The sequence below is a fragment of the Anomalospiza imberbis genome, chromosome 12 (assembly GCF_031753505.1).
Source record: "Anomalospiza imberbis isolate Cuckoo-Finch-1a 21T00152 chromosome 12, ASM3175350v1, whole genome shotgun sequence".
In the NCBI taxonomy this organism is placed as follows: domain Eukaryota; kingdom Metazoa; phylum Chordata; class Aves; order Passeriformes; family Viduidae; genus Anomalospiza; species Anomalospiza imberbis.
In genome coordinates, this window is record NC_089692.1 from 3,596,409 (window position 1) to 3,668,497 (window position 72,089).

At 40.1% G+C, this 72,089-nt stretch overlaps 3 long non-coding RNA genes and 1 pseudogene across 3 annotated transcripts in view; 2 read left to right on the top strand and 2 right to left on the bottom strand.

The window, feature by feature from the left end:
- Positions 1-46,911: 46,911 nt before the first annotated feature.
- On the bottom strand, positions 46,912-50,697 carry LOC137481056 (uncharacterized). The gene is made up of 2 exons (XR_011003276.1): positions 50,566-50,697; positions 46,912-49,692 (listed from the first exon to the last, which is right to left on the bottom strand). It is a non-coding gene; the product is annotated as an uncharacterized lncRNA (long non-coding RNA).
- LOC137481055 (uncharacterized) lies at positions 50,032-54,020 on the top strand. Its single transcript, XR_011003275.1, has 3 exons — positions 50,032-50,124; positions 52,111-52,241; positions 53,278-54,020. It is a non-coding gene; the product is annotated as an uncharacterized lncRNA (long non-coding RNA).
- Positions 54,021-61,657: 7,637 nt separating this feature from the next.
- The window catches only part of LOC137481058 (uncharacterized), a 13,442-nt gene continuing 3,010 nt past the window's right edge, over positions 61,658-72,089 (top strand). Inside the window, exon 1 of the long non-coding RNA XR_011003277.1 lies at positions 61,658-62,816. This is a non-coding gene — a long non-coding RNA (uncharacterized lncRNA). The remainder of the gene's footprint in view (positions 62,817-72,089) is intronic.
- On the bottom strand, positions 67,298-70,015 carry LOC137481057 (peptidyl-prolyl cis-trans isomerase-like 4 pseudogene; annotated as a pseudogene).

Here is a 72,089-nt window from a genome sequence, read left to right on the forward strand (position 1 = left end):
AATTGGCTTACAAAAAAAAAAAAAACAAAAAAAAAACAAGAAACAGAACCCCCTCACAAAAAACCCAAAACACCTTTCCATTATAAACTTCAGAAAAAGAAAAAAAATTACCTCCACTTGTCTATAGCAACTTGGTTGAGATGACAGAATAATTGGAAATAATTAGTTTAAACTGATGTAGCAAACAATATATAATCCCTAATTGTGAGATAAAAGTTGCTACTTGTGACACTTAATGTATTCCAGGCACCTAAAGTGCAGCTATAATGGTTCTTTTTAATGTTGCTGTGTTTTCACTATGCTGGATATGTCACTTTATAGCTTCCCTGCAGCTGTTACAATAAGAGCCCCAGTGGTAATGTAGCCAGCAGCCCCTGCAGACTAGTTAAGCTCAATATGCAATTGTTGGTCTTAATGTGGCCCAAGAGAAGGTGCCTATTGAGACCTGCCCCAGCTGCAGTGCCAGTCAAAGGAAAACACTGCACTTTACAGATTTTGCATACCTGCACCTTCCAAACTTGGTACAGTGGCTTTCCTAGGTAGAAAATAACAAAATACTGCAAGTAAAAGCGTTGTTTAGAAATCAGGTCACTAAAAATGGAATATAAACCAGCTGGGAGATTGGTGCAGTCTCTGAACTCCTGCCCTGTGGGATGGATTCCACTGCCAGCAGTGTATTTGTTAATTGCTGCTGTTGTGATCCAAGAAGCATCTCGGAGCTTGACACTAATATTGAACATCTAAATTAAATTCCCTCTTGATGCTGCAAAGGTACCTCAGGACAGCTTTCTGCATTACCTCATGGAACTTTTCCGCTCCAAAGGTCTGCAGCAAATTTTCTCCTCCTGCCATTAATCTCTCTGTACTGTCCATCCAACTAGCAATAACATTTTACTAAGTATCAAAGTGCTTTCCAAATTAATTTCTGTCATTATTAGAACATGGTGGTTTATAAATTTGTCAGTTAATGTAGAGTAAATCAATTTTTATTCATTTAAAAAATAGCAAGTCGAATGTTAAGATATATTTTGGATATCAATAAGTTAACTTACATCCAGAGTTTTATTTCAGCTGAACGAGATAATATTTTCCTTTAATATTTTATTGTGTTAGCTATGTGAAAACTCACTAGATCTCTCTGGACATTGCTTAATAAAGCACACAAGTCTGAGAGTAATGAACTACAAACATGACCCAGCTGAGGTTGCTTGGAGTCACAGCACCTACTTCTCCCCTGTTGTGTTAATGTGTGTTTATTATGGTGTTTAAGGCCATAAGGTGAAGGTAAAACATCTAGAGAAGGGTCCAGATTGAATTTCTGCTAGATAGATAAGCTTTGCAACAGAGAGAAATCTGCCTTTTCTATTCCACCTCTGTCTGCAGGGCATTGAGCAGGGTCAGCTTCAGCTGACAGTAGTCAAGTTCGATGTCATTCCATGCCTGGAGAGGAAATACCTGGAGTTGGTGTCACCAATACTTTGTAGGAACACCCTAAACTTGAGTTACTCTGTTATACGCCTCAAGTACAAATGAGGTGTGCTGGTAGAGTTTATAAGAAATGTCTCTCGGACATTTTTGGGAGCTCCAGATGTCATGCCACGTGGGCATGTGGCAATGGCTCACATTTGCTCACACAAAAGGCAGCACAAATCCAAGCTTTCATCCTGGCGTTGCTGGATTTGCCTCAAGCCATTCACCAGTATGGTTTTATATTTTAGGAAGAAAATCTTTATTTAGGAGGAAATTCCTGGCTGTGAGGGTGGTGAGAAGCTGTGGCTGCCCCTCAGCTCAGAGGAGTGAGCAGAGCACTGGCATCAGCTGTGCTCCCCCAGCAAGGGTTTTACAGCTTTTCCTTAAAGCCTCCCTTTTCCCAGAGGTCCAATCCAAGATTAGGAGCAGCACTGCACCAGAGCTGCTTCTGGAGACAGGCAGTGAAAATTCTCCTGGGGGAGAAGGTACTGCAGAATCCCCACACCTCGTTTAAAGTCCTGACAGCAATGGCTGTGCACTCTAATGAGGATTCAGTTGTAATTAGTATCATCTGATCAGAACACTTTTATGTAATTCAGACTACTGGCTTCAGGTGTAGTCATTTTCAAGCTTTTATGAGACAGGCTATCACCTTGTCTGGCAGAAGGTAGTTTTAGTTTTCTACTTTTCAGGTATAAAAAAATTAATTTCTTAACAGTTATTTTAACCTTTTCATTTCAAACTACTGCTTTTGAAGTAATGAATGCTAGGAATCTTGTGAGGACTCAGTGTCTATTGCTCAATAATAAATGCAATTAGTTTAAGATTTTTTTTTCCTTAGAGAAATGAAGTTTGCTGCTATAAAAGGCTTTCACAAAAAAAACCCCAATATCTGGTGGGCTCCTGTACCCATCAAACTGAAGGAGTTCCTCCAACATGGCTTATGTGGGAGAAAGTACATTTTTTTAATCCTGTTCTTTCTTTATTTATATACCTTTTTCTCCTCTTTGTGTCAGGTTTTGCATTCAGATCAGAGTAGTAGGCAAGTATTTAATTACATCTTACTTGTGTTATGATTTTCAGCTTTCACCATACCAAGTAAATTTCTTATTTATGTAAATTATTTAAATATGTGACTAGACTTTGTCATCATGAATCAGTTTTCTCATGTGAGAACTGAAATTCCTTGTTTTCTGAACATCATGAGTTTTAAAATTTGCTTCCATCTCTGGCTTAGTTCCACTTCTGTATTTTCATGTGTTTTAGCCATGCTGTTCCCATTCTGTTCCAGCTGTTAACTGGTGGAGGACAAGGAGGAATGGCTGCCAGTGCCAGAGGGCAGGGCTGGATGGGATATGGGGAATTAGGAATTGTTCCCTGGCAGGGTGGACAGGCCCTGGCACAGGGTGCCCAGAGCAGCTGGGGCTGCCCCTGGATCCCTGGCAGTGCCCAAGGCCAGGTTGGACACTGGGGCTGGGAGCAGCCTGGGACAGTGGAAGGTGTCCCTGCCATGGCAGGGGTGGCACTGGATGGGCTTGAAGGTCCCTCCCAGCCCAAACCATTCTGGGATTCCATTATTAACTTTGAATGATACTTAATCCTGTACCTTTTGGGTCCTAAACCCACCTTTTCCATGCAATAATCCTTCCTTTCCTTCCCTTTATATTTGCCGAGTTTCGCACTGCCTTACAAACAAAACAGGAAATTCAGTTAATTCAAGGAGACTTCCACGCTGCCCCACAGTCACTGCCCGGTACCCAGGCTTCCCAGAGCTTGAAGCCTTGCCCAGAACACTTCAGGAATTCTCCCTTTCCAGATCCTAGTGGGATTTGTAGAACCGTGGAGTTGTTCAGGTTGGAAAAGACCTTTCAGATCATTGAGTACAACCATGAGCTCAGCACTGCCAATCCCACCACTCACCAAGGTCCCCAAAGCCATGTCTACGTGTCTTCAAAGCCCTCCAGGAATGGTGACTGCACCGCCTCCCTGTGCCAGGCCTGGACAGTGGTGGTTGTAATCACCCAACACACTGGGAAACCTGGTGATTAGTTCAGCTGGAATCCTGTCTCTTGAGCATTCATTTAAGAGAGCACTGAAACTAGACTTAGGACAGTCTTCAGATAGGTAGGAGTAGTACTGAGAAAAATAATTATCTTATCCATCAGAATTATGTGGAAACTTATGTTGCTTTCCATTATTTTCACTGTCATTCCAAATGCCAAATTTTCTGTGAAATTTGGAGATGACTTTCTTGAACAAGTCACAGAGAACTCTAACATCACAAGTCAAATAAATAGGAAAATCAATTCTTATAACTGAGGCAAATGCTATGAACAAGTAATTGTAATCGCATTTTTTCTTGCAGCCTCACATCAACATATTGTACACTGACATAAAAATAGATGACAGTGTCTCTGAAATTAAAAATGGATCTGTATATCTGTATTTCCCAAGGCACTCTCATATGATACAGTATTTGATCAGTTCTCACCCTCTTTTATAACTATTGATGGAACAACAAAATATTCAGAAATAACTGATCAGTGTTGGAATCTGTTCCTGCAATTCTTATTGCATCCATATCTTATTTTCTAATTGATGATTGTGTTTTCTTATTTATTGTTTGAAAGCATAGATATTTATATCTCAAACTCATCAAGAAGTTCTGTAGACACAATTATTCTGTAAAACCCTGCAGTGAACTTAGGTCAACATGTTATTTTTCCTGAAATGCAGCTGAATGGTTTGGTATAGAATTTGTAGAGCAAGGCTCTGTTGGAAAACATTCTGTGTCATCTGTAAAAGTATGCCCTGGTGGAGGTTTGTGTTTCTCAAAAAGTTAGTTTTGCTCTTTTTAAGTAAATAAAAATTCTTTTTCTCATTATACCACAGATGTTTTTTTGCGGGCTTAGTAAACTTTACCAAAGAATATCAGCAATTGCTTGATGGACCTAAATCAGCTAGTTTAAGCTTCTGCTAACTGGTCTGGGGAGCAAAATAGGCAAGATATTGGCCGTTATTCCAATCACTGAGATGTGTTCAGAACTGCAGATATCTTTTGACAAATCTGCTCTACCGTGAGTTTTTGCAGTATAGAAAATATTTGCAACTTTGAATTCTTCAGGCTGGGCTGCATCCATACTGCCTCTAAATTTCTGTTACTACCCCCAAACAGTTTCCAGGCTGATGAATTTACATGCATTAAATCCTAGTTAAAATTCTGGCTCTATCTATCTTAGGAAAAGTTAAGCTGAGATTTAAATTTGCAGTTTATTATGTCAGTTTATGAGGCCAGACCAAATGGCAAGGCCATAATGAAATTGGTCCAAAAGAAAAAAAAATAGAAGAAAAGAAATAGGTGATGAAAGAACCACAAAGCACAGCAGAAAAATTAGCCAAGGCATGAAACAAAGTCTTTGTGATAAGAAAATATCCCTACAAGTGTTACATTATCAGTCAGAGAGTGGGATAAAATTTACTTTCAGGACATTCAGGACCTCCTGCATTGAAAATGTCAGTCAGAGTAACTAATTCTGTGCTTTACAGGAAGTTTCCTGAGGAACTGACAAGGGTGTCTCTGAACAGTACAGCAGAAAGAATAGGAGCAGATGAAAAACTGGAATACAGATGGCTCTTTCTAGCAAGAGCAGAAAAATCACAGTAATCCATATGAAGACAGCATAATACACGTGCTGCACAGAACTGGAAAGCTCTGGGGAAATTGGATTCAACTCCTTTTTTGCTTCAGTAGAGAAACAATAGTGATTCATTCTATTAATTCTAATGACAGGTTTAGGAAGTGAGATTCAATATCTGCAGGAACTGCCAGGAGGGTTGTTGGGGTTGCCTGCTCTGGTCTGGGACGGTGGACGCCAGGCACTGATCACACCTCCCAGTGGGTGCACGAGCATTTCTTCTGAGCCGGAGGCTTCAGGGGCTCTTGGAGTACAGAGAACAAACAATATTTAACCACAGTAATACAATGAAATACAACTTTACATGGGAATTGCAAGTATTTCAGACAGACATGCCAGACTCATGAAGTGACCAAGAAGCAAAGCATGCTAAATTACCACGGCTTATTACCAAATATTTAGAGGCAGATACATTCATTCAAACAAATTTTAAACTGGGCAAGACTCAGCTTTAAATGACACAATGACTTCAGAAATAGAGCAGTCACTTGCTTACACAAGCAGTTTGGAAGACAAGGCTGAGCTTTTTAATTACCTTTGGAGACATTTTCTATTATGCTTATTAACATTTTAATCTATACCTTGGTAAATCATCATATTAATTGGTTTAATGAATTATGAGTAGATGTTATTTATTTAGAGTCCACAAAAATGTTACAGTTCTACCTATGATTATTTTTTATCTGTGTTATTTTAAAAGAGGACATTAAAGATTACTTACTTGAAACTTTGAGGTCCTTTTGCCACACTGTCATGCTCAGCCTCATAGAAGGTTTTCTAACAAAAAAATGCAAAAGCATCATCAGTGATCTCAAGTCACCATTCACAGTTGAGGCTTGTCTTGGGTAGAAACCATCTCTTTGTTCTTTTAAATAATTCTCAGCTCTGGTTTATGATCCTCTGGTTTTAGTTCTGTGGCAGGCAGAACTTTTCTGTTATAGGGAGGGAAAGAGAAACCTTTCCAAGACTTTTCATTGATCTACATCAACAAGGTGATTCTACCACTTGAACTGTGCTCAGATTTTCTTAACTCAGCAGTAGAGCTCTGGCTAATTTTGCCTACCATGTCTCAGAACTTCTGGAAATGCAGCAATGAGCAGAGCATCATAAATGTTAAAAGATATTGTTCATAAACATTTATGCATTTCCAAGTGGAGTTTAATTCAAACCAGATTGTTAATGTCATTAATGTTTTCCTTGGATTTATACTAAAGGAAATCCATTCATTTGAATATTGACCAAAACAGGCTTTTGCTGTATTTACAGCAGAGTCATGGAAAAAAATTGCTTTGGGCATCATAAAAATGATTTGGATTCAATTTTTTAAACTAATAAGTAATTTATTATGTCCCAAGATAAAAGAATGCAGTGTGACTCAGCTGCTTATACAGCTCCATTTGAATTGTGAATATTCTCAGTGAAGAAATTTGAGTCAGCTGGGAAGGAAGTTATGTCTACAAAAGATTCCTCACATGATAAACAAAATCCTTTGGTGAAGACCTGGAATATGTCTACAGACAGAACTCTAAAAGGCATCCTCTGCTGAATACACTTTTCCCATCAGTATTTAGTCCATATCAGCCTGTAAGCAGCTTGAGCTTATCTATTCCAATGAAGTCATTAGTCTATAGGGGTAGGAGTTATGATTGACCAGCCAAATTTGGATATTCTGCACTGAAATCAATTTGACCCAGGCTTGTAAGTGCCTCATATTTTGTATTATTTTCTGCTGTCTTAGTTACACGGTGAGAGAGAAGAGCAAAAGGACAAATAAACATGCCAAGAAAAGGAGACAAGTAAGCTATCATCCATCCTTTGACTGTTTACACTGAATAAAATGGGAATTAGTATTCCAGGCTTGTGGCTCTACCTCTTGGCTCTTGGACTTTTAAATGCAGTTGCTAATAATCCCCATGCATTCCTGCTGCTGACAGATACGCCACAATTCTTTAATCAGCACTGGCTACAAGGCTAAGAAAGGTTGCTAATAAAATAAAATTCTGTAGGGGCTTCCTCTTTACAGGCAATATCAAGCCCTATGAACTTTTAATGCCTCTTCTCTCCATTTAGATAGTCATGGCTCAAAGCCCATATTAAAAATAGCAAGGAATGCTTATTCTGAAGTATTTGAAAATATTGCAAATTGCATTTAGGATTGGCTTACTCCAAACTAATCTTATCCCTTACTGACCTTTGCAGAAACACTTCTCTTTCATTTGGCAGCTTCATTTCCCTCCTTCCCTTCTGTCTTACTCCCCTGTCCTTTTACCTGTGGTTTATTTAGTCATCAGGCAATGGGGAGATGGGGCTGCTGATTTTAACCATGTAGCTGATAGGTTTGTTGCGCTCACCCAGAAGCAAATTCCTATTTCTCATTCCATTTCCATTGCAGCTTCATTTTCATCTCAATATTGTATTCCACAGCAGCCGCACAATACATTTCTTCTGAGGAAAGCAATGAATGTATTTACTCTTTTCTTTGCCTCTGAATGGGGTACTGTGGATTTTTCCATCCTTTATATTCCTGTTCATTTTATTAAAAAAAAATTAAATCCATCAGGAAGCTAAAAATTGCAACAGAAATGAACATTTGGAATAAAGGTCTTGTTTTTAGCATTATTTATTTAAAAAAAGGGTAGAATACAATACAAAAAGTGCAAAAATTAATAAGCCCAGTGGAAAGCTAAAATCTCCTTACAATGAAAAATGGATATGTCTCGTACTTTTTAAGATCACCCAGCTTCTATCAGGTCTAATTCTACCTGATAGTTGATATAATTTTCCAGACTTCATAGTGGAAATTGGATCTTTTTACCATCATGAAGGAAAAATTGAAGCTGGAGTGGTCTTGACAGAATGAGCACATTTAACTATGGAGCCCCTATTTCATTTCAAACCACATAAAGTAAAATACCCAGACACTGATCTGCACCATGGACTTGTTTCAGTTCAGAGTCTCTGCTCACAGCACTGGGAGATATTGGATTTTTTTTTCCAGGCTCCATCCTCATCCAGCAGTCAATGGGCTTCCCATAAATAACAAATCCCACAAATCTGTGGCAAGAGCAGTCTGGCACTGACGTGCCCATCACGGCCAGTGCTGTTGAGGTGGCCTGGGAGCTTATAGATCATCAGTAGAGGCATGTTCGTTGTGTTCTGAACGTGAGACGTTTCAGTTGTGCCAGAGCCATTGGCAGCACACACAGTTTTTCCCAGTGCTTTTCAACAGGAATCTCATAATTCTGTAGTGTTGGAACCCTGGTTACTGAGAATTTTAGACTTTCTGTGCTGACAGGCACTGACCCCCAGGAGAACACTGCATTTGACCTGAGGCTGTGGACAAGGCTTCCAAAATTAATGATAGAACTGGGATTGGGGATGTGGAGTTTGAATAGAAGTGTGTAATATCACCTGGTGGAAAACTTAGAGTTTAAGGCTTTAGAATATAGCAATAGATATAAAGCAAGATGGAGGTTTTAGGGTGCAGACTGGTCCTTCTTCTTTACCTTCTTCTTCACCTTTTTCTCCATGGGTTTGGGTGGTTTTGTGTAACTGGGTAGAAAAGTCCACAATGCAGGCATGGATGACTGGTTATTGGATTAAAAGTAACAATAATTTAGGTGTCATTTCTTAATTGGACAGTTTATCCTTAAAAGGCCTTGTAGAGAGAGAGATGGGGCTCCATTTTTAGTTTGTTAGAGTGAAGTGCTGCAGAACTCACAGCTGGTGAGACTGTAACAGAGATAAGAACTAAGAAACATCGGAGTCCCAACAAGAAATACCGTCTCGCGCATTTAATCCTGACCCTGGCAAAAAAGAAGCAAAGAATCCATTACTGTAGCACATCATTCCTTTGTGCTCCAGACACAGGAGTCCAGTCCCTAGGGATGAGCTCTCCATGCTGGCAGAGTCCTGGCTGTATTGACCACCAGTGGGTTTTGGGAGCTCCTCCTTTGCCTGGACTGTGGTCAGCAATGTGGTTTAGGGGGCTGAGGCTCACTGATGATCTCTTATCTATACCCACAGCTTGCCTGGATCACTCTCCATCCTCAAGGATAACATTCAAGGTGCCTGGGAATGGAGTTCCCAAGCGGCTCTGTGGCACAGGGACCCTCAGGAGTCAGGGGGATCCATAAAGAGATGATTGATCTGTTCCTGCTCGTGAGCTGAGGATGGAGAGGGACCCAGAGTCAGCCCAGGAGCACAGAACCAAGGAAGTGTAGCAGCCTGAACTGCTCCAAGTAAAGTCCAGGGTGAAGAAGCAGAAAGGGCCTTTGCACGGTATCCACAGATGTTTAATTCAGCCGTGTGGTGAGATGTTCAGAGTTCCCCCAGCACGCATGTCTCAGCTCTCACTGCCCCATCTGGAGGGGTCAGGGGGTGACCCTGGTCTCTGGGCAGTAACAGAGATGAGGGCCAATCAGGGAATAGAGAGGGAGTGCCTCAGGGACATAGGAACGGACATAGGAACAGGGGAAGGAGCAAATGGGGTTTTAACAGCTTTGAGGGAAGCTTCTTGTGTCTCCCTAAACCAGGGAAATGCCCCCCAGGGTCTCCATAAGGAAGGGCACTCCTGCTTCCTTTTCAGGAGCCCAGAGGTCTTGGGTGAGGTTGTAGACGTTGCTGGGAGATTTCACTCAGGGGCAGGGAGGATTCTGTACCCAGCTGAAATGTCTGACAAAGCCTCTTCTCTTTCTGATGAGCTCTCTTTTCCCCCACGTGACACAAAGTACAGTGCAGGGGAGTGCTGCTCCACTGCAGCCTTCTTCAGACTTCTCAGATCCTCAGCTTCCCCCTTGGCATTTCAGCCAGGGTTTTCTCAAGATGTGCCAGAGATGCTCTGGGGCTCAGGGAGCCCAGAGCACCCTGGGCTGACCATCCTGCAGGGCTGGACATCCTGCCCTGGTAGCCAGAGGGAACTGTGCCTTTGCCATGCTGACAAGGAGCAAACAGTTCCAGGGGTGTCAGCACCATAAGCTGAAAGACTAGACATTAAAGAAAAAAAAAACCCAAAACACAACCAACCAACCAAAAACCTAAACAAAATAGCAGTAAACAATACAAATCAAGTCTTAATTTGTTATGAATTTGGGATCTACTTCTTGCTCTTACTGCATGCATCTTAATTTTTCACTGCTTCAGCCACTGTGCTTTCCTATGGGCCAGAGGTAATGGATGTTCACATCTAAGCAATACCTCTCAAAATTCTAAAGCCAAAACAAACTAACAAGCCACAAACCAAATACTTATGCGAAGTAAGTCATCAAGATGCTTTAAAGTTTAAATCTACGCTCTAGTCAAAGATATTTGAGAGAAAAACAAGACCAAATTTTTTGATTACAGTAATTGTTCAGACTTGATAAGTTAAGAACTAATTCTCTTCCTTTCATTTAAGATTAAGAAAAAAAAATTGGATTCAATGATTTTTTGTGAGGAGGACCAGCAAAGTGACTATTCTGCTTATGTCCTGTTTTCAGGGCTAAAGAAGGAATAAAATCATGTTTAAGTTTCTTGTGAAATTTATTAGCAGAGATATGAGGGTTTTTTGGCAGAATAGGACAATTAAAAAAAGTTATTTCCATATCTATGTATTATAGATGTTTAAAGATGTTTCTAGAAGGACTATTTGCAAAAACAAGGTTATATCCTTTTTTTTTTTTACTTTCTGGCTGTTTTTAAAATGCTTCTTTTTTTTTTTTTTTTTCTAATAGCTTTTACACTCTGTTAATAAAAGAAAGTCACAATCAGTTAGCTGTACAGAGAAAGCCTTATGTTTTGTAATAATATGCCCAATTTGCTGTACTATTTTTGTAATCCTGCCAGTGTTTAAGATGTCACTATTCATCACAAAGTCAAACCCAATTTTTTCATTGCTTGATTTCTTCAATAGTACTACAATTAGCATGTCCTCAGTCCTGTTCTTCCTTTTTATCAACAACTGGCAAGCCTGCAGCATTTGTGGTACTCCAATGCTGCAAACATTTACAGCAAAGGATTTTAGGCACGTCCAGGTGAAAATTCTGGATGCAGAAATAGAACAATTCCTCCTTTCTGCAACACTGTCCTTTTCTTCTTGCTTGACTTCAACACAGGTCTTTCCACCGAGGAATCTTGTTTGGAATTCCTGCTTTCCCATCTGCTGGTGCAGAACTGATGGGCAGTGCAAGAGTTCTGCTCGGGCCTCTTGTGAAGTGGCCTGTGAGGTTTGCAGCATAAATATAAAACTAGATTCTATCCGTCCTGGAATGCAATATTTGTTGGATAACAAAGCTATCATTTTTCCTTGTTTGTATTCTAAAAAGCAGCATTTTCACCATCTAGTTCCCAATGATTTTCTATTCTGGATCCAATGGCATCATTCTCAACAAGCTTTATGACTAAAATTTGGTCACAGTTCAACCACAACTGCACCTTCTCTCTGAGAAGGACAGTGTTGATGTGTGGACTGACCTATGTATCCTACTTTTCCATTTGGGTCATGTCTGTGGCCCATCAGTCCCAGAGCCCCATGTGAATGCAGATTTGGGATTTGCAATGACTTGACCTGGAACTCTCTGCCGCTGAACTCCCTGTGGCATGGGGGTTGTGTGCTGTTTCTAAAATAGTCTTGTATCTTCTTTTTTATGGTCTCCAGGTACTAGTGAACTACAAGTCAACAACAAAAACAAAGCAGTTACAGTTCTAGGTCTACAAAAAAACTTGGCCATTTTTTAGCTGTCAAGAAGCTCCTGGGCACTTTCTGTGCAGCAGCTGTGTGGTTGCTCAAACACTAAACAATCAATGTTTTGCATATTTCTAAAAGTTAATATAGTTCCAAAGTCATGGATGATCCTGCACATGTAAGTTATTCATCAAGAAAAGTCTTCAAGTCCTTGACAGTTATGTTACAAATATTTAGTAATTTATTTCTCTTTTTCCCTCAGTGTTCATTGCTTGAAAATTACTGTAATGCAATGTAACAGTATTTCTTTTATTACAACCCTTTGACTTTTTCTATACTTTCACTTCTGCTTTCAGATTTTCTTTCCCTTTTTGATGCACAGCAGTAGCCACACGTTTCCTATACCTACAATTTCAAGGGGTGTGACACAAGACCACTTCTGCAAAGCCCAATGGTTGGTGCTAAGAGCTTACCCACATTAGGGAATTTCAAGGCTTATTTCAGGCCAGTTTTCATTTGGTCCCATGGACTAAATATTCATTACTGGTTGCATCTAATGCAGTGCAGTGATGACTCAGGTTTAGCTTTTACATTTTTCAGATTCTGTGCTGCTTTAGTGTGTGGGTCTGGGCTTCTTATTAGGGGATGGTGAGCTCTCTTCACAGAGTAGGCAGACAAAACAATTCCTTCTCTAGCTGGGGACCAAGGACAACTGATCCAGGTCTCAGGCCCAAGAGTATAAACAACGTGGGCTGAAGAGAGAAAAACAAGAAGGGTGGGACTTCATGGGCTAAAGTTGTAACTGGACAATGAACTCCAATATGCAGATGGGCCAGAACTTATCAAAGTGAGAGCCCCCGTGACCGGTCGTCCATTCTGTGACCGTTTTGGGTCCCTCCTGGGTGTGACCCTGGCTGGGCTCTTGTGCTGCCCAAGGTGGATCCATGGAGGCCTTTTAGCAAATCCCTGCTTTGTTCTGTAACTCTGCCCAGCCTCTGTTTAAGGCTAGCCTTCTCCAGGCATCAGCAGGAGCACAGCTGCAGGGGACCCAGCGTGTGCTCTCCTGTGGTGGGTGGCAGAGGCAGAGCTGGGTTTGGCAGTGCTGCTGTGATTGAAAGCAGAGCAGTGGGACAGTTACACAAAGCACTGAGCACACGAGGTCGTGCTTGGGGGTTGCTGGACAGGTTTGGAATGCAGTTAAATCTGAGCTTTGTGTGCCTCTACAAAGTTACCCCTTTGCTCTCTAAGGCACTGAGAGGAACCAGTTCTCCAGCCAGGCTGAAGAGCCACAGGCTCTGGGGTAGCAGAAGAGCACCCAGGAGTGTTGGGAGAGAAGGAACAGGTCCCTAGATGGTTTTTCTTCCATTCCCTTGAGCAGATGCTGCCAAATCCATGCCTTCACTGCTCCCCTCAGCCTGGCAGGGAGGGTGATTGGGCTCTAACAGGATGGGCTGTGTCACACTGCTGGTACCAGGGCAGGGGCTCCAAGCTGTGTCTCGTGCAGAGAAGCTCAGAAGAGGCAGAAGAAAAGGCAGCAGCAATCATGTCAGCCTGTCAGAGCCCAGCCTTCACACAAAACAACAAGATCCAAGATGGTCAAAGCTGAATGACCCAAAAAACTCTGCCTAAAATTGTTGTACAGAGCCTGACAGTCATGGACAAGGCCTGCTTTAATGGAATAAAGCCACTACAGAGGGGAGAATGAAATGAAGAGAAAATTACCATGTGAAGAATTTATATCTGATTCTGACACTTTCTTTTTCCATGTAATTATTAACGTGTTATTTTAAAGTCCATTAAAATTCCATTCAGATGAAGATGAACTATAAGAACAGGAATAAGGGTAATGCATTGAAAGATTCTGTGTTGACAATCCATTTTAGGCAGTAACCTTAATCAAGGTTAATGCCATTTCAGTGCCCCATCTTGGGTCCTCATTTTATGTCTTAGGCAAGCCTGGCCTTTTTTTTTTTTTTTTTTTTTCCCCCAGGTAATCTGTTTGTTTATGATATATGCTCCAGACTAATTATTTAGGTTTATCCAATGTTTAAATAACTCCTCTAGTGAAACTTCATAAAATATTTATTGAGAAATGTAAAGTACCCAAGATTTAAAAATATTTTTGCATGGTTTTATTTCAAAGCAACAATTCTTTATGTGGGCCTTCATACCAAGTTCTCAGTAATTTAAGTACTTGATTGTTTTCTTCTTGCTATAGAAAAATCTATGAAAAGTTAATTCTATTTCTAGGAATCACAACAATTGTTAATTTTTTAAAATATCTACAAGATCCCATTATGCTGTGCATGTGTACATTACCCTGTATTAATTCTGGCTCATTAAATGGGGTTTATTACTGGATGGTTTCCACCTTAAGCCTTCTGATTCTGCTGCATAATACGTCCTGCTTAGATAATCTATTTGCCGGTACCACTGCTGTGCCCTCCTGACATTATTTAGCCTCATATCTTTAGTACTTTTAGCTGGCCACTGATACTCCCCCAAATGCAGACATAACCCAAGTATTTGTGATTTAATCTTGTGGAGGAGGAGGAAGGAAAGGGTGAATGGGAGAGTTCTCAGAGTTGTGGAAGATCAGAGTGTGAAATCTGCAGAGTCCTTCTTTTTCTGGCAAAAATTCCAATCCTGCCATCAAAATGCTGATCTGACAAACTTTGTTAGATGATTCATCCTGATTAGGTAAGTGACCTCACTGACTGTGTTACATTGCTTTGCAATTTAAGGAAAGATTAAAAGATTTGGTCATTAGGAGGGGGGATAAAAATTGCTGCACTTAATTGAAAATGCAGGGATCACCAGAATGACAGAATGGTGTAGCTTTTGTATCTAAAGCAGACTCTGAGAAAATTGATGTGTTATTCACCAAATTTTCTATGAGTAAACTTGTGGATTTCATATATTTGTATTCACAATGTTGTTTGTATTTTGGTTAATAGCACCATCAATTGGATGGAAAGACAGAGTTAGGTGACTTTTAACTCCATTTTCAGAGCTAGACAAAATAAAAGAAACAGTTGTCTTTGCTTTAATATAGGCAAAAATTTATTCTCTGCCAGAAGGAAAACCAATGAATCTTCAGTGCCAATAGAATTTATATTAATATATATGTAATTAGCATTATACTTCCATCTCACTCTGAATTGTACAGCAATTTCTCAGGTTCTGTGTTGGATGGGAAGGCCTGGGGACTAGCCAGGTTTTGTCAGCTGTGGTGGACCTGGCCAGAGCAGTGAGTTACAGGGGGACTCTCAGGGAACCGTAGGAAAGTGTCCCCTGGTGCAAAAGGGGATTTTCCAAGGTGATGTGCTGTAGGTGAAAGGCACCTTCCATCTCCCTCTGGTAATTCCTTTTTTGACTGGCTGTTAATACTGATCAGCCTCCTTGGAGCTGCGTGTTCTGTGGGATGGAAGTCACCCCTCCAGGCTGACATGGGATGTGTTCCTAGGCCAATACATTGGGAATGAGATTTTTTGGGAGCCTCAAGCCAGTGTGGGAGTGATGTATGAGACAAAAATATACAGATGGTCATAATCTCCTATATCCACCTGATTTATTCTTTTTTTAATCACAGTACATTCTGATTATAGCTTTGACTTTGCTCTGCCTTTGCTGCTGTTTTCCACTGCATATCAAAAAAACTTTTGTCTGTTCTAAAAAATATTAAGCAATGGTCTAAGCTGCTCATCTGCTAAAAGCTACCCATATTTATCCACCTCTGTTGTTTACTGTCATTAATAGCAATTGCATTTCACAACCTGACCTTGAAATGACAGTTTATGTGCATAAATTCTCTCTCCCTCTAACACACATAAACACATAATATTCATGAACACAAACATTACATCAAAAATCTCTAATTTCATACTAGAAAAATGCAAGTGTGAAGAAAGAATGCCTAACAGTATTTGAAACATGAATATAAAAATATTTTTCATTAAATATATATTTTTAATTTTAATTTTTTTCAAAATAATATCTGCATCCTTTCACTCCTCCCCAGCAGAAAAAAAAAAACATCAAAAGTAACTGAACAGTTGGAACAGAGGTTGTGGTGCTGTTCCAGAAAAGAATAATAGCATAAACACCAGGAATTCTCTTTTCTAATAAAAGTGAATATGCAGTTGGCTCACTGTAAAGAATTATTTGATGTACCTATAGGAAGTATCTGGAGACCATTTGATACAAAACTGCTGTGCCTGCCACTTGGTAGTTAATTTTAGGAATATGTTCTCTGTGTTCAGCTGAGAACCTGCTTTCTGTTTGCCTTCTCCCCTGTGAGCATGGAGAGAGAGTCACAGCCCTGAGAATGGAAAAAGGATGCTTTGTCCATCCTGCAGGCAGCTATGATTTTTGGGATGAGTGACTGTTGCCCAGGGACACTTCATTAAAACACCTAGAAATCCTTCAAGGGAAAAGGCACCATAGATTAACTTCTGTTAGAATTCTGTGCCACACCTAAGTGTTCATTTTCTGAGGAGGATTGATAGTGTTTCTCATTATAGTAATCACATTAGATCTCCTAGACTTATATTCCAGCACTGATGGAAAGGAAACACAGCTCAGAAGTGCTTAGAACCTCTTTTGGCAGCTCTCTCTAGGGGGACATGTATTTTCCTTACCATAATGAGGACCATAAAGAAGAGAAACGGTGTGGCCTGGTATAGATAGGGAGTCACATTACAGTAACTTCTCACCAGAATTACAGCAGTTAGAGACTACTATATTACAGCAGTGCTTGGTAACTCTTCTACTCTTGAGAGCCAACTGTCAACATTTCTGTTATAAACCCCATTTTCCAGGAGTTTATAATTCCTCTGGAAATTTCACTCATGGTGAAGCTTACTTTAGAAAGACTAAGTTAAGGATGATCCTTTGAAAATGAAACCTGAAATCCATGCATTTTCCATTCTGTTCCCTTTACCTTAGTACAGTTGTTTTGGGTTTAGTATAAGGGATTTACAAATAGAGTTTTCAAAAGCAGTTCAGTGCTGATACAGAAGTTATTACTGTACAGTCAGAATCCAGGCTCACATCCAATGAACAGCTTCCAAAGAGCCTCTAAATGTGTGCAGAAAAGGCTGACTCCTCTGGGACAGTCTGGTAACAAGAGAAAAACAAAATACAACCAAAGCAGTGCAAAATGAGATGATGGATTGTTCCCTGGCAGGGTGGGCAGGCCCTGGCACAGGGTGCCCAGAGCAGCTGGGGCTGCCCCTGGATCCCTGGCAGTGCCCAAGGCCAGGTTGGACCCTGGGGCTGGGAGCAGCCTGGGGCAGTGGGAGGTGTCCCTGCCATGGCAGGGGGTTGGAACAAGATGATCTTTCAGGTCCCTTCAAACCCAAACCATTCTTTTGTGATTCAGTGACTTTTAAGTCTGACTCAGTGATTTTTAAGTCTGATTCAGTGAATTTTAAGTCTGAAGATAGTCTCACCCTAGCATTAGAGGGCAATGAAGGTGCTGCTTTTCCGACAGGATGTTAAACTGATAACCTCCTCTAGGCACTGGAGTTTTTGTTGAACTCTTCCAAGGCCCTGACAGTAGCCTCAGTGCCACAGCCAAATACCCCAAATTGTTAGTATGTAGAGAGAGTGAACAGTGCAAAAATAAAGCTGTGAGTTTTCATCCAAATTTCCAAGCAAATTTATGGCTGTTTTTCATGACCTTTTTGAATACATCTCTAGAACCATCCTTGCATTCAAACTTTATTAGAATGCCCCTTAAATATCAAACTTTAATGTTTTGCAAGATTTCATTTCTACTTGCAGTAGCCAGGTGGGGGTCAGCCTCTTCTCCCAAATAACAAGTGTGATAGGACAAGAGGAAACAGTCTCAGGCTGGCCAGGAGGTTTAGTTTGGATATCTGGAAAAATTCCTTCACCAAAAGGGTTGTCAATTTGCAGAATCTCAGAATGGTTTGGGTTGGAAAGGACCTTAAGCATCATCTAGTTCCAGCCCTCTGCCATGGGCAATGAAAATGATCCATTGTTGATGGCAACTCCATGATCTTAGAGGCCTTTTCCAACCTTAATGACTCCGTGGTTCTGTGATTCAAGGGTGTTGTGATGCAGTATGACACATTTAAGTAATCAGCAGGAAAATTATAAAATAAATATAGAAATAAAGAAATGTAGGGAAAAAGGCTACATATTTAATTCATGTGCAAAGTTAAAATGATGGGAAAGGTATCTCCAAACTGTTTGCCTCTCTTGTGCTGTTGAGCATTCCTGATCCATTGCTTTTGCATTTTGGATTTCTGTCTTCCAGGCAGTAACATCTATTTATTCCCAGCAGCGTTGGTGAATACTGGGATCATGTGAGATACACTGAATCAAGCTGCTGGTGCCTTTTCACTGAGGCTGAAATGGCTGATTGGATTTTGTGTCTGTGCATGTGACTTCTGCAAATCAGAACTTCCAGTGGAGGATGATAAAAGTCCCTGACAGGAGGTGGTAGCCAGGTGGGGGTCAGCCTCTTCTCCCAATAACAAGTGTGATAGGACAAGGGGAAATGGTTTCAGGCTGGCCAGAAGGTTTAGTTTGGATATCTGGAAAAATTCCTTCACCAAAAGGGCTGTCCAGGACTGGCCCAGGCTGCCCAGGGAAGTGTTGGAGTCCCTAGAGGGACTCAAAGACATGTAGGTGTGCCACTTGGGAGCATGGGAGAGTGATGGGGAGCAGCTGGACTTGACCTCAGAGGTCTTCTCCAACCTGAAGGATTCTGTGATTCTGTAATTCTTTGATGTTACATTTTGATGTTTTATATATATATATTTGTATATGTACACGCACTACGCACTCACACACACACTCACCAAGAATAGTGAGGTCTCATAGAAGATTTCCAGTTCTTCTATAATCGTCCATCTTCTGGAACAGGATGATGTTCCTGGTTTCCCACAATCTCTGCCTCATGTCAGACATTTTCTTGTGGGCCCATCTGTTTCTCTCAGTGTGTAAAACCCATACCTACAACACCTGCCTTTTGCAGCCATTTCGCTGCCATTCCTGCAACTGAACTTTCCTCAGTCCACTGTACCAAGCAGAAATTTTTTCTGCATTTTTTATTTAATTAAATTACAGGGAAAATTAATGAAAGGTAAAAAAGAACATGCACCAACAAGAAGAACAATAATTCTCCTCGTGCAGTTTTACTCATATTTTATATTGTTGCCTGGCACTCATTGATTGTGCCTTGAGTCAAGAAACAGATGAATCCTCATCTGACATTTTTCCTCTCCTTATTTTTTATGATTCTCTGTTCTTTCCAGGACAGTAAGTAGGAATAATTAATTGCTCAATTTCTTTGCTGGATATTCAAATAATTACTCACTGTATATGTGGCAGAACAAATATCTCATCATTAGCACATTTTTAAATTTTTTTTTTGGGGGGTGTGTGCTCATTGTCAAGATAGACATGAAAGGTCAAAGGGTTTATTTTATTTTATGTTTTACCCCCATCTTGACTTTCATGCAAAGAAAATAAGATTGTGAAACACAGGGGGAGATTATTTTCTCTGAGAGTTAGAGAGCTAATGATGCTTTATGATTTTCAAAATCAAATTTTCTTGCTTCCATGGTGTTATGACAACACAAGATAATTGTGACTTGTTATTCAAGGACCAGAATGTACCTACAGTCTCTTCCCTGGATTTCCTCCATAAACTAAAACTCTTCTTTTCTGAAACAACCACTTAAAAATTTTGATTATTGCTGATGCTTTACCAACTGAACCAGAATTAAAATCAAAATTGCCATTAGTACAGTAATTTCAGCCTCTTTTACAATAAGCATTTTTAGTACTCCAGTTCTGACAAATAAAAACAGCAGTGCAGGTGGATAAAAGCTTTTGATTCAACTCTTCTCACAAAGGGAGATGTTTTTGAACACACTTTTAATCAAATCAGAATCAACAATAATTTTTTTAATGACTTTGTGGTTTGAGTGATATATCAAAGTATGTAAAACAATACTAATCTCTGACATGAATAATAACAATCACTTTAGGGAGGATAATTTACATTCTTTTGGGAAATGTGTAAATCCAGGTGGAAAAATCTACAGAGAAATTAACCAAACAGGTTGTTCTAGCATGTCAGATAGTCTGTATGAATGAAGTGCCTGCTTTCAAAGATAATTGTGTCTATAAAGAAAAAAAAAATCTTTTTTTTTTTTAATAATAGTATTATACTCCTTATTGAATGGTAACAGCAGACTTATGTCTGTGAGACTACGTTTAAATATATACTACAGTTCTAGGCTGAAACCTTATATTTTTCTGTTGGGAGCCTGAGAGACTGGCAAACAAAAGGATTGAAATAAGTTTTATTTTCCTATTTCTGCTGCTCCTGAATGGGGTAACGCTGTCAGCAGAGATAATAACACCTTTAAATGAGTTGGAATTTATTTGGTTCACAAAATCATATGGGAAGATTGACAGCATCTCAAACAGTAGCAGTGAGGGAGGATGTGGCTGCATTATTGACAGAAGTGATTTTTCAGGTAATGACTTCTGTGATTAAGTTCCCTGAAGCACACCCTGCCTGCCGTGGGCATTTACTGGATATTGTCACCCTTCTGTGGCACACAAGAGATTCCCTTTTTCCAGAAGCAGGATCAATAGGATTAGGGGATTTCTGCTCAAAGCTTGCCTGTGGCTCCTTGTTAAGCAGGTCGTGTGCTTTATTGCTGCCTTTGACTGGCTTCCTGCACTGTGCCATGGTATTAATCACCTAAATAATATTCCTCCAGCCTGCTGGCTTGGGCAGGGTTTTTAGTAGTCAAAAAAATATTGTATTTAAACAAGAGTCAGAAGTCAGACTCTGAAACTCTTGTTTAGAAATTCAAATAGCCTGCTCCTCAGGATTTCTGAGTCCTCTTCAACTTCCCTAGAAGCTGGAGATGCTCACAATTACTTGTTTTCTTGTGAGAAAGAAATGGACTGTCAGAGCTCTGCAGAGGAGCCGCTGCCTCTGTGTGTCAGTCAGGGGGGGTCTGCACAGCCAGAGGGGTGACCCAGCCAAGCAGAGCCCTCCAGGAACGCTCCTGGCAGCTCCTCCAGCGCCCATCCCACCCAACGCTCCTTGGGCAAGCCAGGTCTGCTTTACAAAACACGATTTGCATGAGCTGGTAAAGCCTGACTTGTGTGCTCCAGTTTAATGGGCTTCCACTGAAGTGTGGTGGTTGGATTTTTATCCCTGCTCGTGGTTCTTGCTGGATAAAACCACAACAAAAAAAGGTGATTATGAAGGGAGCTGAGGAATCAAGTCCTTTGCAGAGCCCTAGACAAGGCACACAAAATGCCAGCTTTGAATGATGGCACATAACATTTCACTGCCCCATTCAACAGCTAGCAAAGAATTCTGCTGTTTATCCTCCCTACTTTAATTTAATTTATAACTCCTGCTCTATGTGTGCCCCAGTTTGGAGGGAGAGGCACACAGCTCCATCATCCTGCACATGGAGGGGCTTGTGGAAGGGCAGGGGGGTCAGCTAAACCTGGATCTGGACACACTGGGACACCCCCATCCCCACAGAAAGGAAAAGAGGGGGAAAAGGTAATTTTGTTACTTGTGAGGTAAATTTTTCAAAGGTTTCCTGCTGAGGAGTTAAAAAAATTAAAAAAGAAAAAGGCAGCTTACCTGTAGCTTTGCAATTGAGTAGTTCATTACAGAGCTAATTAGATTAAGTGCTTGATCAGTGATGGGTAAAATATGTCAGAACTTATCTGAGCACTGGTTAAAGAAAAGGCTTATCCTTCTCCTCCAGTGGAACAGAAATAGACTCCAAAGCAGAATGAGCTGTTTCTCAGGAGAATTTGGCTTCAGAAGTTCACTATTAGGGAAAGAAATTTAACTCAAGTTTATTGTTTTGGAGCTGCATTAGTGGACATGAATTAAGCTTTGCCATGCTACCCCTGGAAAGGAAAAAGCACATAAAGGAGCCCAGGAGGACAAGGACTGCATAGGACAGTTTTGTTGGAACTCAGTGTGTGTAGATTTCAATAGCTGGGACTTGAGCAGAGACTGGTAATAGTGGCTGAAATTGCAATAAGAATGGACATTGGTGCTAGCTCAGTGAAAATAAATGTACTGGAAAAACCGGGCATGAGAAAAATCCTGGGTATATATACATCCTCAGCTATTTTATAGAGGACAAAAGGACAGAGGAGCCATTGAGGGGAGTGAGTTATCTGTCTGCTAAAGGATTAAAGTTTCCCTGATGTTCCTTGTCTAGCAAACTGCAATGACTTTTGCAATGATACTGTTCAACTGCAAAAATGGTCAGCTAAAGAGAGGAAAAAACATTTTTCCTAAAATTTTCATAGAGATACTTAATGAGAATCTTTAAGGTTACTTTTTAAATGACACAATCAACCATTTTGGAAATGAGAGACCATTATGGAAAAAAATTAAAGAATTGTTTATTCACAACTGAGTACAGATATTCATCCAGGGAATTACACAGAATAGATTACAGATTGCCAATACTTTTCTAATTAATTCTCTGTTAATTACCTGATGCCCAAGTTGAATGGATGACTTCATTTGTGCTACAACACCAGCAGTGATGGTCAAATTAAAATTTAGCACCATGAAATAAGTAGTATTGATTGGAAGGTGTAAACAGGAAGTAACACTGATAATAATCAGGTATTTTTAAAGTGATTATTATCTTTGATTGGGAAAAAATTGCTATAAATATTGGAGAAAAATAAAAACTTGTGGACCACATATATGGCTTGACCTGATTCAGAATCTATTCCTAGATCCAGATGTGAATAAATAGAGATATAAAAATTCACTGCATAAATTAGGAGGAAAGATAAGGAGAATATTCATTTTTTATATATAAGAGTACTAGCTAAGAAAGTTTAAGCTTGGATGCAGCAAAGAAAGTTTGAATTTGGATACAAAAAGTCATAACCACGTTTATCACCTATTATAGTAAGAAAATCTGTGGAACTTATTATTTAATTATGGATCATCTGGACCCATTTAGCAAAGAGAAATCACTGCAAAATATTTTATAAGTTCTTCTTTTGAAGAGCATTAAGTGGGAAATCCCCCACTGAAATTTACCAGAGCAGTTACGAAATCACTTTATATATACAACAAAAATATTCCAAACATTACTCTAATTTAACCCAAAAATACAAAGGACAAATCAGTAAGTTGTAAATTGTGAGCAGCTCTGGATCCCAGTGACAGAGGGCAAATATGAGCAGGAAGACTTTGGGAATTAGAGGTCTAAATGCAGGTGCAGGGAAGATCAGGTTCCCTGATTTCCATTAGAAATTATTTGAAAGCAGGAATGTGTTGTAAGGCAAAGAAATACGGCGAGGAAGCAAATCCAAGGCAGGGTGGTCAATGCAAGGGGCAGGACAGGAACAACAACCTACCAGAGAGGAGGTCATGTCCCACTTTATTCATGAATAATGTTGAAAAAGTTGATGTTTTACTTGAGAGGAGGCTGGAAAAGTTCAGGTGATAGGGCAAAAAGGAACCTATATATGAATATCTGCAAAACTTCTTTGGAAATGTAAAATAACAAACCTTCCTGTGAATTTAATGGGTGTTTTTATTTTCTCCCATAAAGGGTTTTTTAGCTCATAATCAGAAAATAACTCTTCTTTTTGAAATATAGTATCTGTCTAAAATAAGGAAATGTTTGAAGGGTATGAATCAAACCCAGAGATTTTTATTCTTTAAACTTGAAAACCCATTCTCTGAGTTATGGTTGTTGCTTTACAGTATAAGTAACAAAACTAATTCAGAAAAGAAAAATAGATGTCATCTGAGTATAGATTTTTGCCTATCATTAATCTTTATTTAATTTATTAATATATTTTTACAGAAATAGCCATCATTACACTTCTGATAAATACTATTTATGTTATTGTGGGAAGGGAGTTAAAAGTAATAAATCAAAAGAAGATAAAGTAAAAAATGAAAAATTCTTCTCAAAGTGAAGGCAAAATGTATTAGCACCAACCTTTTTTACTGTTAGATTTTTTCTGTGAGGTGGAGTCACTGATCATTACACACATGTAACAAAAGGGAGAGATGTGGTTCAAATGCCTATTTGAAGCCAATAATTTACAGATGTATTCAGTGCCACTTTCTTGGTAAATCCAAGCACAAAGAGCACGAGGGAAGGTTATTTTTGATTTGCCATTCATTATTCCCAGATTAACTTCCTCTCGCTTTCCTTGGACAGTCCCATTCCTGTGAAGTTTGATTTTTTTTGACTGGATTTTTTTCCCCATAGTGTCCTGACAGATGTGTAAGAGAGCAAAAAAAAAATTTAATCTGAGAAACTTTTGTCTCCTGTGTTGAGGAGCAGAAATACAGCCCTGAATAGTTTTTTCCCCATTGTTGGACCATTAATTGAAAAATTTTGATACATAAACAGAGAGATAACAGAAAGAAAAGAAACTTTGTGATTAATCTTCTTAGAGTAATAATCTTCTGCGTTTCCAGGTCTTTTCTAATTAACATTTGATCAGGGACACTCCAAACTGCTTTTTTTGTTACTTCTCTACATTTTATATTTATTTTCCATAGCAGTCACCATTTTTTCCACTAATTCTACTACAGTCTCACATGTGTTAATGCTTATAGCCATGGAAATTAAAATATTAGACAAAAGGTGGTTTTCTCCTAACAAAAAAGATATTTTTCCTTAAAAGAATACTGTGTCTCTGTCAATTTCATTTACTTATCTTAGTGGCTCCAGAATGTTCTAAAATCTCAGGCACCATTTCACATTGCAAAAAGCAATTTGTGTTCCTAAGAGACAATCCTGAAGGAACACGAGGAATGGAAAACAACCAACTTAAACATTAATTCCGTTCCTTCAAAATCCAGTCTTGAAATTCCAGATCTTTTTCTCCATCCCTTCGTTAGCAGAGAGCTCACACAGCAGTTGAGTAGGCAGCTTTTGCCTATAGACATTTTACAGCTTTAAATGTGCATGTTACTAAAAGCTCCTTCAATTAATTAATAGATAAATTAATTAATTAATAGGATGTTCAAGCTAGATTTCAGTACCCAAGTAATTTAAGAACCTTTTCATCCACTTCCACTTAAATGTTTTAAAATCTAGGACTTGTCAGCTTTGTCCCCAGTCATTTTACTGAAGCTGCTTATATAAATCTTACTATTCATATTTCTGCAGGGTTGTTTCCTGTCATCCTAAATACATTTTCTCTCCATGGTCATAATTTTTTTCAGCATTCCTGGGACAGACCTTAAGCACTGAGGATGTACCTCTGTGAAGGTTTTGCTCACATTTTCACTAGAAATTGTGCTCAACATCAAATAGAAAAAAAAATTCTCTAATTACCAAGGAGAAGTTGTAGGTACTTCGCTTATAAATTGCAATTCCATGCTTTTAAGGACTTCTGGTTCTAGGACATGAGCCTTAGAAGTTTTAAAATCATAATTATACTAGAAATTCTGAAAGTAACTTCTGTTTGATAAGACACCTTTATATTGGATTTGAAGTGCTTTTTGTGAAGATTAGTACTAAAAATATGCAAACAAACAAGTAATATCTCCCACGCTTTCATTTTATTTTGTAATTATTTTTGGAGCAACAACAAATAACAGGCCTTTTTTTTTCCCTCACAAAAAATCATGGCATTAATCATGGTGTAGAAATTCCTACAAGGTGTGGCACCTGTGAGGAAGATGGGAAATGCAGCAGCAGCTGTGCACAAACCCCCAAAGCCTGTAGAAATTATGCTCTGTTATAAAATACATAAATCTATGAGTACACAAACACCATTTTTGCTCAGAAAAAAACATTTCTGTGATCCTGCATTTCCCATAGACCTGAGTTTCAGGTGACAGTAGCAGTGGAAGAGGAGAAATAAATCACCACAACAACTTTTTGCTGAGACAATTAGTAGGCTGGGCATGACTCATTGAATAGTGTGAGATAATTAATTTTTATTAGAGGCAGGGGATTTGATACAAAATAAGAATAACATTGCAGCTGAATGGTTGGACTCAGGGTGTTTCTATAACTCGTACAAAAGGGTATCCAGTGATTTTTAAATACTTTTTTTATGTATATAAGGAAAAGGATCACAGGCAGAGGGAAGAACTGTCATAAAATCATGGATTGGTCTGGGTTGGAATGAAGCTCTTTGATCACACCATTCCAGTCCCCTGTTGTGGGCAGGGACAATTTTCCCTGAATCAGGTTGCTCAGAGCTTCATCCAACCTGCCCCTGAACCCTTCCAGGAGTCCATGGCACTCCTTCATTTTATACACATCCAAACACATTTGTGTGTATATATATATACACACATACAGACACATACATATATATACATATAGACACACACACAGATATATATATATATAGATATATATATATATATATGCACACACAAAAGCATTAACAGATACACATGGAGTGAAAAATCACAGCCCCGCTGACCCCCAGGCAGAAATCCCCTGAGGTTTTTTGAGCTCAGGATCTCACTCCAGCAATATAATTCTTCCAAACTGCATTTGATTTTTACTCTTGTGCTTTGCCTCCTTACTGAGTGCTGTAAAAGTGCAACAGCAAAGATGAAACACCAGAAATCACCTTTTGCTCTAACATCGGAGAGTCAGATTTTGTTCAGATGTGTCACAATTGCCAAATTCCATCCCCTCCCAGGTCTCGGAAATGGTTCTGGAAGAGCACACAAAGTGTCTTGGAGCCTTCCCACACTTTCCAAGCTGGGCTGGCCCTGGTAAAATACACAGCATTTTAGTAGAACTGAAAAGAATTTCAGTTTAAACTAGACTCCATTGTTACCTACTTGTTCAAAATATATGCTTTTAGTCTTATCATCAAGAGATGTACCCAACTGTTTTTGTATTTCTAGCAGGGAAAATGTGATTGTCACAGTAATTATGGCATAAAACCTTTAAAATTTATGTACTTGTACAACTTTTATAATCATCTAAAAGGGCATTTTCTGCAAGCCAAAGCAGAGTCAAATCTTACCATGTAAATATTCTGGGATACACCTTTATGTTCCAGGGTTGTTTTGTTTGGTGGTTTTTTTTTTTTTTTTTTTTTTTTTTTTTTGTTTTGTTTTTAATTTAACATAGTTACTTTAATATGTTACTTTAATAATCCCACCCACACATCCAGCAGAAGCTCTAAACAAATTAGATGCACATTTAAAAAAATAGTACTTTAAAATCCCTACTGGAATCTAACACAGTTATAGAATAATTTATGGGAAAGGGAGTAGTTACCAGGCTCTTATGCATTTGAGCAGCTAATTATGAGTTATCTGTAAAATTGGGAAACACTTTTTTTTTTAATTTGAAATTATTTAACTTTATGAAGATATGTTCTTAAATAGCATCAAAAGTAGAACTTGTCCATTTTACGTCATCAGTATTTAATATCTGCAAATCTGTGCAGTGGTCAGAGCTACAGATAAGACTTTCCTGTAGGGAATTAATGTAGTTTCACTAACAGACATTTATCTCTCCCATATGTTAGACAAATAGGAAAATGCTGCTATATTTCCATTCCTTTCCCAAGGGTAGCCATTTTAAAAATTTATTCTCCACCACCTACTTCTTTTATTGTGTTCATGCTAAAAAAAAAAAAACTTCTGACTGTGTTCAACCCAATCAGTGTCAGTACACCCATACCATAAGATCTCAAAAACTGTATAGGATGGATAGAATATCAATTATATCTTAGTTAAGATAATAGAAAAATGAAAATATTCAAATGTTAATATCAAGCCTTAATTATTTAGAGGGAGAAGTTAGAAACAGTACCTCTGTACTTCCATCTAAATATTCCCCCTTGAAGAAGACAAAGGATTCTGAAAGCTTTATAAATAATAACAAAGGAAATGGAATATACAGGGCTTGTGCATGGTTTCCACACAGTAATTGCTACAGCTAATTAATCAAATCACATTACTAGAGTAGTTGCTTATTTCCTCCTAAGGTTGTGGAGAGTGTTCCCCTGGCTCCATGAGTGCATTTGGCAGGGCACTCAGCAGCCAGGGAATGCTGCTCTTGTGTCACAGCTCATCCCTCCTTTGATGCTGTGCTGGGTGACCTGGGGAAGCTGCTCTGAATTCCCTCAAGGAGAAAAGGGAAACATCTCCCAGAAAAGCTAAAGCCAGAGAGATCCCTGACCATTATCTTCACAGGCCACGCAGCCTCATGGACAATTCATTTATTATTAATTAAAGAAGATGTAGGTGGTAAGAAACAGAGGCAAACCCAAAAATAGTTTTCCCCACGTCCTTTTCCCAGGCTCTATTTCAGTCCTTCATTCCCAGCTCCTGGAGTGCCTCCAGGCCATTGCCTCAGAGGGGCTGTGGTCTCTTCAGGGCTGCTGCTGCTTCCTCCTGTGCCTTCCCCAGCTCCAGCACAGATCCTTCTGCATGCTGCAGTCCTCCAGGACAAACCTGCTCTGATTTGGGACTGCAGCTCCTCCAGGACACATCCACTTCCCTGGGATGCAGTGTGGGTGTCTGTCCAGTGACTCTTCACATGCAGCAGGTAAATGTTGTGCCACGACAATCCTGTGCCCAGGCTGCAGGAAAGTCCACTCCAGCACTGGGAACGTTCCCTCCTGCACCTTATTCCCACCTCAGTGCCCACAAGATTGTTTATTTCCTTGCTTTTCAAGTGCTTTTTCACTTTTCTTAGCTGGATTTTCCCAGAGACATCACTGCCTTTGTTACTGTCCCTGCTGTGACACCTCGATGGTGTCATCAGATGGATGTCATGGATGGTGCTATTTCTCCTGGGAATACTGGGGTGGTGGTTTAAATATTTTAGGGAAGCTTATAATTCCTCTGGTACATCAGCTCCAATCATCTGGAGCTTCAAGGTTTTTGAAGGCTATAACTTGTGGTTTAAAAAGGTAAAAATTATCTTTGATTCTTGTGTAATTGCAGTGATTTGAGTCTGTGTTGGTAGCTGGTCTTTTCTGCTGTAGATTTGATTAACAGGAAGAAGTAGGGTTTATTTTATAAGTGGTACTTCATGATTTTATCAATTCACATTTTTCAGTTTCAAAAGGCTTGAAAGCAACATTGTATTGTAGCATCTTATTAAATTGTAGTCCCTTAGCCATGCTTTTATATGAATGCTGATTTCACCTAATAGCTGAAGGCAGGACTGGTAGCCAGGAACCAGTAGTGAGAATATTCAGGTATGGGAAAGCTTTGTTAGACAATTTCTCACCTGAGGAGGGGCCTGGACTGCCAGAAAACATCATCGTTGAAGCATTTGCTTATCTGCTTTTAGGAGAGAATATACTTTGTTGGGACCAAAATGACCTTTTTTAAATTATTATTTTTATTCTTACCTTTGGCTGTTTCAGTAATAATGTGGTTTCCACATAACATTTGCCTTGTTATTCTTTTCCCCCCTCACAAAATTTCCCAGCAGTGTCCCTAATTGCCTCCTGACTTTCCTGGTGTGGCCCTTCACACACTCCTATAGACAGCATGGCTCATGGAGCTTAATGAGACTAAGTTCATTAAATTAATCCTAGTAATTAACAACCTTGCTGCTTACTTCTCAGTTGTCTAATTTGTGACACTCTTGGCAATTGGTTTCCACTGGAAGCAGAATTGCATCCAAAAAACTTATAAAAGTGAAAAATAAATTAATCTTCATTAGAATTATAGTATTGAATTTAAAGCCTTTTGCTGATACCTATTGACTTAGAAATGTGTGGGTTTTTCCCCCAAGGAAAAGAAACCAATAAAGGAGAGGGTTCACTACAGGAGCTTTAAAAAATTAAAAAACCTGTGTCTGAAATAGGTTTTGGATATACTACAATTAATACACAATGAATATATATACAATTTATATAATTAATAAAAATATCCTACAATACTACAATTCCCTGAGTCCTTCTGATCCATTAGAATGCCCCTTTGGGCTCTATGGGAAGACCAAGTGGAGAGGATGGGAGGCAATCCATAACTCCATCAGCAACTTGATCACTCCTGAAGGTGGCAGTGAATCTCAGTCCTGTCACATCTGGAGCTGAGACTAAACTTGTACCAGGCTGGCAGCTTTCTCCTCAAAGGAAATGCTGGGAAAACACTTAGGAAAAAAAAATCACCATCTTCTTTCTCTTTTCACACCATACATGTAATATTGCAGTGGTGGAGCTGGCTGTTGCTAAAGCCAATTTCTTGCTGCTGAACTGCAGCTTCTGACCCTAAAATACCCAAATGTTTGGTCCATGTAAGCCATGGACCTCACTTGGAGTCACCTGAGGTGCCCTGACCAGCTGCTTCTGAAAACCTGGGACAGTGCAGCAGGGAAAATTTGATGGAAAAGGAAAGCAGTGGGGACCAGGAGTGCACTGCTGAAGGAGTTGATGATGCAGAGTGAGGATGGCCTGTCCAGGGCACCAGGCAGGATGAGCAGTTGTGATAATTGCACTTTGTATGGACACCTGACACTAAAAAAACCAAAACCACACCCCAACACACTATGTTGTCAAATTAAGTTGAGCTTAAAATAACTTCTCTAAAGTTTAGTTGCTAAGTGTAAGGTGGTTTTGTCCAATGACCTGCTCCCAAAATAAAACACAGCTTTAACTGCAGAATAAGGAAGGGTAAGGAGATTTGTCTGATTATACAATGGCAGGAAGTTAGGGTGATATCTACTCTTGCAGATGTGAATTTAGTTTTAACTTTCCTATTGGGTGAGTGATTAACCATTTTGACTGTCCTAGCATTATTACAATTAGTATTTGTCCACTGAAGAGATTCATGGTGCTTTTAAGCAGGTGGTCTAAATCACCTGATCTAAAATCTTTAGAAGTGGCCATATCTGCCTGGATTTTCAGCTTTACGGGTTTGCAAATCAGTGGTCTGCATGTAAAGGGAGAGAGTGTTTTTTGGGGTTTTTTGAATCTGATTTAATTCAGCTTTCCCAAGGGGATTCTGCTAACGATGATCTAATTCATACTAGGATGCCTGGCTCTAATGCAGGCTGTTTTTGTGTTTAAAAACCAACAGGAGGGAATGCTCTAAGAGAGGCAGAGAGATGCTGAAAGCAGCATAGATCAAACTAAAAAGAGAAAACTTCTAGAGGGAAACATTTCTTCCTAAGATCACTGAAAAATTGTAATTAATCACAGAATCATTTGGGTTGAAGAGACCTCCAAGGCCACCCAGCCCGATGCCCACCCTGTCCCCAGCCCAGAGCACTGAGTGCCACCTCCAGCCCTTCCTGGGACACCTCCAGTGATGGGCACTCCAAACCTCCCTGGGCAAGCCCCTGCCAAGGCCTGAGCACCCTTTCAATAGAGAAATTTTTCTTGAAATTAAAAAACCCAAGAAAACAACAACAACAAAGAAAAAACAACAAAAAAAACCCAACCAACTGAGACATGTAACCAACTGCCTCTTTTTTTTTTTCTCAAAGTTTGTGAAGCCCCACAGCCTGACTTGTTCGTGCTGCCTGGAGCTGCTGGTCTGTGAGAACTCAAAATGTGGTTCACACTGTTGTGTTTTGAGCTCTTCTGCTTCCATCTGGTTTTTATGGCTTTTGATTTCACTAGTTGAGAGGCAACACACCTTTCCAATTTCCTTGATTAGCTGCAGTTAGAAGGTTCTGAATGTATGTCTATTTGTAATCTTTGATTGACTTCAGGCAAAATGTTTATTTTTAGTGTGTAACTGAGATCAAAATTATTCTTCCATTGTTTGTACTCATCCAGGTGCTTTCTTTCATTTAAAATAATGAAGTGGCTAAAAAAAAAAAGAACTCAAACCCTTTGTGTGTGAACATGTGCTGCATTTCTGATTTCCTACTTTAGAAAAATCCAGAAGCAATCCTCACGTTTAAAGACTTGGAAACCCTTGTTGCAATTTTGCAGCTAAGATTTACATCAGTGGTTTTGAGAATGTCCCTAGGCATTAAAATTTGCAAATTTGCAATTTCTGAGATTCATGGGTTTTTTAAAATTTTTTAAATTTTTAAGTGCTGAAGAAAAGCAGTAAGTACAGTGGTAAATGTAAGGGGAATTGAGATGCAACAGTAATAGAAGCATTTCAGACCAACCTTCAGTTATTTCAGTAGTAGAAATTAACAAGTTTGTATAAGTTTTCTAGGCAACTTTGCAATAAGGAGTTGTAAATTAAATGGTCTGGATCTGCTTGGTATAAACTCTGTTAATGAATCAAAATTCAGATTTTATATGCAAAGTAAAGAAATCACTGCAGGGACAATAGAAAACTTAGTACTTAATGGTACTTGCTGAAATGTGGTATCAGCTTTGAGTGATATTGGGAAGCAAATAAAAAGTGTTTGGGGAGCAAATAAACAAAAATAAAATTACAAATAAAGGAAATTGTAATATCCTTGGAAAACTGTGGAGTAGCTACTCCAGGTGGATAAGTGCCTGTCTGAAGGGGTGGCTGGATGGACACACCAGCAGTGGGAAGTGCAGTCTCCGTGCTCTCGTAGAGAGCCTGGTGTGCAGTCCAGGGACTGGGACCAGCTCTGCACAATGGGAATGCAAATCCATGCTGACAACAACACAGCCAGGGAAAAGTATGAGCTTGAAATGCTTTTAATTAGAATGCAAGAATTAATTTGCCAGTAGAGGGACCTGTGGAATTTTGCTGTGATCACTGTGCAAGAAAGAAAGAACTGCTGAGGGAGGCTCCTGTTTAGGGAAGCAGAGCAATGTTGTATCTGCTCTGAAAAATGAAATGTCTGTGTTTCCTTTTACCCTGTTTTTGTGGCTATTATGTTTTGATTGAACTGAAATCTTAATAACTGATGAATAAACTGTGGTAACTGTTAAATAGTAGAGTGAAATTAGCATCAGCCTTTTAATCTGGATGATTGGTTTAAGACTAAGTCATTAAAATCATAGTTGGTAAAAGTAATTTATTCTAAAATGCATTATGTAATCAATAACATAAGGGATTTTGTGAAGTCATTATTTTCCTGAGTAAAATGTGTTTAAATCTACTTTTAAAAATTATTATTTAAGATCTATTTATTGCTATTCATGTTCCTTATCCTTGCACAAAGTCCCTACTTTGTGCAAGCTCACAAACAAGAATCCAGCCCTCAGTTAAGTGTCAGATTTAGTAGTGAGAGGAATAAATCTTGTGACTCCAGAATCACCTTTCCTGTAATGATTTACTCATAATTCTCAACAATTTATTAAAAAAAAAACAACAAAAAACATACCACCTCTTATATTGTAATTCATTTGCCTGCTATGAAGCAAAAATATATGAATTGCATTTTCAAGATGAAAGGATTACTTACTGAAGTGATTGGGCATATTACTCTCAATTTAAATTAAGTCTGTGTTCAATAAGCCTGAATTTCAGCAGGTTCTTGTTCTAGAGAATATGGAAGAGAGCCTAGAATTTCCTGAAGGCTGTGCTGGCATATGATTGGGTAATGATGATCAGTTTTGATCTAAAAGCCTGAAACATGTTTCTATATTTTTTCAATTACATTAAGACAATTTTGATACTGAGGAGAAGGAAGAATTGAAACTGTACAGGTGATATGGTGTTTTCTCAGTAAATTAGCAGATAGTTTTGAGTTTTCTATTAGCAGAGCTGTACATATCCTGAAAGCTCTTTCAGATGTGAAGAAAAGAACTCAGCAAAGTCTCTTTTCTGTTATGTGTTTGTCCCACAAGACCTTTGGCTTCATGTGAAATGAGATCTGCAGGTCATACACACAGCTGCATGCTGACCTAAGATAATTGTCCCTGCCATGCTTGATACTTGTCTGCCAGTATCAAATGCAAAAAAACCCCTTGGTGTAGACAGAATAGTTCACTTCATACCAAACTGAAATGATTTTGTGTTTGCTTGGTATAGGTCAAGAGCAGAGACACAGCTGTTGTGGCTGGGGTGGTGAGAAGTAGCTCATCCATGTTCCTGCAGAACTTTTCTGTGCAGCATTATCTGGCACTTTTTGAATTGCTTGGCAATTTCAAGTCGTTGTATTTGATGGCCAAACAAAAAGAAATTGTGAAAGATGGGTGTTGATTTTCTGTGTTAAACTTCTGGTAGCAGCTTGTGTGCTGCAGTTGTGAAAGAGGTGATGAGAAACAGAGAACCAAAAAGCAACCATTGCTGACCCATTCATTTTGGGTAGAGTTCACAGACTTACAGAATGGTTTGGGTTGGAAGGGACCTTCAAACTCATCCAGTGGGTGCCATGGCAGGGACACCTTCCACTGTCCCAGGTTGCTCCCAGCCCCAGTGTCCAACCTGGCCTTGGGCACTTCCAGGGATCCAGGGGCAGCCCCAGCTGCTCTGGGCACCCTGTGCCAGGGCCTGCCCACCCTGCCAGGGAACAATTCCTAATTCCCCATATCCCATCCAGCCCTGCCCTCTGGCACTGGCAGCCATTCCCTGGGTCCTGTCCCTCCAGCCCTTGTCCCAAGTCCTTCTCCAGCTCTCTTGGAGCTCCTTTAGGCCCTAGAGGCAACTCTAAGATCTCCCAGGAGCCTTCTCTTGTCCAGGCTGTCTTCTCCAGTTGTAAATTTGGAGTAATGCATGAAGTTGTCATACATTTTCTTAGTGGTTGAAAAGCAGGAATTTATTTCCTATTTCTTATATATTCAATCACTTTCCAAGATACCCCTTTATATTATGTGTGTTTTTTCAGTTCCATGATTCCTAAATCCTGATATTTTCTTGTACAGTGACCAAGTCACAATATCTACTGGGAGTGCCACTTCCCTGGGGTTAGTACAAGAAAACCAAGTCTGTATTATGCTTTAATGCAACAGAGCCTGGAAGTTGATTCTTTATTTTGTTTCAAATTTTCCTTGCTCCTTAAAAGAAAATAAATGTTGGTCACAATACTGTATTGTCTTAGTAGCCTTTGTATTTTCTGCTGTATCTTGAAACCTCACAGGCTCAGCTCTTCCTAGGAAAATGTAATAATTCTCCAGTGTTCCCCATTGCAAAAGCTGTCAAACCAAGACATTTTTTCATTATTCAGATTGTGTGCATGTGTGGACATTGAAAATATGAAAATATCATTCAACACCTTTGTTTATATTGGTCCTGTCTTGAAACATATGTTAAGTCATGTTGGTTTAATCCTGCGTTCCCCTTTCCCAATGGATTTAGATAAAACATGAAAGGCAAAACGATGATGAGGAGAAGTGACAAAAAGCCAGAATTTCTCCTGATTTCTATATTGTACTTTTTTCTGTGCCAATTTCAGGTTAAGGCATGTTGTACCAGCTTTCCATCCCTCTGAGTGTTAAAAGGAAGATCTCCATTATGTGCTGTCATAAAACCTTTTTTAAAAGGCAAATCTTTCAACATATTTGAGATAGGGGAAGAGGATAAAACAGTACAAAAAACTCTCCAAGTTGCAAATGAACCTACCTGCCAAAACAAAGCTGATGACAAAATGGAAGCATTTGAAAAGACAAGGAGCATTGAAAACAACATAAAGCTCCCTCAGAAGGTGGAGATATTTTTAGTTTGGGGTGGTGGGGTAGAGACAGCCTTTGGTTTCTGATATGATTGATCTGAAAAGTTTCCAATCAGTGGAAAATAGTCTACTGAGTTTTGTGCATATTAAACAGCTGCTTACAGAAAGTGGACAACATGAGCATGTGCTTTTCTTTTCTGCTTGTGGATATTTTCAAGCTTTGTTGGGATTTTTGGGTTTTATGATCACTTGGGAGTGATTGAGTTCATGGTTTGATTTCCACCCTCTGCCAGCAGACTAGTTTGTACAGGCTTTGAATCTCCAAACAACTTTCTGAAGCTACTCCATGGGGCTCAGAGTAATTTACCTCATGGCTCAATCTTGACATAAGAATGCCCATGTGATTTGCTGACCTTTATCTCATACCTCAATGTCAGACCCTTTTTCCCCCCTTATCTTGCTTCATGTCTCTGTGGAGTGAATATTTTCTGGCAAGGTGAATAAGGCTCTGTAGTGCTAAAACACACTAAGATTGTAGTGTGTTCTCTTTCCCCAATAATGATTTCTCTTTGTATACATTTGTATTTTTATATGAAAAAGGCACATAGAGAAAGTATCTTTTATTTCTTGCATTAAAGGATGAACAAAGAAAAGAAGTGGAAAAGAAAGTGAGATATAGACAAGTATTATGTTACTCCTTTCTCTTGTTTACTGAATTGGTGTTTGCTCTGAGAGAAGATGTTTCCCTGCAGAGTCCAGTGCCTTTCTCCAAGTTTGAATTGTTTAAAGAAAATGAGTGGGTTTTTCTTTTTCTTTTGCTTCTTACACAAAGGCAATAACTAATTCAGTTAATCAATGTGTGCTATCCTTTGAGAAGGGCTTGGAGATGAAATTTTTAGGTGCATTTTGACATAAAGACTTGTGCAATTCTTTTTTATTATTATTATTTTAATAATAGAAATAGTGTAGGTAAGTTTAAGCAGACTTCATAAATGCATGGTGAGGCCAGAGGTGTTCCAGGTAGATCTCAGGTTTTGGAGATACTCTTTTCAAAATCAGCCTTCACATACTTGAAACCTTTGATGGTGAGCATTTAGTAGTGATACCATTACTTCAGAATGAGGTTCACAAGGTGCTTGTATATAAACTTCAGTTTGGAAGATTACCTGGCAATATGACATAAGACTAGAATATCTCAGTTCTGTGCTCTGAAACTCAGAAGATTGCAGATACTTGAAGTGGTTATTGCTTAATGATAGCTGTTGACTTACAGGAACAATAGAATTACAGTCAGCTGTAGAATTAAATATAAATTCCTGCATCCTGGAATGCTGTAACTTGTACACTAAGGAGTTACTGCCTCTGTAGTTTTTAGCTGTTCATTTGTTTGAATGGTCTCTTGCTGGTCTGTAACCAATTTCTTCATCTCTTAATGCAGAATGGAAGCAGTAACAGTAATGTTCATGTGATACTTGGGGATAAATTGAAAGAGTAGTGCCAGCAGGAGCTACTCTCTAATCCACTGGTATTCTTTTAGACCCAGAATGTGACAATTTCGTTGTCCTAGATTGCATTTCCAGCAGGAGAGAATACTCCAACTCTGTGGCATGGTTTCCTCTCTCCGAAGCATGCGTGTCCTACCCTGTTTGTATCTGGGGGGGGATGTGATTTATGCAACCAGCAGCTGGTTTCAGCACCACAGAACAACTCTTTTAGAGCGAGTCAGATTATTTACGTGTTGTGGTAGCATTGCTTATATCTCTGCCTGGTGACTTCTGCTTCGATTTATGTCACTGCAGAAAGCATCTGGTTGTTCTTTCAGTTCCCTGACAGTTTAGGTTTGGGTTTCACACTCTGCTTGCACTGTTTTCACATTTCTGCCTCCTCTGGCTGACTGTTGTTATAAATCAACGTTTGGTCAATTTGTCTCCCACTCTGTCTCAAGGCTCCCCTAGATGCATGTTGACAGTCCAAAATGGTTTCTTCAGGCTGACCCAAATGGTTGCTGCTTGCATGTAAAACAAATTAACTTCTGCCTCCCCAGGACGAGAAAGGATTAAACCCAGGCTATATTTATCAAATAAGTGCTACAGGAAATTCCTGCAATCCTTGCAGTGCTTTAGTAGCTCCCTGTGCTTCACTGAACCCCAAAGTCCCTGATAGTTGTCACAGTGGAAAGTGTCACCACCATGGTTCTGCCAAAGGAATGGTTGCTTCATCTAAAAGTTTTGGATCAGAAAACAGAGTCAGCTCACTGGAGAAGAAAAAATAAAGTACAAATGTCAGAATGACCATTTCATAGAGAATAACAGGTTGTGAAACTCCAGTGCTACTTGGGAATTTGAGACCTCCCCTATGGAGCTGGGCTGGGAGAACTGGAGCTGCTCAGCCTGGACAGAAGAAGTTGTGTGGAGACCCCACAGCCCCTTTCAGGATCTGAGGGGCTGCAGGGAAACCAGAGAGGGACAATTCCTCAGGAACTGCAGTGCCAGGACCCAGGGAATGGCTGCCAGTGCCAGAGGGCAGGGCTGGATGGGATATGGGGAATTAGGAATTGTTCCCTGGCAGGGTGGGCAGGCCCTGGCACAGGGTGCCCAGAGCAGCTGGGGCTGCCCCTGGATCCCTGGCAGTGCCCAAGGCCAGGTTGGACCCTGGGGCTGGGAGCAGCCTGGGACAGTGGAAGGTGTCCCTGCCATGGCAGGGGTGGCACTGGATGGGCTTTAAGGTCCCCTCCAACCCACACCATTCTATGATTCTATGACACACCTGGATGCAGTGCAGATTTTTAATAATGGTGACATTGTTCTTACTTCAAGGAAGAATGCTGCAGAAACACCTTTGAGCCCTACAACCTCTCATGAAGTGAGTGAAGCCTGTGAATGCAATTTGCAAACAAGTGAATTACCTGCTTTGCCAAAAGATGAACTCTAAGCAAAACGTTGTGTATTTACTCTCAAGTAAAACCAATGCTGTTATCTGGCATGTTGAGCCTATTTTAGTTGCTCTGGCTGTACAAAGTCTGTAAGCTGTTTTTAAGTCTGCTTAGGGAAAAGGTAGGGAAAATTCACCACAGTTTTGACGAAATCAAATTAAAAATTCATGGAAGTAAAGCACTGTTCTGCCTGATCCAGTAAGAGACAAGTTTGGGAAATAAAAAAGCATTAGGAGATGCAGAAACCTCTGGTGCGTTATTTTATTTAATTTTAAATGTAACTTGTCTATTTTGTGATGATATTATCACTTGCCTCTTGAATACAGTAATTCTCAGAGGAATAATCTTCCCTCCTACACTGCTGATGTAGGAATGTGCTGTATTTGATGATCAACAAGAGTATGTTCCATAAAGGGCTTTAAGCCAGTAGAGCTTGGGGGAAAGAGAGCTTGTATCAGTAGCAAATCAATACTTTCTTTTTATATTTGTGGAACATACATATTTGTGCTAGATAAATACGGCACTGCCTAGCTCTGTTTAGTTTGCTTACCTGCACAAATTCCAGACACCACATCTGCATTTTTGGCATTATCATCTCACAAATCTATTCACAACAGACAGCCACAATACTAGGGTGGGTTTTTTTAACATTCACTTTTGTATGTTGGAAGAAGGCATGGCCTGGAAAAGAATAGAGAACTAATAGTAAACCTGTATTAAATTGGCTATTGCTGTGGAATTAGCAAGGAAGTTAAATATCCCTCACAGGAAGAATTTAGCTTTTTCAGTGGGGAACCTCATGGATGTCTGCTTTAAGCCAGAACAAGGCAGGAGCACTATGAGACTAATTTGCAGCATAGGAACTCAATTAAAATGAGAAAAAATACAACAGTATGAAAATGGAATGGTGTGATGAACAAGTGCAAATTGTATCTCCAGTTTCATGTATTTTGATAATTGCAATTTCTTGACAAAGTCTCTGTACTTCCAGCAGTGTGTCAGGCAATTTACAGCAGGAGAGAAGGTCAAGTTCACTGAAAGTCCAAGCGTGCTCTCACATCATTCCAGCAGAAATAAATCAAGTTCCCAAGAAGTTTGGGGCTGCCCAAACACATGCTGAAGTTTGCAGATGAGAACTGATCATTAGATTGGGCAATATTTTGGGAACTGGGCACCTTGGTATGAGATTCACAAGCAGCAGATGCCCTGAGCTGGGAGCTGGAGGGGCAGGAATGTGACCAGGAGTGCTGGGCATGGAGGTCTGCAGAGCATGGCTCAGTCCCACTTCAGGGCCCCTGGGCTGCAGGGAGGAGAGGAGAGGTTTTAGTCACACAGCACAGGGGTTCAGGGTCTGGTGCTTTGTTCTGTCCCTGCTCAGCAGTGCCAACATGTTCATAAAACACACCTGGGATCCAGGACTCCTCTCTTGGAGTGGCTGTCTAAGCAACAGGAAACTTCCAAACTTTTAATTAAAACAGCAACTACCACTCCATAGAGCCATCAGTGGGGAGAGGGGATGCACTGCTGCTGCCACTGCAGAAGGGCACAGAAGGAGGGTGCTGTGGCCTTCTGTGAGTGCAGATTTTTTTCAGTTGCTTAAGTTCTATGTCCCACTTTAAATATTAATGATCTCCATGCAAATGGTTGATATGGCTGCAATTCCTAGGATGTAAACGGTAGCCTAAAGGAATAGATTTTATAAAGTACTGGGAAATTGCTCTGCATTATGTTCAGAGGAGCATTATGTAATGGAAGCAGTACTTTAAAAATTGTGCTTTCCTCTCAAGATGGAGAAGTGTTGGGAAACCTTTATTGTCTAAAGTGTTTAGTGCCTGAAAATTCCAAAGAATATCCATTCTGGATCTTGTAATAAATATTATCCTAGTCTGCCATGGGAATGTGGCAACTTCAGCTACAGTAAATGAAGAGCATTGTCTGAGTGCTGTAAGTGGATTGGATTTAAAATGGTTAGATTGTGGCTTTGTCAGGGAGAGAAAAAGGACAGCTTCTCACTGAGATAGCTGTTGAACTGAATAGTCCTTTGGAGATAAGGCATCAATAACTTTCTCCTAATCTTAGTTGAGCATAATCAAACACCTCACTTATCAGACTTAGCTGCTCTCAGGTAAAAGCCTCCTTATCTGGCATTCACAAGGTTTTATAGGAAGTTAGTTAACATCAAAAAGCGCAGATTTTGAGCATGACAAAGTCACCTCTACTCCCCAGAACACAAGCAATCACACTGCTCCCAACCAGGAAAAGCAGCTCAATCTGAAATCTTAAAAGGTTCCAGTCACAATTGGGAATTTTTTCTTTATTAATAATGATAATGGCTGGGAGTTTTGTTCTTTAGAGCTGTTGTGCTCCTGAACAGAATACCACCAGGTTATATGAGCAAAGAGGGTTGTAATCCTTCTTGCTTGGGAAAATAAAAAATCTACAGGGCAGCAAAAAAGACATAAATTTACATTGTTGAAAGATTATTTTTATAATAATACAGTACAATAATTGGTGATACTAGAGGGTCTCCATTGCCAGGTTAAGTTCTATATAGCAAACCAACGGTTAATTTTCTTTGTTTGATGCATCTCTGTCTCTGAGTTTTCACTTCTTGCACATGCCAGCCTAAGAAGCAGAGGAGGGCTGCCTTTGTTCTGATTCTGGTCATTTTGGTTAGGACAGTATCCTTTTTTTGTGAGTAAATACCCTGAGAAGATCCAGAGACAGGATGTTGTTTGCTAAATGGCAAAAGAGATATGAGAGGAAAGATGAAATCCAGAAAGGGAATTGACTTGGCACTGATGTAAAGTAATAGGGGTGATATGAAAGTCTAAGGGAAATGTTTCATTTCAAAAGATAAAAAGCATTATGAAGATTTCAAAGACCTAGACTGCTACTGAACTGTATCTGGTGAAAGAAGAGTGTGAACTATTAAGCATTTGAAATGTTTTGTTCATATGGGAATTCATTTGAAATTGTTGTTGATTTTATTATGCAGTTCATGTTAATGGATATTTGACTGTAAGGTTGATTATTAATGAAGGACAAATGAAATCTATGCTTAATGTTATGCCATAGTATGTCACCTTGAAACTTTAATTGTAAAAATTCAGTGGGGCCAGACTTGATCAGTGTTTCAATTGAGAGCCACGAGGCAGATGAAGTAGGGCTGTGACAGGGCCCTGAACAGTTCATTGCAATTCCTGCCACCTTTAGAGATGCGGGCAGAATGGCTGCAGCCTTTCATGAGAGTATATTATATTAAGATGGAGAAGAAAGTAACCAAACCAACCCACAAACCACTTTGGCAGGCTTTGGTTGGCCACCAATCAACAAAACCGGTGTAACACCTTCTATAATGAACAGGTTTTTTGCAGTCTTGCTGGCTGCAATATTTATTTCAAACTATTCTGAGAGTGCTGAATGATTGTTTTGTTTCATTCTGTGATGTACAAGTACATATTCTTCAGAATTCTAAGGGTCCCTTAGAAAATATTTTGCAATGGTGCAGAAATACTCATTGGAGTGGGCCAGGACTTTGTGTATATCCATGGGGCTGTTGAGGGTGGAGCTCTTTGATAATTTGTTTTTTATTTTCTGATAGAAAATATTGGTTTGTCAGAAGCGTTTCACTGAATAGAAACTGTTAGCTCTAGGATGGGGTTATTTTGAGAACTAAGGAAAAGCAGCCTTTATTCCCTTTCCACAATCCCAAAGCACAGCTGCTGACAGTCACTCAGCACTGGGATTGCCCCCTTGCTCCCACAGGCAATCCTGCAAAGTGGGAGCCCAGGAGCCTCTGGCATAGGATCCATGCTTGGAGGTGATGGGGACTGGGGGAGCAGAGCTGCAGAACGCCCCAGCTGCTTTAGGGGCCAGGGGCTGTTTTGGGGGCTGTGTCAGGAGCCTGGCTGCAGGGAAATGAGCCCAGGTTTGCAGCTGGAATGTCACAGTGCCACGCTGTGGTGGTTTGTAAGATCGATCACAGGCAGGAAAGTTATCGCAGGACCCCTGAAACCAGGGGACAGGGCTCTACCTTGCTAATCACTGCTGTGACAGCTCTGCACAAGGCTGATACCTGGGAATTTTGCCAGCATGGCTGTTTGCCTCCTGCTTTTCTTCTGCATTTCACTGCAACCAGCACTTGGCTTTGGGAGGTTTTTATTTCCTTGTGAGTAATTTGCTCTGAAGTCAGCAGAGGGGAATATCAGGAGAAGCAACATAAATTCAGTAGTCTTCAGTTCAGTCTTGTTTTCATTTTTTTTCTAAAGGAAAATAAGTGTCAGTATCCAGTTGCTTTAGTCAGGCTTTAGATGTAACCTGTATATTTAATATAATCTAATATTCATTAAGCAATTCTTCAGGTTGATTGTTCAAAAATATATCTGTTGTTAGGGCATCAGATGGGTTGTCCTAGGTGATCCCTGTGGAACTGTTCATCCTTAGAAATCCCTTTCTGATCTCATCTGTCTCTCCACTCAATGTGCTTGTGAAATTAAAACCCTGCACAAAATCAAAGAAATAAGCAGGGAGGGAAGGACAAACCACTCCCTTAAAGCTTCTGCTTTCCTTGTCTGTGCCCCTGAACCAGCACAGGGCTCACCCTGGAAAAAGCAAGAGAAGTCATACTAAAGTCATACATGTTTGAACTTCAGTCTGATTTCTTCAGCTGCAAGTAAAAAGCAGTGGAAAGCAAGTGCAGCCACTTGCATTGTTATGTTGTTTGTGCAACAGCTCCTTGGATGTTGGGCACACAAATTTCAAATCTTTTGAATTGTGGCAGTTTGCAGAGTTCTAAAAGGTAGAAAGTAAAAGAAACATAGTCAGGAGTATACAGTGTCTAAAGCAAAGCTAGAATGAGAATTAGGAGTTCACTCTTCCACTTCCACACGTGAGAAGAGATTTCTTTAATGGTGTCAGGCCTCCCTATTTTTTCATGAGTTGAAGAGAACCATTTAAATTCATTGAAATTTTAAATAAGATTTTTAATGAACAAATCAACAGTCCTTTGTGACACGGGCTACTACTGCAACCTTCAGAATTGAGATGTATGGCCTTAACACAGGTTAGGCAACCTGCTTGTAATTAAGATTACAGAAGCCTTCTCAAGTTATAATTACAGTGCACCGATGCAGGCACTGTTGTCTTTTTTGCATTCCCTGCTACCAGCAGCACATATGTGACTTGGCATTTAACATGTGCATTGTTCACATTATATCACATTAATAAGGTCAGTGCACCTGAGGGGGAAGGAGCCCTTGCACAGCTTTCCCCCTCTCTGCTCCTGCCCGTGTCACAGCAAAGGCTCCACAGGTCTCTGTGCTGGTATCTCTGGGCTTTCTTCTGCCAGATGGTTGGGTTGTAAGTGTGAGGTCTCATTTCTTTTTCTACTTTTTTTTTCCCCCATCCTTTGGTATATCTTTAATTCTGGAGAGTTTGTTAAATCTGAGTGCAGCAGGTATAATTTTCTCATTAAATCAAAGGACAAGGTCATTATATGTTAAAAGGAGGAAATAACTAGTTCACACATGTTATCTTCACAAAAATATGAGCTGAGCAATTCTGTACTGACCTTTCAATATCATTCAAAATTAAATTCCATATGCACTCTGCTACTGTCTTCTGTTCTGCTGCTATGATGCTAGAATGGATTTTAGAAAAAATACAAATGGGAACTGTTTCTTTATAACTATTCCATTGGAGTTGCTTGGCCCTGATTTCTATTTGTCCATATTTAACATTTTAATGTAACTCGCACATGGTCTCACTGTATCGATCATGGCAACATCAGGTAGTTTCTGACTGCAATAAAAACCACTGTGATCTTTTGCATGCACTACTCTCTCCAGAAATACAGGCCTTGATATGCTTAAGAGTAACAAGTGGAAGGACTTGCATCATTAAATACTGTAGAAAAGACATTAATATAGATTTGTAGTCATAAAATGAATTGGTCTGTCTTGGTGGCAGGAAGCAATTTCTGCAGGGTGTAATTCCAAACACAAAAGAACATTGGTACAAAGGTGCTGTGAAGACACAGAGCAGTAACAGATAAGCCCCCAGAGTACACATTTACTAGAGGAATATTAGAGTGATTTGAGAATGAAGAGAAGGAATAGTAACACTCAGGGCTGCAGTGTTCACATCTGTGAATATGGTTAATTGTTTTATTGCAGCGCTTTAAATGTGGTGCCTGACAAATAGGACTCTGTAAGATGCCTCCTTCTCCTGAGGCCTTAGGATGGAGGTGTTTCTGTTTGCTAGCAGGAGTGTCCTGTGTAAGCCAATAATTTATGAAAAGGCTTGGAAATTGCTAAGGGAGGCAGGTACTTTGTGAGGAAAGCTTTGTCTGGCTCTGCTTTCAGAACCCGGTGCAGCTGGCTTGTAATACTTCCTGTGGTCCTGGAAAACAGCAGAACATTGATAAATATTTGGGGTTTGGGTAAGGATAATGATGACTGTAAGCTTTCTGTGCCTAAAATGGAAGCATTGAGGCCAGAGAGTGTGTTAGATAAGTGGGTAATATTTTATTGAAGCCTCTTGACCAAGACTTGCTCTGATGGTGATGAAATTAGAGATGGGTAAGAAAGTGCTTCATCTTAACGTGGGTTGCCTTTGGAAACTCCAAATGAAAGGTTTTTACAGGAGGAGAACAAACTTTGCCAAGGTTGAGGGTAAAATATTAAACAGCAACAAGAGTGCCATGTTCAGATGGTTCTGCTCTGTTCCAGATTAATGTCCTGACCTTTGTATTTTATTAGTCTGGGATATCTCCATATCTTTCTGGGTTTGACCAGAGACCTTTTCCACCACAGTGCTGTAGTTGATCTATTCTCAGCCTTTTGTCTACTGTGGCTAAAAATAGTTGAGTTGAGCTAGTCAGGAGTTAGGCTGTTTCAAATACAGACAGAGAGGGTGACTTGCCAAACTGGAGGGAGCACAATGAAATGGTTTCAGTTTGAAGATGAGTTCATCCCTTTGCTTTAAGATAAGAAATTCCTGAACTGAGAAGGCAGATACAACTTCCACTTTAAGAAAGGACACAAGGAAAGGTCAAAACAATTTAGAAGAGATTTGTCTCTTCAAATAAGGCAAGTAGTTATGTTGTTTTAAAAAAGGAAATGAAACCGTCATTGTGGAGGACTTATTCATGTAAAACAGATTAAAATATGCATTCATAATATGTAAATATAGAGTCAATTAATATGAAGCTTTTTTACAGTATAAGTGATTGTAACCTGCCAGTGTCCTCTGGGACGACTTTGAAACTGAAATGCTTCTTCTCTATAGTCCTAGTTAACAACAATCAATAAACAGTAAACATAAAGCAGTCTGTTGCCAAGTGAGCAGTGTCTGAATAGGACAGTTTAATTTTCAACAGATGAGCAGAATTTACCAGGAGCATATAGGCTCAGGAGACTGGTATGTATTCCAGGACCAATTCCAGTAGGCAACAGAAAAGTAAAATTCAGAAAGAATTAAAATCTGTGGGTTTGGTCTGACTCCTGTCTGGTTTCCCTCAGATTTCATCACTTACACCCCTGTGAAGTCAAGATGAAGAGGGCATAAAAACTCTGAAGCATTTATTTCCCACTTCCAGTTTGAACTTTTCTTTGATCCTTGAAAGATTCTGTCAAAGCAGGACAGCTGGAATCTGTCAGGAGGCCTATTGGAGAAGGTGGTCGTGGTGTGTCAATTTAGCAAAGGTGACACCTCTCTCCTGCAAAAGATGGTTCTGCTCACAGCCTGGGAAAGAGGTGCCGAGGTAAGAGGCCAAACTCATTGCAGCTCTCACTGTTGCCACAATTCCCTGTAAGCCTGGTGCTGTCAGGAATACTCAAGTCGTAGTAAAGAGATAACATTATTTATACTTCAAATTATACAAGGAGATGTCTGAATATTTTTCCCTTGAACAGGTGCAGTGTTACTGGATAATTAAATGATGCCATGTGACACAGTGTTTTAAGTGGTCATGCTCTGCTCCCCTTTCTAAAATTTAGTCTTTTGGAAGTCATAGAATCCTAGAATATCCTCAGTTTGGAGGGACCCACAGGGATCATTGACCCAGCCCCTGTCCCTGCCCAGACCCCCCAGCAATCCCCCCTGTCCATCCCTGGTGTCCAAACTCTCCTGGAGCCCTGGCAGCCTCGGGGCCGTGCCCGTTCCCTGGGGAGCCTGGGCAGTGCCAGCACCCTCTGCGGGAAGCTGAACCTTTCCCTGCTCTCCAGCCTGACCCTGCCTGGCCCAGCTCCAGCAACAGCAACCCTCTGATCCTGTTTCCAGTGACAGGATCCAAGGGAACAGTACAAAGCTGTGTCTCCTATATGAAAGGTCCTTATAGGAACACAGGTAAGAAGGTATTTGGCCATTTTTACCTGTGATCTGCTTGTGTACAACATTCTGTTAATTTCTCTGATTTTCACTTGGCACATGAACCTTAGAGTATTCATCACTGCATCTTTAATTGCATTAATCCAAGTTGCAAATAGATGCATGCTGCTGGTGGTGCAGAGGTTGGCTCAACGAAATACAAAACTCTTAATTTTAAGTGGATTGCGGAGGGTTTTGCACATTTGGTATGTTCAGCTTTTGAAAGCAGTTTCTGCTGAAAGTCTGGCTACTTAAAATTCAAGCACTCTGCAACTAAAGAACTCCAAAAAAGAGGTAATGAACCATAAATTATTGCCGTTAGATATTTAATACTCAATCAGTATGTGCTCTCTCATGCGTATCCCACTGGCATTGCATTTATTCTGACAGTGTGGTACTGGTTCAATTACTTTGCTCATTTACAATAAAAGATTAATGAAAAGAGGTATATTTTAGTTCACAGAGATTAATTGCATCCCTTACTTTCCCTACTCTAGAAATATTCAACCCATAATCCTGATAGCTTTTTCGTCAACAAGTACATGGAAAATTAATAGACTTCCTTCTGCTGGAATCCTCAGTAGGCTTGCAGATACAAACATCCAGGGAAAAGCTGACTGAAAGTTGGCTTTCTGGTATGGAGGAATTAATTTACCTCCTCTCCCTCATTCTTTCTCTTTCCTTTGCTCTTTAATCCATTCTGATGACACTTTGAATTAGCCAGAAGAAAAACAGGTTTGTGCAGTAAGTGTTGAAACCAGCACATCCTTTGTCTTATGTCATCTAACTAAAACTTGTGATGTCTTTCACTTCTGATGTGTGCCCAATGACCATTGTGAGGGGGGATGGACATTCCAAGAGCTTACTAGGGTGTTAATGCCTTATCAAATTTAACAGCCTTTATATTTGCAGAGTAGCTGCCAAGGTTACTAGTAAAACTGATTTTTAATCTTGCCACGAATGTAGTTGGTACTTGTTTAAAAAAAAGGTGTGTTGTTGACATGTGGGAAGAGAAAAATATTTTGCTTTATTTTAGAGGATTTCCATTTACAATAAGGAGAAAGTGAATCTAAGAAAAGGCAATAACTGCAATATCACAAGAAAACACACTTGTGGCTATCATTTATAACAATACAAATTGAGGTTTACATGCAAGCTGCAGAGCCCTAAAGTAGATCTTCAGCACTAAAATTATAGCAGGGCAGATTTTAGAAGGGATTGCTTTGAGTTCAGCTTAGATAAACATCCAGAAGTTCAGAACGTATCACAAACTTCTAAGGCTGCTAACATTACAAAATTAAAAGGGTAATCTGATTAAAGGAATCATTCTTGCAATGTTTTGGCAATTGTGGATCTGCCCATTACTGGAAACTATTAGTGGGGGGAAAAGGGATAAAATATTTAAATATTTGAAACCTTTGACATTGGTGTAAAAATAGGTGTACACTTTGAATATGTATCTAGTACATGCGCATATTTGTCTCTCCATGGTCTTATAGAAAAAGCTCGTGGAACTACTTTTGAAAATGCTTCCTGGAAATCCTTCTCTAAAGCTACAGTAAAATATGTATCAGCCAGCTAAAAGTCTACATCCAGTTCAACCTCAAAATGCAGTTTTATGCATTATTATCCTTTTTAATCTGTACTATTTTCCATCTTATTAAAGCTCAGCATTAATTCAGAGTGAGCCCCACAGACTTAGGGAGTGGAACAGAAGCAGAACTGGTTTTTGGTGGGGTAGCACAACTTCTGGGGCAGTTGGGCCTGAGGTGAATGAAGAGGCACAACTTCAGGGAGTCCACATCCTCTGTGGTCACTGCACAGGTAGATTTGCCTCTTCCAAGGGCTGAACAAAGACATGGATAAAATATTCAGCTTTGGATTGTTCGTATCTTGCTAATGAGGACTCCAGAGGTCTGTGGAATCTATCTGGAGTGGGGCCTGTGCCTTCCTCTTCAACCTTGTCTCCCTAGCACGGGGCAGGATCAGGAATTCTGAGTTCTGAGCTTGAAAATGAGGGTTAAACCACACACGTGTGCAAGTTCTGAAGAGCTGAGTGGAGACAATATTGCTTAATCCACTGTGCTCTCATTCTATGATCCTGTGCTTCATTTTCCTCCTCTTGCTAGGCATGGGGATCTTTCTGGAAAGGGCTTCACTGGGGCATAAATGTTCTTTGGCTGCTCTTCAGGACAGGCTGGGTTTATTTCTTAGTTTGTTTTAATGAGAACAGAATAGTTTGCTGGTAGCTACATCTGATTTAGAAAACCAGCAAAATACTGCTGCTGTATATAATTCTTCCTGTGTGAAAATTGTGTTTTAAATCTGAATAATTTAGCTTATTTCATGTCTGTCTATGCATACTTTTTCTTTGAATGCTGGATGATTCTATATTTAATTTCTGATCTTTCTACTAGCAGATTTTTTAATTTAATAATACAATAATATGCTTTAGAGCTGCCTGTAATTACTTGGAAGATATGACTTCTCTTTGTGTAAGTTATATGTCTGTAATTAAAAGAAGATCTGGCACATATATCTCCAGTTAATAATACTCATGATAATAGAAAACTTGTGTCGATTTTAATAGGAAACAACTTTTTAATTTGCTTTTATTGAATCCTGTGTAAATTGACACAAAACTATTTCCCTCCCATTGCGCAGTATTTCTTAAGGAGAAAATTTGATAAAAAAGACAGTTTTAAGTTCTGCATAGTCCTACTTTGAGCACCTTTGCAGAATGTCCCAGGGAGCTGTGCCCAGCCATTGGGTTTCTTTGCAGGAAGATAATGCAGCATCTGAAATCAGAAGTTGGTTGAGTGTTTTTGCTCAAGTCAAAACTTGTAATGCTGAAGAATCACTTGTTGCTTAACCTTGTAGACACCAGAGATGCACATACAGCTCAAATTTTGACCTTCAACCTTTTGCACAGAGGTGGAATTTTAGATGTTTGTTATCAGTGTGTCCCTCTCCACAGCCCGAGCAATGAGCTGGGAGCCTGAGAGTAAGAGCTGGTGGATTTAAATCCCCTGTGGCAGAGAACAGACCTGAGATAAGGATGGAGATCCAAGTCCAGTGTGACAGCAGACACTGCAAGCAGGAAAGCAGGTTGTAGAGGCTTTTCTACAGCATCACTCATTTTCCTGACAAATATCATAAAATTATAGAATGGCCTGGCTTGGAAGGGACTGTATAATTCAACTTCCAAGCCTGCCATGGCAGGGACACCTTCCACTGTCCCAGGCTGCTCCCAGCCCCAGTGTCCAACCTGGCCTTGGGCACTGCCAGGGATCCAGGGGCAGCCCCAGCTGCTCTGGGCACCCTGTGCCAGGGCCTGCCCACCCTGCCAGGGAACAATTCCTAATTCCCCATATCCCATCCAGCCCTGCCCTCTGGCACTGGGAGCCATGCCCTGGGTCCTGTCCCTCCAGCCCTTGGCAATTGTCTCTCTCCATCTTTCCTGCAGCTCCTCCAGGCCCTGCAAGGCCACCCTGAGCTCAGCCCAAAGCTTCTGCAGTGCAGGTGAGCAATGGCAGCTGTGCCAGCCTTTCCTGCCAGCAGAGCTGCTCCATCCTCTGCTCCTGCTGGTGCCTCCCCTGGGCTCTCTGCAGCAGCTCCAGGTCCCTCCTGTGCTGGCCAGGCTGGGGCAGCTCTGCAGGTGGGCTCTCAGCTGAGGGGCAGAGGGGCACAATCCCCTGCCCTGCTGCCCACGCCGGGCCCAGCCCAGGGCAGGGTTGTGCCGGCAGCTCTCGGGGCCGGGCAGGGCCAGCTCTGCCCCGCAGCTCCCCCAGGGCTCTCCCAGGGCTGCTCCGGCTGCTCAGCCCCAGCCTGGATGGATCCCGGGGGCTGCCCTGGCCCAGGTGCAGCCCCAGCACTCGGCCTTGTCAGACCTCAGCAGATTCCCAGGGAATTCCCACCTCTGGAGCTTGTCCACGTCCCACTGCCCCCTCAGCTCTGTGTCACCTGCAAACCTGCTGAGGGTGACCTTGATCCCCTCATCTTTTGTGCCTTCAAGCCTGTAGGACCATGTGAGGAGAATCTTTTGATGAAAATCCTTTTTGTGGCTCCCGCACTATCAGACAGTGAGAAGTTACCACAGCAGTTTCTCCCAGTGAAACTCCAGTTCATTTGGCTGTAGTTGCCCTTTCCACACTGCTGGAGAGTGGAATGACTGGATCTTGGTTAAATCTAACTCTGCACTTTTGTTCTGCTGCCCCAGTCTGATCCCCAGCTGGTTGTTAACGTTCTGTGTGAATATTCGTATCTCTGTGCCTCTGTTTCATGCCAGAGAAGGACCTGGTGGTGTCTAATTTGAAAATGTAATTATTCTTCAAGCAGTGGTCTTGCAGAGACACCCCTTAAACTAAATTTCACAATTTATCAAGTCTTACCGGCTTGTACAGTTGCACTCCAAGTCCTGAACCAATTAATTCAGCGTGGTATTAAAGATAAGAGCAAAGGATATTTGAGGGGGACAAGACATATTTTTTAACTGGGTTAGGTGATCTTGTCTCACTTTTTCTCTATTCTGTCTTTTGTCTTCCATCAGAGACCACATCTTAAATAGTAATATTTTAAATCTCATTGAAACTCTTCCAAAACTGCTGCAAAACTCTGTATTTTTCTTCATCTTAAATCTTAACTAAATCTTTATCTAAAATTTTGGACAGATAATTTTCCACAGTCCTCATTGAATAAATCAAAGCATCTGTTTCTTTAGCATTTGATTTTCTTTCGGTTGCAGTCAGGGATGGACCAGCCAAGGGAGAATAGAAGAGCATTGATCTCTTTTCTTCCCCTTAGATGAGTAAGATCTCTGGTGCTGTTTGTTTCTAGGACATAATTCAAAAGTTCAGGAAAATCAAAAGTCTTCCCATTTGCTTCAGAAAGCCTTGAATATAGCTTATAGAAGATAATTGCATATTTAATTTTTGTGCATGTACATAAATATTAAAGCCAGGAAAATATCTGTATAGAATCTTGCTTAATTAAAAATTGGCTTATACAGATATTGATTCTTTAGCTCAGCAGAAGCAAAACCAATGCCAGGAGTGAAATGGTGATGTATCTTGGGGGGGAATTTTCTAGCAGAGCATGTTATATCAAGTAAGTAAAAAGTAATGTGGAATAAGAAACAGGGCCTGATGTGCTGAGTTCTTTCTATGAACTAGAATGCTGACTCAGATTTTACAGAATCTTAATTATGTTTTTTGGAGTGGGAGGAAGATCAGCTTAGTACTAAAAAGTGTAATCATATGTAGCTCTGCTCTACCTTTAACAAAGTAAGACAAGATAAATTTTAGTCATTTTACTTAAAATGAAATTCTGTTGAAACTTAGTGTCTTATCTTTATTAGTGCAATATTTTAAGTCAGAGCAACTCTCTGAATGACTTTGTGAGACAGAACAAGCAGAAATCAATCACTGAATTAATAGCTGTATATAAGAGTGGTTCTTAATATCTTCTCAGAACTGTTCTCCTTTAACAATGTCTTTTTTTCCCCTGGAGTGAATAGGGAAGGACTTGCTTGAACGCATCTGCATCAAGTCTATTTTAACATTTTCCTAAATCTGTTGGATCCTCATCCTGCTCCCTCCATACCCTGACACTGCCCAACTCCATGACAATAAATGAAGTAGGTAAGGTTGTAGAAGGGTTTTAAGATGGAGGCTGTTGGATCCTCAGGAAATTCTGTCCTGAGAGGGAAGAGCAGGCACAGTCTGAGCTGCAAAGCTTAAAATTACTTAAAATAAATCATACAGGGGTGAGGGAAAGGTCTAGAAGCTTAAAAGGTAATGTAGGTCAAGCTTAGCTATCTTGTTCCAAAATCAGGCTGCAGTGCTTCCATGACCAGCCTTTCCATGGATGAGATCCTGGAGTTCTCAAAATTGGTCTTATTTGGATTTTATCCGATTTCTTAACTTTTTACTATTGTTTTTTGTCCTCCAAAAGTAATAACTAAGGATGGTAAAATTGATTACCATTGGGGAAATTCACAGATGCATTAACTGGATTCTCTTTGACACACAAACAATGCATCTGAATCTCCATATCTTCAGAGATTTTCTTGTGTTCAGTTTCATCTCCTTGTGAGGAAAAGATGGAGTTTTGTTGCCTGAATCTTCTGTATAAAAATGTTACTGGAAAAGCAGAATATACTGGCTATTCCATTACCTGTTGTGTATTGCTTTTTATGATCAAAACTGTTGGAAACCATGATTTAAAAAAGCTTACATGAGACAAAACCCCAAAAATATCCCCAAAACAAACCCAAAACCTCAGAATATTTGGTAGATAATGTTTATTAGCTGAAGAGTAAGCATTGTTCCCGAAATACCAAGCAAGTTGTTATTGGTCACTATCTTAACAAAAATATAATCAGGTGAGAAAGATTATCAGGAATTAATATCTTTTGCCTTTTATCACAAATTATTTAGTATTTATTTCTATTTGATTGTGTGAAAAAAGCTGTAGTCATCTTTTATTAGCTGAACCTTCTGGAAAGAAAGCCAAACCCAACAATACTGTTTGGATAACTTGTTCTACATAGCAGCAATTCTTTGTGGATAAATTTAATTATATCTAAAGAGCTGTCATTAACTAGGTGATGATTTCAAGGAAAAGTACATAGCCATCCTCAGGAGGGGGAATTATATCTGTCAGTTTTTCTTGCAGCAGTAAGAAACACCAAAATATATTAAATTAGGCTCTAAAAGCAGTTCTTTGTGGCATGCTTTACTCTGCTATTGCTCTTAGGCTCTGGCCTGTCTAAGAGCCCAAACACTGTCTCAAATGCTCCTTTGGGAACATTTTCCTCGTGAAGGTACCATGGATGTAATCAGCAGTTCAGCTGGACCCCCTGGTTTGTTGTTTACATTAAGAAAAGGACAAAGCACTCTGTGTTTGAGGGGGACCCTTTTATAAAAGGTGTCTTGTGTGTATCCCATTGCAGCTAAGGTCAATGTTGCTGCTACAAAGCTGACTCGAATGGAACTTAGTTTGCAAGTAATAAGGACTAAACAAAATAATTTACTGTAAACCCAGGACATTTGGTAAAAGTGATGGTTCTGTTGGGTGAACGGGAGAGAAAAGCAAAGCTTTTGGAGTTCCTTTTTTTGTTTGGTCTTTGTCAGAATATTATTTTACTCAATATCTGTTAAATGGCCAATAATTAGCCATCAGGTTTTGCACTTAGTCAGCTGCTCAGGTGTTCTACTCAGTCTCTGTCCCAACTGACTCTCTTCTTGATCTTCTCAGCACACGTGTGGAAGACAGTGCTTTAGAAGGCTTATTGTGTCTTCCTCTAAAGGAGTTCTGTACTGTAATTTATAGTCATTAGGATTACACTTAGTGGGTAAAAACCCCCAAAGTTCCTGAAATGACCTTCACTTTGTTTTGTGGCTCTGGGGAGGAGCTAACTGCCAAATATTAGTTAGTCCAAAAACTAGTTTGTTTGAAGCACAATAATAAAAGCAGCCAGGAGGTGTAGAGGCTTTCTCCTAAAAAATAAAAAGAAAAAAAGGGTTGAGGAGTACACAAGAGAGTGGGAGGGGTCTGCAGAGAGGAGAGTCAGGTCATTGTAAATGGAGGATGTGCTTCTGGGCAGAGTGGTCAGAGTCACACCTGGAGAGAGGCAAAACAATTCTATGAAAGCTTATGACACTATTGACAGTTACCAAATGTATTTCAGCATAGGACATGATGTGAATACAGCTGAAATGACCAGCTGGTGCATTTATAATCTCTGAACCTTTTGGGTTTATCCTCTTCCAAACTACAGTGATTTCCCTTCTCTGAATTGTTTTTTCTTTGCAATCTCTATCTCACTCTAGGGTTCTCTATTCAAAGCATAAAATGAAAGAGTGGAAAAAGGAAACTGAATCATTTCACAAGAAATTTATTGCAGATAGCAATTTAGTAGACTCATTATCCCACTGTGAGGAAAATATAGTAGAGTCCTAAGAAAACCAACACAATAGAAATGCAGTGAATATACCCAGGGATTGAATAGACAATTTCATAATTTCTCAGTTCAGGTTAATAAAGATCGTAATTCATTTTGCTCTAACAGAATGTATTAAGTAAATGTTAAATGCTAATTAGTATCCTGCTATTGAGAAAGCAAGAAATATATCATGAGAGATAAGTTCAAATTGGTAGAAATTGTTAAGTTTCTGGGTAATTGGGAATGGTATAATGAAGGTCTTGGCAGAAGCCTCAGTAGCAAAAAGGTTAAAAATGCTGGCAAGAATTTTCCAAGCAAGTCTAGTTACAAAATATATCCAGTGCTGAGAGAAAGATGGAGAAAGGATGGTTTTACATTTTCAATATACATTTTAAGACTGCAGCAAACAAACATGAAAGGCAGTTTCAGCATTGCCAGTGCTATTAACGCAGCTTTCTTGATTGCAACAGTTTAATGTATGCTGTTTCCTGATGGGTCCCTCCCTATATCCCCACTAAAAACCTGTTTTGAAATGCAAAGACACTCTTGTAAGTGGAGTCAACAGAGCTGGTCAAAACCAGTGAAAAGAGAGTCATTTTGTTGGACAAATTCTGAGGCTACAAAAATCAATAACATTTCAGACAGTGCATTTAGATATATGCTTATCTCTGTGGTATATCTCAGCTTTTGGCTCAGTGGGAGGTATTTCTGCCATGGATGTGCAGGTCAGGCAGTAAACTCTGGTGTCCTGAAGTGGATTGTGTCTGTCAGGCAGCTTTGACAGCCTAATCTGTGCTCTCCCAAATCTGTGTTCTCCCTGTATTGCAGAAGCAGTAATTCTAATCTAGCAGTAGAAGGGATCAGGAGTGCATCAATTTATTCTTAAAGGAGACATTTCAGAGAATCATAGAATGGTTCGGTTAGAAAGGGATCTTAAAATAAGCTCATTCCACCCCCTGCCATGGCAGGGACACCTTCCACTGTCCCAGGCTGCTCCCAGCCCCAGTGTCCAACCTGGCCTTGGGCACTGCCAGGGATCCAGGGGCAGCCCCAGCTGCTCTGGGCACCCTGTGCCAGGGCCTGCCCACCCTGCCAGGGAACAATTCCTAATTCCCCATATCCCATCCAGCCCTGCCCTCTGGCACTGGCAGCCATTCCCTGGGTCCTGTCCCTCCAGCCCTTGGCAATTGTCTCTCTCCATCTTTCCTGCAGCTCCTTCAGGCCCTGCAAGGCCACCCTGAGCTCAGCCCAAAGCTTCTGCAGTGCAGGTGAGCAATGCCAGCTGTGCCAGCCTTTCCTGCCAGCAGACCTGCTCCATCCTCTGATCACCATTTCAAGTTGCTATCCATGCCATAGAAATTATTAGCTGGTATGTGCTTTTAAATTTACCTTTTACTTTGGGAGTTTCTATTCAGCAAAGTAAAATAGCTTCTGGTTCCCCAGCTCCTCTGCCATGTTTATGTGATCACTGCCCTAAACCCTTTCCTGTCACGTATTCTGACTTATAGCCCAAAAACTTGGGCATTTGATGCTTCCTGAGGGGTACCACCTGCGAATCTAATTTCAGGCTTGTGGTGAGCAAAGGACTGCTCATGTTTCTTCAAGGATTTCACTTTAGTGCTCGACAGGCTACATCCATGCAATTGTTTGCTTAAACTCTGGGTTTGACTGACCTTTTTCAGCCTGTGGATGGTCTGGAGAGTGTTGAAGAGATAACTTAGTGATACAGAAAGCAAACTGTAGGAGTGCAGTCTGATGTCTAATAAAACTGCCAAAGTAGGCAAAAAGTGGATGCTCTTCCTCAGCTCATTATTAAAAAAAAAAAAAAGAATAGATGACCTTAATCTTTCCTCTGTCTAGAAGAAATATGTGTTCTTATAGTTAGCTATGTTAACTACTTGCCAGAGTCACTTTGTACTATCCAAAGACCTTGCAAACCTTTCCTAAACTGAGCTATTGACACTTTTAGATAGACTTCCTGTAATGGATTTGTATTTGTACTGCTGATGCATTCAAGAGAAGTTATTGAGTCCTTCAGTGCCTCTTTACCCATTCACTCAAACAGTGCCATAGAAAAGTTTTTCCAGGGCTAATGCTGTATTTTCTGTGAATATATTTTTATAAACTCATTAAAATTACTTTTTATGTGAGTGCTCCTCTTTGGAGATGAGATTTTAAAAGGTCTTCTGCTTGAGAACAGCAGGGAGAAAAATAAAAACCATTTAACAGTGCACCAGCTTTGGCTCTTTTCTGTACAATAAAGCATTACAGAAGTGAGGAAAACTTGTACCAAATCAGGTGCTTCAGCATGTGAGATGGGGTTCTGTATGTGACAAAAATGTGGGGAAACTTACTGTTGTTGCTGTGCTGCTGCAGAATTAAGGATCTAATTTTAATTGAATTTCCATGTAATGATGACTTCAACAGTAATTTACTAACTTTAATTAAAATACTTTCCAGCTAATCTTTGGACATTATCCCTTTAATTATAAAAGGCATCTGTTATATTAATAGCCTTGGAGACTGCCTTATTTGCTTTAAAATGTAGGTGCATGTACAATTAAACTTTTGCCATGTTTCACTGTGTTCTGGGCAGGATCAGTGACCATTATGCATTACAAGGTTTACAGAGCTGTGATAATGAAGCAAATTTGTGCTGAAAACCTGTACTTCAAGGGAGTATTAAAGCTCATTAATTTCATTAGCTGAATGTGTCTTTTTCAACATAATTTTAAAGAAATCTTGCAACCCATGTGAGAATACTCTGGCACTGCAGAATGGACCAATTTGTTTAATAGCTCTGACTTCATGGCAAATAAACATTTTCACATGACTAGTCTAATAGTGTGCTAAGACGGGGTTTTCTTTCAAAGTTTGGCATTTTCTCCTTTGCATATTTCTTAACTGCATTCAGCAGTGGCGTGTTATATTCTACATCATTAGGAACCAGTAGAATCTCAAGAAATGATACTGCTTGGTACAGAACACATGAAGCTCAGAGTTGCACAGAGCAGGCTGGAGTAAAGCTGTAATCTAGGAGGGGAGGACAAATCAAACTGGTGGCTGAGGAGCCTGGAGTTGGCTGCTTCCAGCTCAGCTCTTGTGCTACTCTTGCAGCTCTTTCAGACTTCAGTTGCGTTTACCATGGATATGAATTGGAAAATTCCAGTCTTGTGGAACTGCTGTTCTAGTCCAACATCTTTCTTCTGAGCTCTTATGTTTCCTGAAGTAAGAGAAGACCACAGCTCTTCACACTTTTTTTGGGGGGGGTTTTCTTCAGTAGCTGGGAAGGATACACAGCATGGAGAAAGGAAAGCAAAGCTGTTTGTTTTGCAGAGAGAGTTGGTTGAAGAGAGCTTGAAGGTGCACAGTTGTAGGACAGGGGACATTGAGGGTGTCAGAGAAGTTTGTGGTCAGGGAGGGGAATTTCAGGAGTGAAGTAGACTGAGCAAGGATGGCCTTGAGATGTCTCTGTCTTTGTTCAGTGTGAGGTGATGCAAACAGGACCTGTTTGGGTCAGCTCTAAGTACTTTCCTGAGCATTGTTTTGGGAGACCACCTACTAGGTGCCCACTCAAAAGAGGAATTTCCCTTTTTCTAATGAACCCATTTCCACACTGGTACGATGGAAATCCTAGAATGCCAGGTTAGAAGGGACTTCAAGTATCTTCTGGTTCAACCTTTCCTGGCAGAAACAAAAGTTGCTTTGTGTTTTTGAGGGTGCTGTCTTCTGTGCTATGGGGGTGGCTCTGTCCAGCTACCACATTGGGGGATATCAGAGCTGACTCCTCTTGAAGGCTGTCTCCAGATTTATGTGGGTGTCTGTTAAGCTTTGGTTTATCTTCTCAAGAGTTTTGTGTCAACAATGAAAGATGGTTCTCTAAAGGATGAGGCTGTGGCATCTGCTCTGGAGGGAGGAGCAGCCCAGGCTCCAACACTGTGTCCAGCATCCCACTGAAGGTGCTGTTATTGTCAGGAAGCTGATAAAAGATATCAGAATTTAACCTGAGTCAGTCTCCCAGAGATTGTACAGCCTCAGCCACTTAAGCAGTTGTGTTACTTTACTGTTATTCCAAGAAATACTTGTTTTACTAAAACAACATTCTATTGGTGATATTAAGTGCTGCAATTAAGGGCTGAAAGTGTCTAAATATCCTTTCTTTGACAATGCACTATTACATAAATATTTTCCCTTCTTTTTCTCTTTAATGTGAGTGAGATCTAAGTGTTTGGTGCTCTAAATTTAAAAAATCTCTATAACCCAGCTGTGTAGCTAAAAGTACTTATTAGAAATTGTTGCCTTCATATCTTCCACATCTTAATGTTTATTTACATTAAGAGCTAAAACCAGAGAAACCCCTCCTGTTAAAGTCATGACAGATTAGTCTGAAAGAGATGAATCTTGCAGTGATAATATAGTCCAAATAAAAAGTGCTTTGCTGTGAGCTGAAGAACTCTATCCACTCAGTTACTAAAAATGTACTCCCCACAAATAAACAAAACTCTTTACTTTTAGACAAGTCCCATATTTGTTCTGAATTTAAGGAAGCAATTTAAATAACAACTTGATCATTATAATGATCATAATTCATCCTAAGATTGGTTTAGCTAATATTAACTCTAAGCCTCCTTCCGTAGCTGTTGTTCATCTGGAGTAAAAACCCTTCTGTACTGTCTGAATTCTGGTACAGTTTCTGACAGATCATTCTCCCTGCTGGCTCTGAGATTTGGTACTGTGGATTGCCAGAGATGTCCCTTTCTTATCTGCATAGTCGCTATTCTTTCTCAGTAGGCAGAAGATAAAACAAAAAATTCAGGAGAGCTTAAAAGTTTAAACTATTTCTAAAGCAAGGTAAAAGTTTGGTTTGCAATTATGAAAAATAAGTTTAAACATGACCCCATATTTAATCCTATCAAATATGGCAGTATATTTTGACACAAGGTGTAAGGAGCAGCCAAAACTGAGATGAGTGAGGAAAGCCTTCATCAAGAGCTATGCTGGCAACTCCTGGTGCTCACCCAGAAGACTACTCTGAAATTTTGCTTCTTTCCTTAATTGGTATCTTGAGACCCCAAGGGTTTTGTGTAAATCTTGGGTCCTGGCATAGAAGGGTTTGCATTCCAATACATTTTCCCTGAACTGCACTGTTTACCTGTTTTTGTTGGAATGTAGGTGTGGTTGGGTTTTTTCCCTTCTTTTCCAGATTTGTCTGCTGTAAACTACAAAACAGCATTTCCCCTGATTTACACAGCCAGGAGAAATCCTCAACCAGAAAGCAATTGTTGTTAATTAGTGTCACACTGCCTTAAAGAAGAGTTGTTGAGTCTTTTAATTTTGCATATTTGATTTTATTTTAATGTCCCTGCAGACTGCTTTCTCCATGAAGTTTAATGATGTTAATGATAGTAAAGTTATTTGCAATTACTGTGATACAACTTTGGTTAAGACAAGCTAAAAGGAGAATTGAGCTAGAAACTGGTGATCCTCTCCTTATTCAGTAGTTGCTTTTATTAGCTAACTTAGTTGCAAGGTATCTATGAATGACTTGGGGTAGTAAGTTTGGATATTTACCTAAAATTAATCAATCACTTGACGTTTCTGACACAGACAATATTTCACAGTGGTAAAACTGTGGACCAGGCTCTCTGCTTCACTTAAATTGATTTGACCTCACTGGAGTCTATTAGTTCTGCTGCTTCAAAGTGGCTTCAAGTCCCATTATCTTCCATGGAAATATTCATCCATGTCCTGATCAGTTTTGAATAGAAACCCACTTGGCACATGAAAGATCATGTGCCACCCTCTCTCTCATGTTTCATAATTTTATTTTTCAAGATCTTAACACTGCTTCTATTCCAGTATTCCAAAATTTTTGTTATGAATAGTCTATACTTTGAAGGAGGACAGAGGTGAAAATACAAGGCAGCATATGTTATATTTGCATTCTTTTTAATGTTCAGACTTCTTTTGACTACAAAATGAAATGACAGGGTTTCTACACACTGTGGCTATTTGTAGAAGTAATGTTGTCTACACTTACTGTGATAGAAAACCAGAGAGAAACAGCTCTCTGGAGTTGTTGAAGACAAAAATAGAAGATTTTTTTCAATCTAACTGCAAGGTCTTGCTGGTGTCCTTACCCATGATTATACTGTTTCTTCTACAATGCTGATATTAAACTTGGGGTTGTGTGGTATCTCGCTAACTTCTAATTGCTCTATCTTTAATGGAGTGTTACTTATTAGGTCTTGCTCTTAATCTTTTCAAAATTATCTGTTTAAACCATCTCAAATGCAGTTCTTTTCAAGACAGAAATAGAAGAGGACAGATTTATCCTATTAATGCTTAGCTCTTGCACACTACCTCCAGTTGGTGACACGGCTGATTAAACATCATGCATTATCTAGTGGGAATGACTCCTCACTCTCTCTGAATGTCTTGTTCTCTGTCACCACCTCCAACTTGCTGATACTCAGCACTGTGAAACTACTTTTTTTCTGCTTTATTTTTTTTTTTTGTTTAAGCCATAGTGTAACCTGAGGTAAAAGATGAGCTTTTTTTTTGTGTAAAAAGGTTCATGCCTTTAAGAATTAAGAAATTCTGTTCTGATATAGAACTCTGTTCTGTGATAGTCATTTTGCCTTTAGGATTTCCAGAGGTTTTTGTTTTATGAAAATCAATCATGTAGTAGACATTTTTATGTCAGACTTAGCTGAATAGTCATTAGTTGCTCAAAAAATCATAGAACAATGGAATAATAGGAAGATTCGGGTTGGAAGGATTCTTAAAATCACCAAGTTTCATTCTTCTGCCATAGGCAGGGACACCTTCCACTATCCCAGGCTGCTCCAAGCCCATCTAACCTGGCCTTGGACATTTCCAGGGATGGAGCAAGCACAGAGCACTTCCTGTGAATTTGGTATAATCTGGCCTGGTGCAAGCGATTCATAAAAAGGCCCATTCATTCAACAGCTGACTGAATAAAGTATGGAATTAATATATATTTTTTTTCAGTCTGCATATATCTTCATTTGAAAATCTTTCTGGTTCTTGCAGTCTTGGCAAGGTGAAAGGCACTGCCTCATGTCTCTTCAAAAAGCAAAAATGGGACATTTGCTTTTGACTTCCAATATTATAGAGTTTTGAACAAACTGCATTGATATCTTCTTAATTTAGAAATATTATACACCACATATTTTTGAATTACTCTGGGTTTTGATAAGCAATCCTGCAGTGGCTTTTAATAAAAAACCAAAGCTTTTCTTTTGTCACTGAGGGCCACTTTGATAATCCACACCCATCAGATGGGATCAGCTGGACAACACAACCCTGCTGTGTTCTGCTGCAGGTATATGTTGGATGGAGGCCTAAAGCAGAAAAAGCAAATGCTGGATACTCAAGGAACAGGTCATAGCATGGGAACTGAGGAGGGGACACTGGACACTTAAAATTAGGTGGGCTTTTAGGAGAAATAAACTCAAAAGCTGAAGGCCCTTGATTAAAAACAAGCAGTGTGAAGAGATTTCAAGATTATTCCAAGACAAATATCTCTTGAATATCCTGTGACAATTCTATATGATGCTTTTCCTTTGAATTAGCTTCCCGATCCAACCACTTTTTCTTTCCAAAGGTCCAGCAAGGCATCTAAAATAATTTGCAGTCAACTATTCTGCGTTGTATAAATATTTGATGACATAAACTCCTGTGGGCGCTTGCAATAATTATACAAATTGTAATGCTAATCCCTGGTATCAATAATGCCTTTGGAGAAAATAGCATTATATACTTCAGTCCCAGAGAATAATAACAATATTAACGCAGCGCTGACACTTGGCAGCACTGCCTCTCCAGCCTGTGTTCACTTGGCAATTGGAATTGCAAAGAAGCAGGGAAAGCAGACATTTCTGGCTGCAGTTCTGCTTCCAGAGTGGCAGAAAGAATTTGGCATTTAATGATATGCAAAGTGTTGTTCCTGTTTTATTGTAGTATACTATACATGCCTTGGAGCATGACTTGGAGTAATTTAACAACTGGAATAACAGGCATTTGGGAAGAAACTAATTTCATAGGAAGGCAGATCACAGACACTAGGCTTGTTCATAAAAATGTTGCCTTGTCATGCTTTATGACGTTGCACCTCAAGCTAGCAAGAGGATGTGAGGGGCAGCATCCCTCAGTTCAGACTGGATGATCCACTTGAGAAAACACCATTACTAGTGGATGTAAACATGGTCCCTAACCTTTACAGACCCACATCAAAGATCAAAAGGTTGCGTTTTTATTTAATTTTTCTCTAGTTGTCAGTTTGGACTCCTGCACAGGTTTTCCTGTGGCTGCCCCATCCCTGGGAGTGTCTGAGGCCAGTCTAGATGGGCTCTGAGTAACCTGAGACAGTGGAAGGTCGGGGGTGGAATGGGGTGGGCTTTAGGGAGGTCTCTTCCAACACAAATAGTTCTGTGAGATCCCAGCATGGCTGAGGCTGGAAGGGCCCCGGGGCTGCTCTGGTGCCACCTCCCTGCTCCAGCAGGGCCATCCCAGAGCACAGGGCACAGCAGTGTGTCCGTGTGGCTCTGCAATATCCCCAGGGAGGAGACTCCACAGCCTCTCTGCACCATCTGCTCAGGATTGATGCTGCCAGGTGAATCCCATCTGGCCTTGTGGATGTCTAACTGGTCATTAACCATTGTCCCCTTGGTTATGGGGGCTGGAACAAGACGATTTTTAAGGTCCCTTCCAATGCAGGGTGGTCTGTGATTCCATGGGGGCTTCACTCAGTCACCAAACTCCAGCTCTGGGATCTGGGTATCCTTAGCTTTGGTATTAAAGAGTGAGGCAAACAAGTCATGAAGGAGCTCAGCTTTTCCCTCATCCCATGACACTGTCCTGCCCTCTGCATCCAGCAAAGGATGGAGTCTTCCTTTTGTTGCCAATGCATTTTACAATGTTCATTGTCTTTACCTGCAGTGCCAAATTAAGTTCCTGTTTGGCTTTGACCCTTTCAGTTTTTTCCCTCCATAACTTCTCAACATTCTTTTAATCCCTCCAAGGTACTTGCTGCTCCTCCAAAGATGATAGACTCTCTTTTCTTTCCCTGAGTTCCAGCCTGAGTTCTGTATTTAAGGAGTTTCCAGGCTGCAGTTACAGTCTATTTCCTTGACAAAATATATATTATGGAGCTCTAAATGATTATATATAATACCTTTCTGTGAGATGCTTATGTATCCTTATTTAATGAATAGGATAACCATATAATATAGGGGGAAAATAATTTGGAAAAATCAATATAACCAGCCTTCAATCATTGGACTTGATAATGTCTTGATATGACAATCTTGCTTTAAAAAACCCCACACATTTCCTAAATCAAGTAAGAAATCAAGACTGAAAGTGGTATATTCTTGCCACTTCTGTGTTACTATGAAGACTTCAGGGTGTCTGACGAGGTAATAGACAAAATGCAATAGGAGATGGGTGTTATATCCTATCCTGAATTTTGTTACAGTTGCCATTTTTGGTGAATATTAATTCACTTCCATGTGACACGTCTCCTGAAACATTAGAATTCAATGATATAATGAAATTCAGAATAGAACATGCCAATGCTCATTTGAGGCCTGTTTTTCATGTTCCAGTCAGTTGAATGAAAGCAATCCCTTAGGAAATGTTTTAGGTGAAATAATAGAACATTTTTCTATGTGTTCATGCTAAAAGTTGGGTTCAATTTCAGCTGTAGTGGCCTACAAATTTGGTATTTTAGAGGCTTTTTTCCACTTTAGTTCTTAAAATTTATTGTGTATTATCAAGTGATCCTTTTTGCTGCATTTTTAGCAACTAATCTCTGATCAAAGAAATATAAAGCCTAAACATCAAAAGTTCTTCTTAAGGGTTTACAAATCTCTGCATTCTTCTATACCACAGAATGTGCTGGCTAGTTTGGAGTATGCTGTGTATTATTTTGGGGGTGGAAGCCTTCAATCACTTAAAGAATAAGAGATTTACTGGTAATTTTTATTATTCTGTATTATATTAGCTTTTCCATTTTTCATCAGAGCCATCTGGAAGGTAGATGGCAATAAAGACATTGAGTATAATTATAGTAATTCAGACCCAAAAAAAGAAAAAAAAAAAGATGTAAAAGTTCTAGTATACTAGAAAAAAAATCTAGAAACTTTCAATTTCTGAAAAAGAAAACCAGAACAACGGACTGAAAGAATAACAAATGGAGCAGAGAAGTCAGATAAACATCAGTGCTGAATGCTGGGTATCTCCCTGGACCTGGCAGTAACTGAACATGTCCATGCAGCAAAATTTTACAGGATCTATTTTTTAATAAATCACACAGAAATCTTTTATATTCATTAGCGTTCCTCTCTTCAGGAATTTTACTGCAGTAAGAAAATCTGAACATCCCCAAACAATAGACCATTTATCAAAGCTGTAGGTGTGAAGGAGCATGGCAGCAGTGGGGGTGTGTGTGTTTGTAGGTGTGGCTTGATGGGAAAGCACTGAGATCCTCAGGAGTGGTGGTGCCCTACCAATGTGGAAGTGAAGTGTTTGTCAGGACAAAGCCTGGCTAACTCATAGAATCATGGAATCTCAGAATGGTTTGGTTGGAAGGGAACTTAAAAGTCATCCAGTGCCACCCCTGCCATGGCAGGGACACCTTCCACTGTCCCAGGCTGCTCCCAGCACCAGTGTCCAACCTGGCCTTGGGCACTGCCAGGGATCCAGGGGCAGCCCCAGCTGCTCTGGGCACCCTGTGCCAGGGCCTGCCCACCCTGCCAGGGAACAATTCACACAGAATTCACAGATTTCACAGAATCTCTGGGTTGGAAGAGACCTTCAAGATCATCGAGTTGAACCCAGCCCCAACACCTCAATTAAACCCTGGCACCCAGTGCCACATCCAGTTTTGTTTTAAACACATCCAGGGTTGGTGACTCCACCACCTCCCTGGGAAGGCTATTCCAGAACTCTACCACTCTTTCCATTAAAAACTTTTTCCTAATATCCAACCTATATTTCCTTTGATGCAGCTTGAGACGGTGTCACGGTGTCCTCTCATTCTGTCAGTGCTGCCTGGAGAAAGAGACCAAGCCCACCTAACTGCAACCACTTTTCAGGGAGTTGTAGAGAGTGATAAGGAAGTTGTAAAGCGTGATAAGGATTCCAGTTCCTTCCCAATACCCCATCTAAACCTGCCCTCTGGCAGTGGGAAGCCATTCCCCCTTGTCCTGGCACTCCATTCCTTGCAAATAGCTTCTGTGCATCTTTCCAGTAGCTCCTTCAGGTAAATCCTGGGGTCATCTGTTTGCCGTACATGTGCTGCCTTCACTGTTAGAATCTCAAACAGATCTCAAAACAGTTTTCAGTCAGCTCTGCTTTCTGAGGTTTTTCAGTGAAAATCCCCTAAAATCCTACATTTGCTGCCAAACTCATGGTATTGTGATGATTTCTTGTGTACTGGCCATGACACTGCAGCTCTGAAAGCATATCTTATCAAAAAACTACCATGCATGGAAGAGAAAAGAACACCTATTTCAATGGCCAGGTGAGATCTCAAGGTCTGACCCTCTGATCTCCTCTCCCTTTTGACAAAGTTCAGATGTGGTCTCTGCACTGATTCCTTTGACTTTTCTGCTCTTTTTAACTCTTTCCTTGCTTGCTTCCCACTGGACACAATCTAGCGCGTCCTCTGCTCCTGTTATTAATCACTGCTGGTCCTTTCAGACTGTGATAAAATCATAGAGTATCCTGAGTTGGAAGGGACCCACAAGGATCATCTAATACAACGCCTGGCCCTGCACAGGACACCTCATTATTCTTCCTTTCTCACCTAATCTACAGGATTTCCACTTTTTCCCCCATTTCCCCCCCTTCCTGCTAGAGATTCCTCCTAGTGTTGTGGTTATTCGGTTTTTAATTTACTCTGTATTTGCCAATTTTAACTTTTGGATGCCTTTTTTTTTTTCCTCCCTGCTCTCCTGCCATAGTGACACAAGCATAGGGAAGAGTGAGCTGCACCCCTGGGGGTTTGCAGGGCTTTTGTGTTTACTGTGCGTAGGTGGTGGGACAGCTGTGTTGTCTCCACTTGCAGTAACATTTCATTCAGGAGAAACATGGTTTAAACCAAATTGTGACAGGCCATCACTTCACACTCATGGAAGAATAAAGGAGATAGTAACGATGTCTGGGGAGAGGATCTGCTGCCAAACCCTTCTGAGGAGGGTTTGTGACCCTTCTGAGGTGGTCTGTGACCGTCTGCCATCAGCTCCTGTGAAGCACAAGGGTCCCACATTGTGTTTTAGAACACAGAGATCGTGGGGTGGCCCAGATGTAACAGGTTCAGATTTTTAGGAGGTCTGTGGTTTCCCCATAATTATTCAAGGTCATGGCATGGAATTCTGCATAAATTAACTGCATGGCTTTTCCCTTCCTGTTGCCCCTGTCCTGGAAAGTGATGTTAAACTCCTCATTGATCTGTGTGGGAGCTCAGCTGGACTAGCTCCAAAATGCTTTTGAAAGTCCTACTCATTCTCCCCACACTTTGATTTATCCAGTCTATTCTAAAGGGCAATTTCAATCCCTAATGGAAGCCATCGGTATTTTCAAATGAGGCACCTTTTAAAATGTGGAAATAGCTTGGAGAATAATTCCTGGTAAAGTAAATGTTGAGTGTTAGCTTTTTGTTGTTGCTGTGCAGAAAAATACAGTTTTGCTTGGGGTCGATAAGAGATTGAAAAGTGTGGGTAATAATAAAAGCTGAAGTGGGAGTTACTTTAATAATGGGATGTCATGTGTAAGCCTATAAAATAAACAGTAATTATCACATTTGAGAAGCGACTCTGTTAGAATTCACATTGCTCTTGACAGCTTCATCTGTACATCAAGCCTTTCTGGAATATGCATTTTCTTGTTCCTAATGAGCAAATAAATGAAACAGGAATTCTTACCCTGATAGAAGGTGTTGATTTCAACAAAATCTAAACAAAAAACTAGATAAAAGAGAGCCAGAACAGCAGACTGGAGGATTAGTTCTTGCTAACACATTTTGCTTTTACAGAGCAAGATAAGAAACAGAGCTGTAGTTTTATTATTTATGGTTTTCCCCCATATTTTATATGGCACATGTTGAAGGGAGTGGGCTTTATGTATTGCAGCAGAAAACCAGATGTTTAAAGAGCAATAGTGGATTCAGAATAAACTTTCTAGATTTTGCAAAGACACAGTAATATCTCTTGATTGTGAATGACAAACTTGGGTGGTGTAGATAGTTAAAAGAATTATAAGAGAAAGTTAAATTTATTATTTTAGTTCCCCTCTGTCTTTTCCTTGTCCTTCATCTGTACTTGTCTTTTTGTCTGCTGCAAGTGTAATCTCTCTCCTGAGAACAGCTGCAGCTCTGTGTCTTTTCAACCTTGGTCCTCTCCCTAAAGCTTTCTTCATGCTTTTGGTCAGAATCCTTAGATTTTTTGATCCTCTTGTCATCATCTTCATCTTCAGAGTGGTGGTGCTTTTTCTTCTTCTGTTTTTTAGCCAAGTGCGACTGACTTATGTGAGACTCTTATATCCTCATCCAGCACGAGGTTGTACTTCGTATCTTGCTTTGCTTTTACCTTTCTTTTCAGAGTAAATTTCAAAGGTTTGTCATATTCCTTCTCATAGTTCTTGAAATCTTCCTTGGTAGCTTTCCTTCCATCCACCTTTTCCCTTCCCTTTGATCTTTGCAAAGACTGGCTAAAATCCACATGTATCTGTCTGTCCTCTACCAGCACATTGTCCATTTTGAGGTAGGCTTTCTCACAGTCTTCCTCTTTTTCAACCTCAATGAAAGCATAACAAAGAGATTCACCAGTCTTCCAGTCTTGGATCACTTCATGACTTTTAATGGGACCAAATAGTGAAAATATTATCTCTAGGTCTTCACCTGTGGTCACAGGATTCAGTTTACAAACAGCACATTTTCTGGTGGCTTGATGTCTGCCTCTGGTAAGTCTCCCATTTCTAGAAGAATGACACGAGGTTTTGCTTCTTCTTCTGCCTGAACTTCTTCTATTTCATCTGCAGACCGTCCTGTCATGTCATCAATTTCTTCATCTGCTCCTATTCTGCCACTGTTGAAGTGTTCCTTTGTAGGATCTGGTGAGCGATCAGGAACACACAAGCCAGGTGGATCATTAAAGAAATCATCTAAAATTACTGTATGATTTATCTGGATATTTTGATATGGGATAAAATCTTTATCTACAAAGGTTTCATTAATTGTCTTCAGTACATCCATGCCTTCTGTCACTTCTCCAAGTACTGTATGTACACCATCAAGGTAATCCAGGTTTTCCCCTGTGGTAAAAAGGACCTGTGATCCATGCTGATCACTTCCATTGTTCACCATTGACACAGTTTCCTTCTTCTTGTGCTTGATTCTGGCCACCTTTCCTGCCTCAAAAAATCTGGCTTGATCACCATACAGTTGACAAAATATGGATTCCCCTCCACGGCCAGTTCCCATGGGGTCACCAGTTTGTGTAATAAAATCCTGCTGTACATTGTAAATAAGAGAATAGTTGTAGTGCTTGACTTTGCAGAGCTTCAGGAAATTCAGACAAGTGCAGGGCTGCTCCTCCATGTACAGGTTGCCCACCGTGGTCTCCAGCAGCACCGTCATGGCTGCATGCACCCAGCCCGCAGCTCTCTCCTTCTCCCAAGATTATTTGATTATTATCAATTTTGAGTTCTTAACTAAATCCTATAACCTTGGATTTTATTTGCAGCAGTTCTTTAAAGTTTAGAAATAATTAGCTCATGAGAAAAAATATTACTGCTCAAGCAGACATAGTTGTTTTAATCATGCACCTGTTTTATTGCCACAACTCTAGAAATTTATATATCTAAAAATGTTTGCAGTGAGTAATCTGTAATCTTTTGTTATACCTGAATCTACATTACATAAACTTCTAATGGATTTGTCACACCCTTTTTAATCCCTCCAGAAAAATAATTCTGTTCACAGGTTGTCTGTAGATTTATTGTTAATAAGATTAAGCAAAGTTAAGGTCCAATATTGTCAGATTTGAGTAATACTAAGATATGTTCTGTTAATTTGATTAAGGATGAGTTATCTTCAGTTGATTTTGTTAAATTAATCTCTGCTAAATTTGAGTGTTACTGAGTTTGGACAATATCCAGTTTAATTGTTCTTCACTTTAGCTATTTTCTGTTTTATTCCAGTTTTATTGAGATTTATTTTCGGTTCTGTTATGTTTTTATTTAGTACAAATTAAGTGTTGGTAAACTTACGTAAAGTTAAGCCTCATTATTGTTAGATTTGGTGTAATGTTAAGTTACAATTTGATATCCTTTTAGGGCTGAGTTCTATTAACTACATTTTGTTCTGTCAAAATTAATTTCTACCACGTTTGAGTGTTGTTTAATCTGAGTTACTGTAGATTTCATTAATGTTTTGGTTTGAAAGACAGGTTTCTGCTAAAGGAGAGCAGGTGGGGCACGCGCCACATGGGTGTATTCACTAGCCAGGTGGTTTTGGTTTATTTTTTTGTTTGTTGAGGAAATATATCTTCAGTAAAAGTGAATTCAGTGCACTGACTTCTCTCAGAGGGATGTTAATGGCAAAGCCATTGATTTGGATATCAGCAGGATTACTGACTTCTCTACAGTTTGTCTGAATTTAGCCTTGTGTCCATGGGCACGCTCTGGTGCCAAGGAAAAGGGGAGATGTGGTGTCCAACAGGGCAGAAAAGGGGCTCAGTGTTCAGAGAGCAGGCAAGGGAGGAGCAGCAAGGGGCAGGAGCTGAGCCCTGCACGGTGCTGTGGCAGAGGGAGCCCCTTGGCTGGGCAGGCCAGCCCCTGGCACACCCCGAGTGCCACCCGTGGCAGGGCTGATACCGATGTCCTGCCTGCCCACAGTACCCGGGGAAGTGGCAGCAGCACATCTTGGTTCCCAAACCTGTTTGTCACCCTGCTCAGCACAAATGGATGTTAAATTAGTCTCAGAGACAGCCTGGCAGTGGCAGTCTGGGCTGCCACTGGTGTCACCCCAGGGCGGGGGTCTCGGAGCCTCCAGCCAGCCCCAGGGCTGCTCTGGCAGCACTGAGGGAACAACTATTGCAAAGACTCCTCGATTCGCTGGCAATTCCACCACAGACCAAAGCCTTGCTGCAGCAGAGATCCTTTTTGGATAAGGATAACGTTTGGGCTAAACGACTGATGCGGAGCTGACACGAGAGGTGTTTCCTTGAAGCAGCAGGGCACAGGTGCCAGTGGAAGACACTTCTTTTCCAAATGGCTTCTTTTCAGCTGTTCACAGATATTGAAGGCACCTGTCTCTGGTGTTTGCATTTCTTTTCAGTCAATGTAATACCTGTTTTTTTGCTTCCTCCTTTTTAAAAACAAGGATCATCCCATATGTGGTGGTGCTATAACTCTGCAGTAAATTTTACCTGACTTCACAAACCCATGGGAGTTAGTTTGCATTTGAAGGAGAGGTGCTAGTTTTTCCTTTTAAAAATTAACATTCAGAGATGTAAATTCTTATTTACCAATGCCCTGCTGTGTCGAGAATAACATTAATATATGACATAGCTTTAACTAAGCCAAGATTTCTATCTGGTAATTATTTTTTTCCCACCTGAATTTTTCTGTCCCTCACAGAGAAAATGCTTTGTATTACACAATGGAGTTTAAAAAGCCACAAACTGATTTAGATTTGTGGTGCATAATTTCTAGTCATTTTTATGTATATTAATGTTAAATCATGTTCTTGATTTCCATAAATGACCCACATAACATGCCAAATTTCTTCCACATTTTAAACAGCCCTGGGTTTTGATGAACAAAAATTGATAGGTATGAGTTGAACAAAAGAATACTGATGACACATAATATAAGCCTTGATCTAAAGTTGTGAACTTGTCAGATGATCTGCCAAAAATGGATTATTTTTTAAAAGTTGAAATATGGCTGAGAAGCCTGCTGGCCATTATTCAAAGCCTTTAATTTATTACATTGATGCTGTTAGACAAGTGATAATCATAGGCTTTAATTTCCTGCAGAATTGGGCATAGGTGTAGAATGCTTTATATCATTTAATATGCAAAAAAACCCTCAGATCAGAGAATGGAATTTCTATCTGTGTCACTACAGGTTGTCTAATCTGGCACAGATTGGTATTAATACACTACATAAAACTGGAATTTTCCTAGATCTCTGGTATTTCTTTGCATTCTTGATGCTCACACTTTCAAAAAATGTGCAAGTTCATGTCCATCTTCAGTATTATGCAAACTGTAGTAATTTGCTTTATTAAATGCCCTATTATTTTCCTCTGCATTCAAAATACTCGTGTTCTTTACTCGAGCTGGATTGTTGAGATCTGTGGTGGGTTGCACCATAAACTTGTTGATTCTCTTTCTTTCTGCAGTTAATAGTAACCCAGAGCACCGTTCCCAACGTGACAGTCATCCAGCACAGATAATTGTATTTTTGCTATAGGATTTTAGATTCTGTTTGTGTAGTTTTGCCTTTT